Below are 72,089 nucleotides of genomic sequence, written 5' to 3'. Positions count from 1 at the left end.
GCCATTCAGCTGAGTGAAGCTAACATTAATGAGGTCATTAAAGCATATGTGGTCCTACATAATTTCACCCGAATATATGACTGCTCCTCATCTGATGGTGCTGAAGTTGTGTTGGGCAATGTGGGTAGGCCTAGACCACATGTGATCCCTCCCCGTCATCTGCTCTCTGGACTGAAAGGATGTGATGTTTTCACAAATTATTTTGTAACAGCTCAGGGTGATACTTCCTGGCATGAGCATGCTATATCTATGCTGTAACGTTAAAATTTTTGAGAATATAAAAAACATTTTGTTCTTTAAGTTTGTGTGTGTTTTCATTAACATTATGTGAAATATTTTCTAGTTTTAAGGTCCAAGTTATGAATTCAATAAGAGACCAAACTCGGCAATTTTGATCTTTTTATCCAGCCAAAATATAACTTTGGATACATAAAATCATATTACACTCATATGGCTTTTGTGCCCATACAAATTTGGGCAAAGATTTTTTGGCATATTTGTGAAACCAAATATTTTGAAATAAGAAATTTGCGCAAGCAAAATAACAAAAAGAAATATTTACAAATTCTGGTAGGTTGGGGTGGTGATGGCAGGAGTCCAGCCTCACTTTGGTGATGGGTTTGGTGGCAAACTTGGCCTTCACCCTGTGTGGGGGTATATTCTTGGCTAGGATGTGTGATGTGGCCAGGATCATAGTGCTGAATAGAGAATTGGCCAGATGGATATTGGAGATGATACTCCTAGGGATTCTGGTAGCCAAGTGAGTCATACCCCCAATAGGGCCACGTCGTTCAAAGCCATGGGTCTGAACAAGTGGCCATATTGGGCAGGTGGATTATAGGCTGCCATTTGTGCCTGTAGAGGTCAAGGTTGGGTTGAGGGTGGAATGGGGTGTGGTGTAGGCACCCGTGATGGAGGTGCCTCAGATCGAGATTGAGCTTGCACTTCTGGGTTTGGGGAAACTTGGAGCAGGTTACGGGGTGACAGCTGCCACCGCTCCAAAAACTCAAATACCTCATATGGGGTAGTGGGGGGTGTGCAGGCATCAATGAGGATCTGAATGGATCCTCGTACACGTAGCCTCACCTCATGGGGTAGGGGATGAAGGTACCGGGCCAGGCTGTGGGAATATGACTCTTCACCCTCATCCTGGGCAGCCCTGGACAGGTAATTTAGCACCCCTGTGTCGAATGCCTCCTGGTATCAGAGGCAGGGATGTCTCGCCTTTGTCTGCCACGGCGGAGTATGACGGCAGGCTGGGGTGAGGTTTCAAGATGCACAGTAGGGCTGCTGCTGTTTCCCTGGTCCTCAAGGCTGCCGGGTGCTGGTGCTGGTGGAGCTTGGGGAATGCAGCTGGAAGGCTCAGAAGATGGGCCAGCCACCTCATCACCTCCCCCAACTTGATCTATAATGGCCTCCGAATCCAACCCTGTCTCCCTCTCAGTGAGGATGGACTGAGTTTTGTTATGAAATGTGAAAATAAAGAAAAGTTGGAGATATGACCCTAAACAGCATATGTGTAATGTGGTGTGATGTATGTACTTACGGTCTGAGATCCAGAATGGGAGCCAGAAATGACAGCCGGTCATAATATATATATTTCCTCTTGGTCGGTGCTGCATCCCCACTCCTGGCCCGCTGCTGATGTTCCCGCCTATATTGGTCGCAGATGCTGCGCCAGCGTCTCATCACATCTTCCACTGCAAAGTCACACAAGAATTTATTAGTACATTGCCCAATTTGACCAACTCTTTTATGTAAATTTAACATAGTCATGTGGCCTAGTAAGGTGTCAGTTAAACATTAGCTCGATTACACAGAATGAGCAAAACCTAATATTTTTATTTTAGGGGCTAGTGGGAAAACTTGTTATTTTGTGCATTTAATATGATTTCGAAAAAATGCTAGAACTTACTAATTTGTTGCTGGCTCTCACGTGGACGGTCCTCAAAATCAAGAAACATTTGGACATAGATGCGCCTCCATGCTGCCTCTTTTCCGGTCAGAATAATGTGCATCCCTCTGGTCCCAAAGTTCTGGCCTCTCTTGGACCAGAACGATAAGCATTTCCACATTTATATATGTGTACATGATGCTGGACTCCGTGGAGGCGTTCTTCCGGGATGTCTGGAGCGCTTTCTGAGCTAATTAGCATGTTTAAGCTTCCTGATAATGGCTGAACCCATTTCCTGTCACCTAGAGAAGTCTTGCATATTTCTCGCAAGTCACACAATTGTGGTCCATGTGTAATCCGTATTTTTCTGGCCCCCATAGACTTGCATTGGCGTATTTTTGGAGGAATACGCTGACAATCGCAGCATGCTGCGATTTTCTCAGCTCGTAAAATACGCCCGAGAAATATACTGCTGATAGGAGCTGCCCCATGGAGAAACATTGGTACGAGTGCAATGCGTTGTTTTTGCGCCTCTCACTCATCCGTATTTCCCTCTAGTGTGACTCCGGCCTTAGACTGAAATAAGGCTTAGTGGTTTGGGTGAATATTGCAAAATTTCTGAAATTTTCTTTAAATATCAATAATAATACACAAAAATGAACGACAATCATCTTTTCCTAAATAAACATTTTACATAAAAATCAGATAGATAATTATTTTAATGAAAAAATCCCTTTTAGGAGGCTTTACAAACACCAAGCCACATTACACCTTTAGCAGGAAATGATTCACAAAATGCTTCTGTGCGTGAGAGAACAACCATTGCCACTCTGCTGTTATGAATTGTAATTTGGACTGCTAAACTGATGTTCAAGAGCTTTACCTCTCTGGCAGGAGAAGAATGACATTGGTAGTGAGCTGTGATTGGCGAAGAACATGTAGCTTTCTGTCTCTGTTTCTGTTAGAAAAATAACATTAGTACTGAACTGTGAAACTATTACCCCATGTTGCCTTTAGGCTATTTAAAATGTTATTTTTTCCACTTTGCTCACCTGTAGAGAGAAAAAAAAGTTATATTTTTCAGAAACCTATAGTGAATAGTACTTCTTCAGGAAAACCCTTGCAGCAGCATTACATCTTTTGGGCACTTACTATAACTTGGTGTAATTGGAAGATTAAACTGCACGATGGGAGAATTTAATTATGGAAAATTGCAGGTGTATGTGAGTGGTGAAGCACATGGCTGATGGAGTTTTCGGCCTGCACTTTTAAAGTACTGCTGGACAAATCTAACTCCAGGCGCTTCTGCAAAAAATTCCAAGATCTTCGCTTCCGGTGTCCTCTCTTTGACCCTAGAACCTGAAGAAGACAAAAATTTTATCCGTCCTAGCTAGAGTTGAGCGACTTTGGTCGGATCGGGTTTCATGAAACAAAATTTGCTTCAGATGAAACTGGTCCGACTAGGGCAAAAAAAGTCAGAGTTTCATCCGAAACCCGACCCCAATGCAAGTCAATGGGGATTAAAAGTCGGCATTGAGCGGATGACATTCATCCACTCAATGCCGACTTTTAATCCCCATTGACATGCATTGGGGATGGGTTTCGGAGGAAACTCAGACTTTTTTTGCCCTACTCGGACCAGTTTCATCTGAAACAAATTTTGTTTCATGAAACCCGATCCGACCAAAGTCGCTCAACTCTAGTCCTAGCATATATTCTGGTCGTGACTTCTTTCCTACTCTGAAGCAGAGTTGATACAAGATTTGGGGAAAAACCTCTCCCTGAAACAACTGGGAAAGAGCAATTTTATTGCTGATTTAACAGATTCCATTTTAAGGGACTGCCCTTTCAGGAACTTGTTTAGAGAGCCTTTAGACTAACTAAGAGAGGATAGTAGAACCCCCTCCCTCTTTCAGACTCTGGGATTTCAAGGAGGAAAACTTTCTGAACTTTATCCAGAACCTCTGTCTCTAGTGCCAATTGCTCCTTCCAAGAAGAACGAGGAGGGGTCAAAACAAATCTTTCATGTGGGACTGACAGGAACTCCATTGTCAATCCTGATCTAATCAGGTTGATGATCCAGACACTAGTCGAAATGCCCTCCCAGGTAGGGAAGAAGGAAGAAAGCCTTTCCTCTACCTGGGCTGGGAGTCATTGGCCTGTTTTTCTGACCTCCTGTCAAGAGATTGGGAACATGAGGCCTCTACCTTTTCTTCTACAATCTTTGGACTCGTCCTGCTCCTTGAAACGCCTCCTCCGGACAAACTTCCTTCATTGGAAGGATTGTTTGTAGTTAGGCACAGAAAGACTGGGGAACTCCTTCTTGGCATCCCCTGTGTTCTCCAGGATCTTGTCCAGGGCGAGGCCAAAGAGCTACTCCCCCTCACAACATATGGAACACAGCCTCAACCAACCTAGCCTGGATGTCCCCCAGCCAGCATTTCAGCCATAAAGCCCTATGGTCTGCATTGGAAAGGGTGGCCAACCTTGCTTCCAACCTTGCAGAGTCCTCTGAGTCATCTGATAGGAAGGCCGCTGCCCCCTGCATAAGCGGAATGGTGGCCCATATGGCTCTGTAACTGTGGCCTCTGTTCACACAGGATGCATTTGGGAGGCACTGGGTGGCCCACCTGATCTAAAAGTATGGGCGTTGGTAATAGGCTGTAAGCCAGATGCTCTGCATCACCTGTGTGTGAATTATGCCACATACAGATTGGAATTTTTTGTGCACTAGTATTTGCACTTGTGTTGCTGCCATAATTAGTTAGGTCCACTGCACCCTGATGCATTTTGTTTTGAGGCCTAGGCAGGTAGGCATCTCTGCCTTTTTCCAGTGATTCTTGTATAAGCAGAATGGTGGCTAAGATGTCATCCCTTGTCAACCTGTCCTTTAACTGGGATTCCAGTCTGTCCAACCAGATAATCAAGGACCTGGCCATCAACATCACTGCTACAGCCGGTTTCAGGGCACCAGTAAATGTCTCCCAAGTCCCCTTAAGAAAGATGTCTGCTTTCCTATACAGGGGATCTCTCAATGCTCCCATATCATGCAAGGACAGAGAAGCTCTTTTGGAAGCCTTGTTTATTGCAAAGTCCAGCTTAGGGGCTTTGACCCATAAAGACAAAGACAGCTCTTCAAAGGGGTATTTTCTTTTGAAAACAAGGGGGTAGGGAGCCCTTCCTTTCCATCTTCTTCCATTCTTTTTGCACTAATGCCCTGATCATTTCATTCAATGGGGAGGACATTCGTTTCCTCTGGTCCAGGTCGCGGAACATTATATCCTGCACTGACCTCTCAGGCCTAGTGTTCATAATGCCCATAGTGGATCTGACTGATTTCTCAGCCTATCCACTTCCTCAAGAAGAAAACAGTGGTGCCCTGACTCAATATCCGATGATGAAATCAGTGAGGAGGCACCTGAGTCATCCTCGTAGTGCAATTTAGAGGAAATGTTAGAAGTCAGGGAGGCCTCCCTAACCCTTCCACCCTTATTCCCTTTCTGTACCTCTTTCTTCGAAAAGAGATCTAAGGGTCTTTTTAATTTTTGCTCTTGTGATGGCCCTTAAGCTGGTGATGAAGGTATGGGTCTCTTCCGCCACTGTCTGCCCTACACAAGATTGACAGAGCCTCTTCTGACATGAGTCGGGTAACAAGGTCTTACACAGAGCACATTGTGATGGACTCAGCTCCTGCTGAGCCCATTTTTTGAGTGGCCCCTCTGGGTCGTGGCACCCACCCACCGAGGGCGAGCTGACCTTGTGAGAATCCACCCCCTATACAGGGAGTGTCAGGGGCAAGACCAAGGGGGTGAGCCACCACGACTGCTGGGACCAGACGGCCGTCTCAGGGGGACACTATGGGAGTGTCTGACGACCAGAGACAAGCATGAAGCAAGACAAGACAAGAGGTAAGTGCAAGGTATCTTCATTAAGATATTCAGGATCACATTCAGTGCAAACGTGAAAACAAGCAAAACGTGCAAGGTGCGCGCGTGGGCACGCCAAGGTCCATAGCATAGTACGTGCCAGGTGGCATGCCTAGGTACAGGTAAAGGCACAATGGCATCGGACTCCGGACCGCTGGCGACGATCGACATGATCAAGGCATCAGGCTGCGGACATCAGCTCCGGACATCAGGCCTGTTATGAATGAGTCACCGAAGGAGGCAAAAACAGAAATGCTAGCTAAGTCCAGAAAACCAGAGAAGTTGGCAGCTATCGGATTGCAGACCCCTGAACCTATCAACAACAACTAGCAGTAGCCATGGGGGGTTCCTACGATGCCCTAGACTCCTCGATCACAGCCGGAGAACTGCCTAGCCTAAAGACAGAAAGGGAAATCTAAACTTCCCCAGAGCAGACCCCAAAGCAATAGGCAGCCCCCAACATATAATGACGGTGAAGCAAGAAAAAAAAACACTAACACAGATAGAAAGATAGACTGAGCAAATGATGGGGCCCAAGCTAACTAGATAGGACAGGATAGGAAGGCTGCTGTCTGCAATCCGCGAAAAACCCTATCAAAATAAGAGCCAACAGACTGACAGGGAAAAAGGCCCTGAAGACGCTAGGCTTCAAAAAGACTATGTCAGTACTCAGGTATTTTCTGAAGACAGAGCAAACTGACAAAAAGGAATTCAGCTCACCCCAGCAGGGAATGGCAGAATCCAGAAAAGCAAGGCAAACTAAAACCAAAACAAAAATGCAAAAAGGCAAAGCAGAAAACTTAGCTTTTGAGGAGCAGGAATCAGACTGGTCTCCTAGAATTCCACAGAGAAATCACCAGCGAGGCAGAAGGGCGTCGGCTGCCTTATATCCAGTCAGAGATCCCCGTCGCCCAGTCATCCTCTCCCAGCTCAGGTGCTTGGTAATCAGCCTCACTACCTTCCTTCACCAGAAGAGGGAGTTCATCAGACCTCAATGGTGAAGGGGAAAATGAACTCATAACAGCACCTCCCCCTTTAGGAGGGGTCACCGAACCCTCATCCACGCCACCAGGGCGATCAGGGTGAGCCCGATGAAAGGCACGCACCAATCTTTTGGCATGAATATCAGAGGCAGAGACCCAGGAATTATCCTCCTGACCATAACCCTTCCACTTAACCAAATACTGGAGTCTCCGTCTAGCCAGACGGGAATCCAGTATCTTCTCTACCTCATATTCCATGTTACCTTCAACCAATACAGGGTCCGGAGGTGCCACCCCAGGAACTGCTGGTTCAACAAACCTCTTCAACAAGGACTTATGAAACACATTATGGATTTTAAATGTGACAGGAAGAGCCAACCGAAAAGAGACCGGATTAATGATCTCCAAAATCTTGTAAGGCCCAATAAATCTAGGCTTAAACTTAGGAGAAGCTACCTTCATAGCGATATTTTTTGATGATAACCAAACCATATCACCCACCTAAAACTGGGGACCAACGGTCCTATGTCGGTTGGAAAACCGCTGGGCCTTTTCCTGGGAGAGAGATAACTTATCCACCACTTGGTCCCAGATCTGGTGCATTCTCTCCACCACAGTGTCAACACCTGGGCAGGCAGAAGGCTCCACCTGCCCTGAAGAAAATCGAGGATGAAACCCAAAGTTACAAAAAAAAGGTGACATCAAAGTGGCAGAACTAGCTCTATTATTTAAAGCAAATTCGGCCAAGGGCAAAAATGAAACCCAATCATCCTGATCAGTGGAAATAAAACATCTCAAATACGACTCCAAGGTCTGGTTTGTTCTCTCCGTCTGCCCATTGGTCTGAGGGTGAAACGCAAAGGAGAAGGACAACTGAATTCCCAGCTTGGAACAGAACGTCCTCCAAAATCTAGACACAAGCTGAACTCCTCTGTCAGATACAATGTTCTCAAGAATCCCGTGCAAGCGAACCACCTGTTGCAAAAACAGGGGCACCAATGCAGAGGAAGATGGCAACTTAGGGAGTGGTACAAGATGAACCATCTTAGAGAACCTATCACAAATCACCCAAATAACAGTCTTTCTCTGAGAGACAGGCATATCAGAGATGAAATCCATTGAAATATAAGTCCATGGCCTCCTGGGGACCGGCAAAGGCATCAACAACCCACTAGAGCGAGAACAAGGTTTAGACCGGGAGCAAGTCCCACAGGACTGCACAAAATTCCTGGCATCATGAGACAAGGCGGGCCACCAAAAAGACCGACTCACCAGATCTCTAGGACCAAAAATACCTGGATGACCAGCCAATGCAGAGCAATGAACTTCAGACATCACTCTCTTCTTCCACTGGTCAGGAACATACAACTTTCAACTGGGACAACGCTCAGGTTTGTCCTCCTGGAACTCTTCCAGAGCACGTCTCAAATCGGGTGAGATGGCAGAAAGAACTACCCCTTCGCCTAAGATGGTAGAAGGCTTGGTCACCACAGGAGAATCAGCAAAGAAGCTCCTAGAAAGAGCGTCAGCCTTGACAATCTTAGTGCCAGGAAGAAAAGAGACCACAAAATCAAAATGTGTAAAAAACAAGGCCCATCTAGCCTGTCTAGGGTTCAAGCGTTTGGCCGACTCCAGGTAAATCAAATTCTTGTGGTCAGTGAGGACCACGACTTGATGTTTAGCTCCCTCCAACCAATGTCTCCACTCCTCAAATGCCCATTTCATGGCCAACAGTTCCCGATTCCCCACATCATAGTTACGTTCAGATGGGGAGAACTTTCGGGAAAAGAAAGCACAGGGATTCATTTTAGATGTTACAGGATCCTTTTGGGACAAAGCAGCTCCTGCACCAATCTCAGAAGCGTCCACCTCTACCTGGAACGGAAGTGAGACATCAGGTTGCCGCAAAACCGGGGCAGAAGTGAATCTTTGCTTCAGCTCCTGAAAGGAAGAAACAGCCTCCGGAGACCAATTCAACACATCAGCACCCTTCTTAGTCAGATCAGTCAATGGCTTGGCAATACTAGAAAATTTTGCTATAAATTTCTGATAAAAATTAGCAAAACCCAAACACTTCTGAAGGGCCTTCAAAGAAGTGGGCTGAACCCAATCATAAATGGCCTGTACCTTGGCCGGATCCATTTCAATAGTTGACGGAGACAAAATAAATCCCAAAAATGAAATCCTCTGTACCCCAAAAAGGCATTTCGATCCTTTGACATACAGGGAATTCTCCCTCAAGATCCGGAACACCATCCGAACATGTTCCACATGAGAATCCCATTCCTTGGAGAAGATCAAAATATCATCCAGATAGATAATCAAAAATTTATCCACAAAGTCTCGGAAAATGTCGTTCATGAAGCACTGGAAGACAGAAGGGGCATTAGTGAGCCCAAAAGGCATCACCAGGTACTCAAAATGTCCCTCTGGAGTATTAAACGCCGTCTTCCATTCATCCCCATGCTTAATGCGGATAAGATTATACGCCCCCCTGAGGTCAAGCTTGGTAAACCAGCAAACACCTTTAACTCTGGAGAATAGATCCGAAATCAGGGATAACGGATACTGATATTTAATAGTAATTTTGTTGAGAGCACGATAATCAATACAAGGCCTTAATGAACCATCCTTTTTGGCCACGAAAAAAAACCCCAGCACCTAATGGTGAAGAGGATGGTCTAATATGACCCTTCTCCAACGCCTCCTTAATATAGGATCGCATAGCCTCGTGCTCGGGTACAGATAAATTGAAGAGCCGACCCTTGGGAAATTTACACCCCGGGCTCAGTTCAATTGCACAGTCATAACTCCTATGAGGAGGCAAAGACGCAGACTCATTCTCACTAAATACATCATAAAAGTCCGCCAAATAGTCAGGAACATCATGCGACTGCGGAGAGGTGGAAAAAAACGGAGCCTCACTAAGGACACACTGACAACCCCAACTCACCAGACACAGATTTCCAGTCCAAAACTGGATTATGAATTTGCAACCAGGGAAACCCCAGAACAATGGTATCATGGAAATTATGCAACACCAAAAATCTGCAATTTTCTTGATGGTTTGGGGCGACCCGCATTACCACCTGGGTCCAAGACTGAGGTTTATTTTTCGCCAAAGGAGTAGCATCAATCCCCCTCAAAGGGATAGGCGTCCGCAGAGGTGTCATAGGAAATCCACAACGTTTAGCAAAATCCAAGTCCATTAGGTTCAGGGCTGCTCCCGAATCCACAAAATCCTTGGTGGAAAATGTGGACAGGGAGCAGATCAGAGTAATTGCCAGAAGAAACTTAGGTTGAACACCACCCACAGAAAACGTGTGTGCAAAACGTTTCTCTCGTTTAGGACAGACAGAAATAATATGTGAGGGATCTCCACAAAAAAAACACAGCTTATTACGCTTTCTGAACTCCTGACGTTGCACGTTGAACTCTATCACATTACATAGGTTCAGACACTTGTTCAACAGGTGGCCACACCTCTCGTGCAGTCCTGCGTTCACACCTAAACGCCCATCAACCTGAATGGCTAATGACATAGAATCGTCCAGACCAGAGGGAACAGGAAATCCCACCATAGTATCTTTTACGGCTTCTGACAAACCCTTCCGAAAGAGAGCTGCCAAGGCATTATCATTCCAGGCAGTAAGGACCGCCCACTTTCGGATTTTTTGACAGTACAATTCTGCAGAATCTTGACCCTGGCTCAATGCCAACAGGGTCTTTTCAGCCTGATCAATAGCATTAGGTTCGTTATACAACAACCCCAAGGCTTGAAAAAATGCGTTCACATTAGTCAGACTAGGATCATCAGGTTTCAAAGAAAACGCCCAATCCTGGGGATCGCCATGCAGCAAAGAGATGACAATTTTAACCTGCTGCGCGGAGCACCCTAACGAGTTAGGCTTCAAGGCAAAAAATAATTTACAATTATTTTTGAAATTCAAAAATTTAGACCGATCCCCAAAAAACACATCAGGAGTAGGGATCTTTGGTTCAGCAGCATGTGAATAAGCAAGGTAGGCGGAAATTCCCCGCACTTCCGCAGCGAGCTGCTCCACACGATCAGACAATTGCTTTATCTCCATTGAGAGAGAAAAAAATTCCCCCTACGGCCTCAGAGATATAGAGGAAAAAATATAGACACTTTTTTTAAAATTCTTTCCTGCTATTGAGTACCCTAGGATCTGCATAAGGCTGGTGATTCTGTTATGAATTAGTCACCGTAGGAGGCAAAAACAGAAATGCTAGCTAAGTCCAGAAAACCAGAGAAGTTGGCAGCTATCGGATTGCAGACCCCTGAACCTATCAACAACAACTAGTAGTAGCCGTGGGGGGTTCCTACGATGCCCTAGACCCCTCGATCACAGCCGGAGAACTGCCTAGCCTAAAGACAGAAAGGGAAATCTAAACTGCCCCAGAGCAGACCCCAAAGCAATAGGCAGCCCCCAACATATAATGACGGTGAAGCAAGAAGAAAAAACACTAACACAGATAGAAAGATAGACTGAGCAAATGATGGGGCCCAAGCTAACTAGATAGGACAGGATAGGAAGGCTGCTGTCTGCAATCCGCGAAAAACCCTATCAAAATAAGAGCCAACAGACTGACAGGGAAAAAGGCCCTGAAGATGCTAGGCTTCAAAAAGACTATGTCAGTACTCAGGTATTTTCTGAAGACAGAGCAAACTGACAAAAAGGAATTCATCTCACCCCAGCAGGGAATGGCAGAATCCAGAAAAGCAAGACAAACTAAAACCAAAACACAAATGCAAAAAGGCAAAGCAGAAAACTTAGCTTTTGAGGAGCAGGAATCAGACTGGTCTCCTAGAATTCCACAGAGAAATCACCAGCGAGGCAGAAGGGCGTCGGCTGCCTTATATCCAGTCAGAGATCCCCGTCGCCCAGTCATCCTCTCCCAGCTCAGGTGCTTGGTAATCAGCCTCACTACCTTCCTTCACCAGAAGAGGGAGTTCATCAGACCTCAATGGTGAAGGGGAAAATGAACTCATAACACAGGCCGCATTCATCTAGCTTACGATCTCTGGCAGCGATCGGCAGGTTCCAGGCATCCGGCAGGCAACCAGGGTTCAGGCAAGGAGGCACAACAGATATCCAGGAATGGTGCGTGTTAGGGAACACGCCAAGGTCCAAGGCTAGGTGCAAGGCAAGGTGCGTGTGTAGGGGACACGCCAGGGTTCAAAAAAAGAGACATGGTGCGTGTGTAGAGACACGCCAAAGCACAAGGTACAAGACAGAGTGCATGTGAGACATGCCAAAGCACAAGGTACAAGACAGAGTGCGTGTGTAGAGACACGCCAAGGCACAAGGTACAAGGCGGAGTCCTGCGCGTGCAAAGAGACACGCCAGGGTCAGGGTTCAAGGCAGGGTGCGTGCTAGGAGCCACGCCAGGGTTCAGGGCAGGACGTGTGCTAGGAGCCACGTGGGACGCACACCTCACTGGCCAATGCACACGGCTGTAACGCCAGCACGAGGCACGACTAAGGCACAGGAGGTGGACAAAGGAACCTTCGTGCTAGGAGCCACGCCAGGTTCAGGGCAGGGTGCGTGCTAGGAGCCACGCCAGGGTTCAAAGCAGGGTGCGTGCTAGGAGCCACACCAGGGTTCAAGGAAGGGCTGCGTGCTAGGAGCCACGCAGGAGGCACGCCTAACTGGCCAGTGCACACGGCTGTACACAAACATGAGGCACTTACCACGGCACAGGAGAAGGCCAAGGGGAACCCACGCTGGGGTTCAAGGCAAGAACAAGGCAAGGAACAAGGCAAGGAACAAGGAGCGGAACATAGGCAGAAACAGAGCCAGGACAGAGCGAGGACAGAGTCTAGCAGCGGAGCGTAGGCAGAAGCCCAGAGCCGGGCCAAGGGAAGACCTTGGGACTAGACATGGAAATTTGCAAGAAAGCACAATAGGACAGAGTTCGGAAAACCAGGCAGAAACGAGAACATGAGAAGAACTACAAGGCTCAGAATAGCAAAGACCCGACATGGCGAAACAGACAAGGCAGAGAACAGAGGAAGGACTACAAGTCAAAGAATAGCTAAGGCGAGACATAGCAAAACAGACTAAGACAGAGAACAGCAGAAGGACTACTAGGCAAAGCAAGGCAAAGACAAACATGGCACAAGAGACAACACAAAACATGGCACAAGACAAGAGACGGAATACGAGCACGGAGTGTGTGCAGAGATGCACTACAGAGCAAAGTGCAAGGGCACAGAGTAGAGGGAGCAACCCCACAGACCTAGAGCCGTGCAGGGAAGCAACACAATAATCAGGCCCTGAGCAAAGGAAGGGGTGGTCTGATATAGGGCACAGCACCTCCTCTTCCGGGTCAGGACCAGGGGAGAACTTCCTAGTTCAGATGCTCCAGGATCACAGAGTGCAGTCACATGATTAGGGTTTCAGACATGACGAGATGATCACCGAAACAGACAGTGCAGGATCCTAGGAAGCCAAGAAAAGGAAGAAAGGTCCAGCTCCAGAAATTTAAAATCCGGGATTTTTATTGTATCGTGTTTAAAATACATTCATGGCTGCTTGTGATCAAGTAACGGCAACAAAGTTCACTGCATGGGGATATTCTCCAGGTCTCTGTACGCGTTTCGAGCACAAATGCTCTTAGATTCAGAGTCTAAGAGCATTTGTGCTCGAAACGCGTACAGAGACCTGGAGAATATCCCCATGCGGTGAACTTTGTTGCCGTTACTTGATCACAAGCAGCCATGAATGTATTTTAAACACGATACAATGAAAATCCTGGATTTTAAATTTCTGGAGCTGGACCTGTCTTCCTTTTCTTGGAGTCATTATACATCCTGGCAGAGACGTGTCCACGCTCAGAGCTTTTCAATAGTTCTTACGAACTTACAAGAGGTGAGCTGAAATTTATCTTTTTCAGTAAGGATCCTAGGAAGGACACATGATCAGGGATTCTAGACATGACGAGATGATTGCAGAACCAGACAGTGCAGGATCCTAGGAAAGGTCACATGATCAGAGTTTCAGACATGATGAGATGATTACAGAACCAGACAGTGCAGGATCCTAGGAAACGTCACATGATCAGGGATTCTAGACATGACGTGAAGATCACAGAAGGCAAAGCAGAAACGCAGGCATCTTGCAGCTCAGCAGACATGAGGTGAGTGTGCACACTGCTCTAGGGAACAAGCAGGATAGCAGACACAAGGTGCGCTTGCACACCGCTCCAGGGGTTCATGAGGCAAAACAGACATGGCGGACATGGCGGACGTGACAGTACCCCTCTTTAAGCCCCCTCTTACCGGGGCTGGAAAGAAGGAAAGAAAAATTCTCTTCAGCAGAAGCCAGAGTTTAACACAAACACTCCAAACAACGTTGATCCGACATCTGAAACGAGCACCTGCACCGGTCAAGATACAGGAGTCGCGGACGAGACACGGAGATCCAGTGGGGAGGACTGTGGGTAGACAAGAAAGTCTTCTTACTCTGGCTGCCATAATTTCCAAACGAGTTCAGAGGACAAGGGCCGGGTCTGATTCACATCAGAAGAGTGACCGGGGTACCGCCATTTTCCAAGCGAGTTCAGAGGACATGGGCCGGGTCTGATTCACATCAAAAGAGTGGCCGGGGTACCGCCATTTTCCAAGCGAGTTCAGAGGACATAGATCAGGTCAGATTCTTCATCAGAAGAGTAGCCGAGGTACCAGCGGAGTCCAGGGCCTGATTAACTGTGACGGACTCAGCTCTTGCTGAGCCCATTTTTTGAGTGGACCCTCTGGGTCGTGGCACCCACCCACTGAGGGCTAGCTGACCTTGTGAGAATCCACCCCCTATTCAGGGAGTGTCAGGAGCAAGACCAAGGGGGTGAGCCACCACGACTGCTGGGACCAGACGGCCGGCTCAGGGGGACACTATAGGAGTGTCTGATGACCAGAGACAAGCATGAAGCAAGACAAGACAAGAGGTAAGTGCAAGGTATCTTCATTAAGATCTTCAGGATCACATTCAGTGCAAACGTGAAAACAAGCAAAACGTGCAAGGTGCGCGCGTGGGCACGCCAAGGTCCATAGCATAGTACGTGCCAGCTGGCACGCCTAGGTACAGGTAAAGGCACAATGGCATCGGACTCCGGACCGCTGGTGACGATCGACATGATCAAGGCATCAGGCTGCGGACATCAGCTCCGGACATCAGGCCGCAGTCATCCAGCTTACGATCTCTGGCAGCGATCGGCAGGTTCCAGGCATCTGGCAGGCAACCAGGGTTCAGGCAAGGAGGCACGACAGATATCCAGGCATGGTGTGTGTTAGGGAACACTCCAAAGTCCAAGGCTAGGTGCAAGGCAAGGTGCGTGTGTAGGGAACACGCCAGGGTTCAAAAAACGAGACAGGCCAAAGCACAAGGTACAAGACAGAGTGCGTGTGTAGAGACACGCCAAGGCACAAGGTACAAGGCAGAGTCCTGCGCATGCAAAGAGACACGCCAGGGTCAGGGTTCAAGACAGGGTGCGTGCTAGGAGCAACGCCAGGGTTCAGGGCAGGACGTGTGCTAGGAGCCACATGGGACGCACACCTCACTGGCCAATGCACACGGCTGTAACGCCAGCACGAGGCACGACTAAGGCACAGGAGGTGGGCAAAGGAACCTTCGTGCTAGGAGCCACGCCAGGTTCAGGGCAGGGTGCGTGCTAGGAGCCACGCCAGGGTTCAAGGAAGGGCTGCGTGCTAGGAGTCACGCAGGAGGCACGCCTAACTGGCCAGTGCACACAGCTGTACACAAACATGAGGCACTTACCACGGCACAGGAGACGGCCAAGGGGAACCCATGCCGGGGTTCAAGGCAAGGACATGGCAAGGAACAAGGAGCGGAACATAGGCAGAAACAGAGCCAGGACAGAGCGAGGACAGAGTCTAGCAGCGGAGCGTAGGCAGAAGCCCAGAGCCGGGCCAAGGGAAGACCTTGGGACTAGACATGGAAATTTGCAAGAAAGCACAATAGGACAGAGTTCGGAAAACCAGGCAGAAACGAGAACATGAGAAGTACTACAAGGCTCAGAATAGCAAAGACCGGACATGGCGAAACAGACAAGGCAGAGAACAGAGGAAGGACTACAAGTCAAAGAATAGCTAAGGCGAGACATAGCAAAACAGACTAAGACAGAGAACAGCAGAAGGACTACTAGGCAAAGCAAGGCAAAGACAAACATGGCACAAGAGACAACACAAGACATGGCACAAGACAAGAGACAGAATACGAGCACGGAGCGTGTGCAGAGACACACTACAGAGCAAAGTGCAAGGGCACAGAGTAGAGGGAGCAACCCACAGACCTAGAGCCATGCAGGGAAGCAACACAATAATCAGGCCCTGAGCAAAGGAAGGGGTGGTCCGATATAGGGCACAGCACCTCCTCTTCCGGGTCAGGACCAGGGGAGAACTTCGCAGTTCAGATACTCCAGGATCACAGAGCGCAGTCACATGATCAGGGTTTCAGACATGACGAGATGATCACCAAAACAGACAGTGCAGGATCCTAGGAAGGACACATGATCAGGGATTCTAGACATGACGAGATGATTGCAGAATCAGACAGTGCAGGATCCTAGGAAAGTTCGCATGATCAGAGTTTCAGACATGACGAGATCATTGCAGAACCAGACAGTGCAGGATCCTAGGAAAGGTCACATGATCAGAGTTTCAGACATGACGAGATGATTGCAGAACCAGACAGTGCAGGATCCTAGGAAACGTCACATGATCAGGGATTCTAGACATGACGTGAAGATCACATGAGGCATGTCAGGAGACACCGCACTGAACTTGCTCACTGAGCCAGTGCGCGTGTCCTGAGTAAAGCGAACTGTGCTCAAAGCTACCTGTGGAGCGGGCAGCAACCGAATAGATGCGTACTTCAGAGCCACAGGAGCTGAAGCACGTGACTGCTAGAGGCGTGGCCTAAACTCCACAGAGCTAGGAGCTGCAAGACAATTCCTAGCAGAGTAACTGCGAGACAAAGTTACCCAGGGGCATAGACAGTGAGAATAGTCAGGACGTAGCCAATGAGTCATACACAGATAGCTGCAAGGTACAAGAGGGGCGAGCAGAGAGTAGTCGGGTCACAGGCGATGAGTCATACACAGATAATAACGCAGTACAAAATCAACAGGCAGACTCACAACGGGAAACAGAATCGGGTCAGAACCATATAAACAAGCTATAGCAACACACAGGCACACGGGGGTCAGCACACTAGGCCAAAGGCAAAAGTATAACTGGCAGGGATTGAAGCTACCCAGGGGTTTATGAAGCTCTCCCAGAACCAGAAAGAGGCCACAATCATTAACCCCAAGTGTGCAGGTCAAAACCTGCACAGAGCTCCAGACATTAACCCCCGGTGTGCAGCTCAAAAAACCTGCACTGGGATCATGACAGTACCCCCCTCTCAACGGGGGGCCTCTGGACCCCCAGGCTTCCCCGGGTACTTGGCATGAAACGCCTGAACCAGGCGATCTGCATGTACCGAGCGAGCAGGGACCCATGAGCGCTCTTCTGGTCCATATCCCTTCCAATGGACCAGGTACTGCAAAGAGCGACGCACCCGCCGAGAGTCCACAATATGTCCGACCTCATACTCCAATTGACCCTCCACCAGCACTGGAGGAACAACAGTCTCAGAGTTCTCTTTGACAGATCCTGCTGGTTTCAACAGAGACTTATGGAACACATTAGATATTTTTAAGGAGGCGGGGAGACGCAACCTATATGCCACTGGGTTGACTATCTCCATAATCTCGTACGGACCAATGAACTTTGGTCCCAACTTAACTGATGGTACCTATAAGTTGATGTTACGCGTGGAGAGCCAAACCTTCTCTCCCACATGAAACATGTCTCCCGAGGCTCTCTTTTTGTCCGCAAAATATTTGTATCTCCCCTGGGCCCGAGAGATATTACGTCGGACTTCAGCCCAGAGGTTTTTTAACCATTGAACGGACCCCTCTGCTCCTGGACAACCGGAATCCACCCGAGAAAACTCCCCAAAATGCGGATTAAAGCCATAGTTAATCAGGAATGGGGACATGTTGGTGGACTGACTCACCCGGTTGTTAAAAGCGAATTCAGCCAACGGTAACGCATCACACCAATCCTCCTGTCTGGCGGAGGTCAGACACCTGAGAATTTGTTCCAGGGATTGATTGGTGCGTTCTGTCTGACCATTGCTGAGTGAGATGCCCAATTTCATACAGAATGCCCTCCAAAATTTGGCCACAAACTGCACACCTCTGTCAGACACAACATTCAGGGGTACCCCATGCAATCGGACCACATGCTGCACAAACAACCTTGACAATGTTTCTGCTGAAGGTAATGCTGCCAAGGGAATGAAATGGGCCTGTTTAGAAAACCTATCCACCACCACCCAGATCACGGTATTGCCCCTGGAAGGTGGAAGGCCGGTAATAAAATCCATGGAAAGATGAGTCCATGGCCTATCAGGAACCGTTAAAGGTATGAGTTCCCCAGCCGGTCGGTTATGCGAGCTTTTGGAATGGGCACACATGCCACAAGCAGACACAAATTCCTTGACATCGGACCTTAATGAAGGCCACCAAAAACCCCTGGCTACTGCCTCTCTAGTGGCCGTGATACCTGGATGAGCACTCAGCCTAGAATCATGAAACTCCTGCAGAAGTCTAGGCCGCAATGCATCTGGAACAAACAGTTTATCGCTTGGCCTGGTTGCCGGAGCTAGGGCCTGAGCCCTTAGGATTTCTTGTTCCAACTCAGTTGAGACCCCCGCCACTACCACCCCGGGGGGAAGAATGGAGGACGGCGGCTCAGGGGGAGACACTGGATCAAAACTTCTGGACAGGGCATCCGCTTTAACATTTTTGGACCCCGGTCGAAAAGTAATTGAGAACTGAAATCATGAAAAAAAAAGTGACCAACGGGTCTGTCTAGGAGTAAGCCTCTTAGCAGATTCAAGGTATGCCAAATTTTTGTGATCCGTGACAACCGTGATAGGGTGAGCCGCCCCTTCCAAAAAGTGCCTCCATTCCTCAAACGCCAGCTTGACCGCAAGAAGTTCTCTATTGCCTACATCATAGTTTTTCTCAGCTGGAGAGAACTTCTTGGAGAAGAAGGCACAGGGTTTGAGATTGGTAAGGGTGGCCGGACCCTGGGACAGCACAGCCCCCACCCCCACTTCAGAAGCATCCACCTCCACAATGAATAGTTTGGACGGGTCAGGTTGCACCAACACCGGGGAAGACATAAAACATTCCTTAATCGCTGAGAAGGATTCCTTAGCGAGGACAGACCAATTTTTTACATCAGCTCCCTTCTGGGTAAGATCCGTGAGTGGTTTAACCACTTGTGAGAAACCTTTAATGAATCTCCGGTAATAGTTCGCAAATCCTAAGAAGCGCTGGAGCCCCTTAAGATCTCGAGGCTGAACCCAGTCAGCGATCGCCAGCACCTTCTTAGGATCCATACGAAACCCCTCACAGGACACAATCAACCCCAAAAAAGACAGCTCCTGTACAAAAAACGAACACTTTTCCAATTTGGCGAACAATTGGTTCTCCCTGAGTCTCTGGAGAACTGTCTTTAGATGTTGCAAGTGAGATTGACTGTCCGGGGAATACACCAAAATATCATCCAAATAAATAATAACAAAACGGCCTATCAGATCAGAAAACACAACATTGATGAAATTTTGGAAAATAGCAGGTGCATTAGTTAACCCAAATGGCATTACCAGGTTCTCAAAGAATCCTTCTGATGTGAGGAATGCCGTTTTCCACTCGTCCTCTTCCCGAACCCTTATCAGATTGTAGGCCCCCCGCAGATCTAACTTGGAGAACCATTGGGCCCCAGCTAACTGGTTACATAAGTCTGGGATGAGGGGAAGCGGGTAAGAGTTCCTAACCGTTATCTTGTTCAGTTCCCGAAAGTCGAGGCACGGCCGCAAACCACCATCTTTTTTCTTCACAAAGAAGAACCCTGCTGCCACAGGTGACACAGAAGGCCTGATATGCCCTTTGCGGAGACTCTCAGCTATGTACTCCTTCATGGCTTGGCGCTCAGGCCCAGACAAATTGAACAATCGAGCCTTAGGTTACTTGGCTCCAGGTACTAAATCAATGGCACAATCATAGGGTCTATGTGGTGGCAGTGCCTCAGCCTCACTTTCGGAAAAAACATCTTCGAAATCTTTCAGGTACTCCGGAATACCTTCCAGATCGACAGACGACACAGACACAGATTTAACAGCGTTAACAAGATGTCCCCGGTTACCACATTTATTATTGCATCCCCATTGAGTGATTTCCCCTGTAACCCAATCAATGGTAGGATTATGGCGTTGAAGCCAAGGCATCCCCAGTACCAGTCCTGCAGGCAAGTTATCTACCACCAGACAACTTAGTTTCTCCGCATGAGTGGAACCCACTTTTAGAGAAAAAAGTTCAGACCTGCAACAGATACCATCTTGGGTAAGAGGAGATGAGTCAATAGCCACAAGTTTAACAGGATCGTGAAGCCTGACTGTCCCTATCTTATTAAGAGTCATAACCTTGGTATCAATCAAGTTCACAGCCGAACCGCAGTCAATAAAAGCAGTAGTCTGAACAGGATCATAACCAAGTTCCAGTTCCACCTGCAGCACCATTTTTGCACATGAGGAAAATTGTACCTGAAGGTCTGGGTAGCCTCCTCGATTACTACCCAGACCTAGTCGTTTCCCGCCATCTTGGAGGATGATGGACAGGAGGGGCAGTCCTTCTTCCAATGTCCAGATTTCCCACAATAGAAGCACAACTGCTTTTCCCGACGGCGTCTTCTTTTCTTTCCCTCACAGGTGACAGCGTTCACCTCCACAGCCATAGGAAGAGTCTGGGTCTCATCTCCACTAAAGAATAAGGGCGTTTCCGGTTGCATAATGCCTCTAGCCCGCAGCCTGCGATCCATGCGAACCGCTTGGACCATGGCATCCTCCAGGGAGTCAGGCGGAGGATGAAGTGCCAAAGCATCCTTCAGACGTTCACACAGGCCTCTGTGGAACAGCCCCCGCAGGGCGGCGTCACTCCAGGAAATCTCGGCTGCCCAACGTCTGAATTCAGTACAAAACCATTCGGCCGAGTGCTCCCCCTGACAGACACTCATGACTTTGTCCTCAGCCAACCGCACTCTCTCAGGCTCATCATAAATAAGCCCTAAGGCTTCAAAAAATGCATCCACAGACATTCTCTCAGGGGCAGAAGAGGAAAGCGAGAATGCCCAGGCTTGTGGGGACCCCCTAAGCAGGGACATCACCACCCCCACCCTCTGTTTCTCATCCCCAGAGGAGCGGGGTCTCAAAGAAAAAAAAAGCTTACAGCCCTCCTTAAATGCCCTGAAATCATTCTTGTTACCAGAAAATATATCTGGCAATTTAACCGGGGATTCAGGTGGGACTAAAATGACATCTCTATTCCCCACCTGCTGGAAGGCAGCGGAAAGTACCCCCTGAACTGAGTCCTCAACCCGCCGTTGGGACTGGGCCAGAGCTTGGTGTTCCAAACTAAGCTTCTGCAGTGACTGAGTCAAGCTTTTCACCTGCTCAGATAATGCACACATTGGGTCCATGCTGCAGCAGTGAGGAGAGAAAAAAAAAAAAAAAAAATTGTAGGCCAGTTATAATGTCAGGAGACACCGCACTGAACTTGCTCACTGAGCCAGTGCGCGTGTCCTGAGTAAAGCGAACTGTGCTCAAAGCTACCTGTGGAGCGGGCAGCAACCGAATAGATGCGTACTTCAGAGCCGCAGGAGCTGAAGCATGTGATTGCTTGAGGCGTGGCCTAAACTCCACAGAGCTAGGAGCTGCAAGACAATTCCTAGCAGAGTAACTGCGAGACAAAGTTACCCAGGGGAATAGACAGTGAGAATAGTCAGGACGTAGCCAATGAGTCATACACAGATAGCTGCAAGGTACAAGAGGGGCGAGCAGAGAGTAGTCGGGTCACAGGCGATGAGTCATACACAGATACACGCAGTACAAAATCAACAGGCAAACTCACAACGGGAAACAGAATCGGGTCAGAACCATATAAACAAGCTATAGCAACACACAGGCACACGGGGGTCAGCACACTAGGCCAAAGGCAAAAGTATAACTGGCAGGGATTGAAGCTACCCAGGGGTTTATGAAGCTCTCCCAGAACCAGAAAGAGGCCACAATCATTAACCCCAAGTGTGCAGGTCAAAACCTGCACAGAGCTCCAGACATTAACCCCCGGTGTGCAGCTCAAAAAACCTGCACTGGGATCATGACAAGGCAAAGCAGAAACGCAGGCATCGTGCAGCTCAGCAGACATGAGGTGAGTGTGCACACTGCTCTAGGGAACAAGCAGGATAGCAGACACAAGGTGCGCGTGCACACCGCTCCAGGGGTTCATGAGGCAAAACAGACATGGCGGACATGGCGGACGTGACACACATCCTTTGTGCTTGGTTTTAGCCATACACTTCTTTCCCTGGCAATAAATTACAAGAAAGAAGCGGAACCTCATTACAAAGTGATATTTTCACGAATATCACTTACCACCTTCTATAATGAAATTGGACCGGTTTAAAGGATGAACACGTCTCAGCTGGGAGATCATCCCTGGAGGCTGCTGATTAGTCCACTTTGCTGGAGCTTCACCGACTGGATCTGCTCTCTTTAGCTGACCCTGTCTCTCTGTGGTCTGGCTGCCCCCTCTATTGACCTGGGGATGCCGCTGCTACATTCGCTTTTGGGGCTTCACATGCTGCAGCTGTTGTTGTGGTGGCTGCTGCTGCTCCAAATCTGTCTCTATGTTAATGAGGACAGGTGAGCTAGGAAGCCCTGAGCAGAGGTGCCAGTTTACCCTTACACTGCAACCTGTGCTCATCGGTACTCCAGGCATTTCTGTGTCGCGTGGCTCCTGTCTTCATAAGCCTCCTGGTGTTCATCATCGCACTCCCTCCTACAGCAGGGAGCGCCTCACTGCATTATTATTATTTATTATTATTATTATTATTATTATGTATTTTTATAGCACCATTAATCCATGGTGCTGTACATGAGATGTGGTTACATCAAAATACAAATGTCACTTACAGTAAGCAAACTAACAATGACAATCTGATACAGAGGGGAGAGGACCCTGCCCTTGTGGGCTTACATTCTACAGCATTATGGGGAAGGAGACAGGAGGTCGGGGGTTGCAGTAGCTCCGACAGTGTTGAGACGGCTGAGTGGGCATTACAGGTTGTAAGCTTTTTTGAAGAGATGGGTTTTCAGGTCCCGTCTGAAGGATCCAAATGTGGTGGATAACCGGTCGTGTTGGGGCACAAAGTTCTAGAGGATGGGGGATATTCGGGAGAAATCTTGGAGGCGATTTGGTAAGGAGCAAATAAGCATGGAGGAGAGAAGGAGGTCTTGTGAGGACTGGAGATTACGTGAGGGAAGATATTGAGAAATTAGTTCGGAAATATATGGAGGAGAAAGGTTATGAATGGCTTTGTAGGTCAGTGTTAGTAGTTTAAACTGGATACGATGCAAAATTGGGAGCCAGTGAAGGGATTTGCAAAGAAGGAAAGCAGGAGTGCAGCGAGGAGAGAGATTAATTAGTTGGGCAGCAGAGTTAAGGATGAATTGGAGGGGTGCGAGAGTGTTAGTAGCTAGGCCACAGAGTAGGATGTTGCAGTAGGTGAGGCGGGAGATGATAAGGGCATGCACAAGCATTTTTGTGGAGTGAGGGTTGAGGAAAGGACGGATTCTGGAAATGTTTTTGAGCTGGAGGCGACAGGAGGTCACATTATCCCCACACCTTCCAGTGTAATTTTTATGTGCAGTCACCCCCTGGGCAAGTCACCTGCTGCATCACCAAGGAACAACATCAACCACACTGCCCAGCCATGTGACTTCTTATCATCTGCCTGCCTCCCAGCTCCAGGCGACTGACACTTCCAGCTTCGGCGACGTGCTGCACGGTGGTCAGAGCAGAGCAAGCCACTTCTATGCTAGTCTGAGCCACACCAGAGCTGCTCATCCCCAGTCAGGGGGCGCTGCTCACCTTGCACAAGTAGACCCACTGTGACCCTTCCAGGCATCCTGCACCGGCTGAGACAGAGAAGGGATCGCTGTTTTAAGTCGGCTGGACAGGTCTGAGAAGGAACTTCCTTCTTCTATTTTCACAGGTAAGCTGGCACAGGATCCCCCATCAACAACAGGAAACCAAATGAAGTGAGGGCGCATTGCCATGGTTTTTAGCCTGTAGGTTTCCTGTCCTTGGTGGGCAGATCGCCTCTATCATGGTGCTGTCAAGGGTGATCAATTAAAAGCAATGTTCTGTTTCAATTAATGGCATAACATGAATGTGAATGAGGCTCTTGAATACAATAAGTTATTTAGGCCTTGTGGTTGGTGGACTAGGCCGAACAGTCTGGGGCTCAAAGCAAGCCAGAGGTTTGTGAGGAGAAGGATAGAACAGGCAGTATTGCTCTACTAGTGGGACGATTGTCTTCTTTAGTACCTAGTTTTGCTTCAACATGAGATCCATCTGCTGTTACTGCAACAGAGTTAGACAAGACATTTGTACTTCCTAATGTCATTCCTGCCACACATCGGGAGACCCTCCACAACTAAGAGATAAACATGGGTTAAACTGGTTCCTCCCATGTATCTAGCAGCCTACATGATTCTCCACTCTGCAAATTACCTTATGCCTATATACCACTCATCCCCTGAGGTGCTCCTATAGAAGATTGTGGCTGATAAGAAGCCCAAGTAGTTGGTCATGAGGCCTTCATAGGCTGGTGTTTTAAATGCTCAGTCTGCATGTTAGTTTTAGCCACCTGACCTCATGTAGAGTTCCTAGGGTCCTAAGCATGGCACAAATTAAAAGCTGGAAAGTCATGCTGAATGTGTTTAGAGCCCCTTCCACATACTATTTGGAATGTTTGCTGACTATGGTCTGCCTTTCTGTGTTGCCAAGATTGTACTTTGTAGTTATTGTATATTTAACCACATATATATTTGTTATTTTGTACTATGTATGTAAGGTTATAGTGGCTATTTGTGATATTTCTAATTTTAAACTGTGCCCATCCAAAAGTAGCATCAGAGAGTTACAGCACCAGACACTATGATTAGCAATTAAATATTTACTGGTAGTCATTGGCCTTTGTGTATCAGGGCATTAAGGAGTAGACATTTTGCGTTTCTCACTTGGTGTGTGTAACAATTAGTAGACAGCCTTTCCTATCAGTCACATGTAGAAAAGTGAGATACACATCTCGCTTTGGCCTATTCTTACAGTTGCATAGTACCATGATATTATTGATAAAAACCTTTGTTTGGCACATCAGACTGGAATGAAAATTAACATTTTAATCTGACAATAACCAGAACCACACAACCAAGACTACAAGAATTGGCTTCAGGTTGAGTTCGTGAATGCTTTAGGTGGGCTCTGCCAAAGCCAGGAAAGACCTCATAATAGCTGAGCATCAACACTTTCTTCTTGCAAAGTGTAGGAGGCTCTGTAAAAAAACAAACAGAAAAACTTTTTTGAGACAGACCCCTAATACAGAAGTAGCAAGCTTGTAACTTAGGTTTTATTCACACCTCCATTGGAATGCCTGTTGTCATACTGTAAATTCAACAAACCTGAAAACCTGATTTTGCTTTGACATTTGAAAGTATTCTATGTAGATTGATGATAAAAAAATGTATATTATCCATTAAAATGCTCCTTGCTGTTGCATTGAAAATGTAAGTACAAATGAAACATGTTGTCGATTTTTCTTTGGATGTCATGACAATGAGGTTAAAGAACAGGAAACTGTAATTTATCTTTTGCAGTCTATTATAAATTAGACTTTTAAGAAACATTTTAGCTGATCATATTTTTCTCACCGAAAAAGAAAGTTTTGCAGAAAGTTTCCATGAATGTATAATAATAATTATATATTACAAGCATTGGCTTAAACGGATAATTTATGAGTGATAGAGCGCTATACTTAAGGTGTAACTTTTACTGCAGCTTAGAGAATTTTCTTTTACTCAATGTCATTTATTATTTGTTGCCATTTTTTCCTAACTTGAATATGCTTTTGAGACTTGTATCGATCCAAGATTATGAATTAAAACCTGTTGCTAGCTCATCCTTGACTTAAAGGAAACATATTGTGTAATTTGTTTTAGTTATAAAAATATTAAATAACTAAATGTCAAAGGATATTAAATAACTAAATGTCAAAAGGAGATATATATACAGTATATATATATATATATATATATAGTTACAAATATTTACTGTATAGTTTTAAAAGCTTCTCGGGGCATTCATATTGGCGGCACACACATTAATGCAGCAGGGTGTATGTGATATATGGCTGCTGCAATGAGTAACAATTAATAAAAAAGTCAAAGGACAATGAAGTCGCCAGGAAGTGATTTAATACAGCTTCTCCTCCAGATTCAAAGAATCAGCATATAGAGCCTTATCTTTATGTGTAGTGTTAGCATTCTGCTTTATGTTGACCTCTTGTCGAGCTGTAATCCATTTTCCTGACCCTCTGCTAACAATAAGATGACTCTGCTGATCCTGTCACTGTCTACACAGTAAAACTGAAAAGCGAGTTGCAGAAAACAGAATGTAAGGCCATTGTATGAGCTCCGTTAGCTAGCATAAAAACTGGAATGTTTTATATAAAAGGTCACCTAAAAAAGAAACACAATATAAAAAAATGTTTTCAATAAAAATGTGATTGAAAATAATGTCATTTTCTGGTGATACAAATTACAGTTCTTTTGAAAAAAGGATTTAGCATTACTAAAACACCTCAAATAATTCTGAGAATTAAATAGACATTTATATTATTTTATCAATGATTACACACAGGAGTGGCATCAGTACAGTACTAAATAGCAGGTTTACATGACTATTGTTTATTTGTATACAAATATCATATATACATTAAATACAAATATAATTTCATTCATGGAGATGGGTCTTTTTTTATATTACAGAATAAACTAACAAGAGTGCATGGAGTTTTTGCTACATTTACTTTACATTTATATTTAAAAGTGACCCTTTAGGATATATATGGCTTTCAAGCAAAACATATTGCAGAAATACAGTAATTTAAATGCAATATATTCTATCTTAAATTTCAATATTACTGTATGAAAATATTAGGCAAAGTCAGAAATATGAACTACTCCCTTACAAAGACTTTCCATTTCAAAGAAAATATACGATGACTATGATCAAAGTATTTGTCAAGTACAACATAAATTTTTTAGGCAGATTTCATGTCTCTATAACAAATACCATGTTATTACAAAATCAGTTTATGTACATATTTTTGTATAACGATAGATTTCTTGTGTTAATAGAAATCTGTCACAGTGAATGTACTTGTGTAGCAGCATGGAATATATTTACTGATTAATTGATGTAAAAAAAACATTATTGACGCACTCAAACCGAATCTCCCTCCTTGGAAAGTCTGTTATGGTGATCACCTTTATAAATGCGGTGCCAGAGTCTGACATCAACATCACCAACTTGTAGTTAAAGTAGCTGGGCCACTACATACCCGCCTTATTATACACAGACCACTATCTGTGTTCCGTGAAATGTCACGTTGTGGCTTGATATCAACAATTGAATATGACCCCAAAAACAAATTGCCAGTCATTTTATTCCACTCTGTGCCTTGCAGGACCTAAACACCTGTTACAGATTATGAAATTCCCCTTCTCCTCATGTAATGAAATCATTTTAAATAATAAAAAAAAGAAAGCCCCTGTTTATCTTTCTTATGATATATGAAGTGCGGCAAGCCTTAAAACCAGACACAGTGATGGCTTATAAGGATCTTATTTGAGGAAGAAAAGGCTATCGCAAGTGTTTTGTGTCAGGCACGCGGCACACACTATAACATGCTCCAGCTTTATAGCTGGAGGGGCACAAGTTTCTGTTTGCTATTAAAGATTTTTGGAGTCTAATGGGTTAATTGCACTGTCTTACTGTAACTAGGCCGAGCTGTTTAGAATATCAGACCATTAATGATCTTCTTATCATAGAAAGTTCTTTTTAGGAGAATTTTTTTTTTCTACCTGAGGCCTAGTCTTCCTGCGTAGCCCTGAAAGGGGTTAAATTGGATAAAAGCTTGGGTCTATTGCAGATGTGGATTAATGATCTGTTCCTTGTTTTTTGAAAATTCACAGATCATAATAAAGCCCTTGAGAGCAGATAAATCTTTTATTCTTCTCCCAATCTCAACACTGACCCAGTTAATAGAAAGTGCCCTGATGCATACAATAAGTGGAAACATCCCAACAAATGGTGCCAGTGCTTGATCCAATAATGCCCAACATTGAGGCCTATGGAATCTGTCAAGTCATTTGTAACCAATAACGTCAATGAGTTCTTACTTAACAATTTCTCTTCTTGGATCATACTTTTGTTCACAAATATTTTTCACATCAAACATCAAACTGTACTACAGCTACATTTACCTTCATGAGTATAGTTTTGACACATGAAGGCATTGTAACACATAGGGGTATTCTATTTGTATCATATGTAGCATCCAGGTGCTCAGTATGTTAACACTTGTAGACCCTTGGTGAAATTGTGAGTGTGCTTGAAGAATTAAGTGACAATTTTATTATATGCTGTGGCATATCACGACATTAAATTGTATATAATCTGTATAAACCATACTTATGAACAATTCATAATTTCATCCAAAGTTCTAGTGATTCTAAGCACTTACTTCAAGGGGCTGTTCACAACTCGTATAGCCCCTTCTCAATCCCTATGTTTTCCCCCAGTAAAATAAAAACACCTATGCTCACCTCCAGCACCGGTGCCATTCCAGCCATATCGTCACTGGCTCTCCCAAAGATTGAGTAACATTGTTATGTCATGTGATCACTGTGGCCAATCAGCACTGGCTTCGCGTTTCCCTTCTTCGGACAAATTACATACATCCAGAGGAAGTGAGAGAGCAGCCACAACTCTGACCTCCCCTGGATGTCAGTTACATCTGTAGGAGAGGAGAATGAAGCCAATGCTGATTGGCCGCAGGGATTGCGTGACATAACAATGTTACATTAGTCCCAAGAGAACCAGTGATGACACCACTGGAACAACACGGGCATAAGTATTAGTATTTTACTAAACAAAATGATGGAAAAGGGCTAGTCTGAGTAGTAAAGAGCCCCTTTAATTTTTAGCAATCTATCAAAGTCACTATGTAGCATGATAGTATGTCAATGTGTAGCCACCAATGCCATTTTTAAAGCTGTATACAGCAAACCATCATTTGTAATAAATTCTTAATTGTGAAATTGTAAAACCATATTCAAATCACATATAAATCATGGTTCTAATATGGCAAAGTCCTGCGCATGCACTTGGGGCACCTTTGAGAAAAACCTGGAATAATATTGAGCCCGCTTTATAGCCTAACATTGCTTTACTTTATTTAAAATCTAGTTAAAAGCCTTAAACAAGCAGGACTATTAGCAGAAAAGTGGGGTCCAGGTGCATGCTAATGGCCTTTACTATGGAATTAAATTCTTAACTTTCTTGTGTCTTATGACCATGTAGTATATGTGTACATACAGCCCTTAACTAATAAAAAAAAAGATGCACAGAAATGTTATTGAAGTTTAACAATTGGGAGGATTTGCTGAATAATTTACTTTAGTAGTAAGGTATCAGTCAGTGATATTGACATTCAAATGCTGTGTTTAGCTCACGTTATTGCGATGGATTGGGGAAAAGGATAAAGTAGTTGCTAGACTTCTCTGAGACTGCTGTCTTCAGGAAAACAATAGATTTGTCTGGTAAAAATTGAATTTATACAATTCTGGTTTCAGAGATAGAACATTTCAGGGTATGTTCCGGCAGCTGTAATGGATCAAGGAGGAATAGATAGAAACATAGGTTTTAGAAATGGAATACAATATGGAGATTTGTGATAAAAATGCTTTATTTCAGAACTCAAATGATCATATATAATTATGTATAGTACAAAATTTGTATTATAAAATATACTGTATATGAGTTTACACACATATTTGTCATTTTTACAATATTTGTTCTTTACCTTGCATCCATGTACAGTGAAAAAAAGGTTTTTAATAATTTTTTTTCAAATTACTGAATACTTTTTCATAGCTAAATAAAAGAAAAAATAAAACGATACAAGTTTGGTATCACAGTAATTATACTAACCTAAAGGATTAAGTTGCCAGATTATTGTCACTGCACAATGAACACCTTAAAAACAAAACCCAAAAAACAATGCCTCTGTACAAATCTCTGGTTAGACTGCACATGGAGTACTGTGCATAGTTCTGGGCGCCGGTGCTCAGGAAGGATATAATGGAACTAGAGCGGGTACAAAGGAGGACAACAAAATTAATAAAGGGGATGGGGAACTACAATATCCAGAGAGATTAGCAAAATTAGGATTATTTAGTCTAGAAAAAAGACGACTGAGGGGCGATCTAATAGCCATGTATAAGTATATAAGGGGACAATACAAATATCTCTCCGAGGATCTGTTTATACCAAGGAAGGTGACGGTCACAAGGGGGCATTCTCTGCGTCTGGAGGAGAAAAGGTTTTTCCACCAACATAGAAGAGGATTCTTTACTGTTAGGGCAGTGATAATCTGGGATTCCCTGCCTGAGGAGGTGGTGATGGTGAACTCAGTCGAAGGGTTCAAGAGAGGCCTGGATGTCTTCCTGGAGCGTAACAAAATTGTATCTTACAGTTATTGTTAGGTTCTTTAGAAGTACGTAGATCTGGGGATTTATTCTGACAGAAATTTGTAGGCTGAACTGGATGGGCTATTGTCTTTTTTCGGCCTTACTAATTATGTTACTATGTTACTAATGAACCAATTGGGGTTTTTTTTTTGTAATTTCACCACAATTGGATTTGTTTTCCATTTTCAATTACATCTATATATATAATTGCCCTAAGCAGCTTCCAGTTGTAACAACTTCCGTCAAGTTGTAACCGGTGACGTCACGGCACACCTCTTTCCATGTTAACCCTCAACACACACACTCCTCTCACCTTTCACCATCTCCACTCACGTCCACTCACTCTTTCACTCCACATACGACCCTTTCTCTCACTCCGTCTCTCATACTCACGCCGTCATCGCCGCTGATCCACGATCCCCGACATCTTCTTCCGCCGGCGCCATCCTGGATCCAGACGTCCTCCACGCCGGCGACATTTTCTTGCGGCGACGCCATTTTGGATCGGCAAAATCCCGCGATAGTCAAGATGGCGTCGCCGCAAGAACATGTCGCCGGCATGGAGGACGTCGGGATCCACAATGGCGTCGGCGAAATCTCGCAAGATTTCGCCGACGCCATTTTGGATTCTGACGGCATCCACGCCAGTGACATGTTCCTGCGGCGACGCTATTTTGGATCGGTGAAATCCCGCGATACTCAAGATGGCGTCGCCGCAAGAATATGTCGCCGGCGAGGACGACGCCGGGATCCAAAATGGCGTCGGCGAAATCTCGCGAGATTTCGCCGACGCCATTTTGGATCCCGACGTCATCCACGCCGGCGACATGTTCTTGCGGCGACGCCATCTTGACTATCGCGGGATTTCACGATACTCAAGATGGCGTCGCCGCAAGAACATGTCACCGGCGTGGACAACGTCTGGATCCAGGATGGCGCCGGCGCAAGAAGATGTCGGGGATCGTGGAGCAGCGGCGATGACGGCGTGAGTATGAGAGACGGAGTGAGAGAAGGGGTCGTATGTGGAGTGAAGGAGTGAGTGGAGATGGTGAAAGGTGAGAGGAGTGTGTGTGTTGAGGGTTAACATGGCAAGAGGTGTGATGCTATCGCATCCTCCCGATGCGATAGCATCGGGCCATAATCTAGTTATTTAGTAAAAGGAAAGATGTTACTCAAATGTACAGATCAATCCACAAAAAAAAACAATAAAAAAACAAGCCCTTGTACAACTATCAACAGAAAAATAAAAAAAGTTATAGCTCTTGGAAGAAGAGGAGGAAAAAATGAAAATGCAAAAATGAAAATCGGATGTGGGAAGTGGTGTCATTTCTTGGAGTACTATCCCTAACTTGCTTATGACCCATTAAACATTTTACTTATTTTTCTCATGTCTTTGGCTTGTATTCAAATGTTGTTTCTTCTCCAGTTCTTGTCTGTTTTTTTTTCAAACTTTACTCTGAACTGGTTGACCACATGTCTGTTCCTATGAGACTATAGATAATAAAGCAAATTTTCTACAACTTCAGAAGTATTTTTTTTTTTCAGAAACACTGCTTGGTTGCACACATGATGTCATACTGTGTTATTGCTAGTTGCTGATCATCCAGTGGCAGCATAACTGACATTAATTTTAGTAAAGTAGTAGAACTGCAAAGTGCCAAACAATCTACAACATCCATGAACTTGAAATAAATATAGACCATAATGCACAAAGCAACATAATTAAGGACACCTGTGCCCATGCAGGGAATTAGATGTAGAAGGTTCAGTGCAAGAAAGGCTATGAACCCATACAAAAAGAAAATTGCACATGACAGAACCAGAGTAATTTAAAAGGTTATAATTTTATTAAACATTTTAAGAGACGTATACCTGTATTAAAAATAGGGAATTCAGAGATAGTGAAAAAATACCAAGAAAATTGGCACCACATAAAAGAGGCAGGCATATAATCTATATAATAGGTTACTCCAAACATCAAACATTGTATATATTGTTATGACTAGAGATGAGCGACTTTGCCTTTTTTCGTGCCGAGTCGGGTTTCATGAAACCCGACTTTCGCAAAAGTCGGGTCGAACGCAATCGGCCAATTATTGTGAAAAGTCGAAGGCCGACTGAAACACGAAACCCAATGCAAGTCAATGGGGAAGAAAAGTCGGCAGTGAGTGGAGGACAGGAAACACACCTACAGTGCCCATTTTAATGCCAAAAACATCAATTCTTATTACTTAAGCTTGTCAACCTTAATTTACTTTATAATAATAGTTAGGCATTGAAAACTGGGGGTTATTTGGCTAAAGTTGTGGGGGGGGGTAGGGCTGGCTCCAGATTTTCGTGGGCTCAGGGCCAAAGAGTGTCACTGGGCTCCTTTAACACATGCCACAATTCATGATCCTCTGATATGGCAGAGAAATAGCGGTATAGTACAATGAAAAATACTTCACTTCTTAGATCACATGACTGATATCCATTTTAAATTCTCCAATAGCTCCAAAAATGGACAGTATATTACTCCATACAGTATTATGGCCACCGCATAGTGCGCCATGCAGAGTAATGAGGCCCATATATTTCTCCATACAGAATCATTGGCCCCATATAATGTTCGATACAGTATAAGATGAGCTCCACATAATGCTACAGTATATGTTGGTCCCCATGGATGAAGCTCCACTGTCTTATGGGCCCAAATAATGCTCCATATATAATGGGCCCCATTTCTAATGCTCCAGTGTATAATGGGCCCTGTAGATGCTGCTCCAGTGTCTGATGTCCACTTTTGGAATGCTCCAGTGTATGGTGAGCCCCATATATCATTCTCCAGAGTATAGTGCTCCCCAAAAATTGCTCCCAACCTTTAAAACAATTAAATAAGTCTCCTCGCTAGGGAATCCCTGTACTCTGGACTCCTCACCGCCCCCATCTTCCATCTCTCTGCACTTGGACTGTTTAGGCAGAGGGCGTACAGACGTGATGTCATTGCGCTCTCTGACCAGAATGTCACTGTCAGGAAACGCGGAAGACATCACGGTGGTGGAGCAGGGAGATGTAAGTATTTCAACTTTGCAAGTGCTGTGATCCTGAGCAAGCAGGGGGGGGCCCACTCGTTGGCGACGGCACTGGCACAGGGCCCCTCATAGTAAGGTGGTGTGTCTGACGGCGGAGACACTTTTGCGTACTATGAGGGGCCCTGTGCCAGTGCCATCGCCCATGAGTATGCCCCCCACCTGCTCAATGAACCTGCACTTTCATCTGCACCTTCCTCTTTGTCACCGTGTAAGGTGGTATAGTATGCGGGCAGGGGAACCCGAGTTTCATCAGGGTCAGATTCTGGCTGTGTAGAGTGCGAGGGGAATGTAGTGGTCTGAGTCAATATACCAGCAGAATCATCTAGCAGTGGCTGGGCATCAGTGAACTTGTGGTGCCCCCAGGAGTACGGTCGCCACAGTGGCATTACCTTCCTCCTAGGGAGTGCAATGTCGTGCTTGGGAGCAACGAAGGATCTCTCTAGCAGTTAAACCAACACACAACACAGTTCCCACTCCAGGCCAGCAGGGAGAGCTCTGAACCTGTCTGCTGAGGAGCTGCTCTCTGTGGTCGGGAGGAGGGAAGTTAGGGCGGTCTGTGAAGGGAAGGGGAAGTGTGTGGACATGAGAAGGGGAGCTGGAGGATGAGCAGAGTTAAGGCTCACTCCTAGCTGGAGCGCATGGTCCGGATTCCGGTCTCTGAGTTTGTAGGGACACTGACGGTCCTGCAGCAGAAACCCGAGGAAGTAGCAGCTGTAAATGCTCTGTTCCCAACTAAGGCTCGCAGGCGCCAGCAGCGACGTGTGTGAGCCAGAAGGAAAAGGCTACGACTGCCTGCCATATGAGAAAGTTCCAAAAGAGAGTCAACAGGGGGAACTTCAGTGAACTCAGTACTGCGAGTACCTCAGATAAGCGCTAGAATGGAGGCTACACTACCTATCTGTAGAGAGAGAATTCCTAATTTGCTTCCAGGCTGACCAACTCCTTCTCCATCTGTACTCTGTGTCCTGGACGGCACTTACGAATTATAGGTAAAGGAACTGCACAACTGTGTCTGTCATCTTTCTCCTGCGCCTGGCGCATGGCTCTGCTATATCCTGCACTGCACACCATCTACCAACTCTTTCATCTGTCCTGCGACTACGGCCCTACCTGTGCAGGGCTTCTACATCTTAGCTGCACCACAACATCTGTCCCAGAGAAGCGACACTGGAGCGCTGGTCAATCTGATCAGAAACCACAGGTGGCGTCACGTATCATTCACCTATAAACATTATTCACGCCCAGGGCCACGGACCGGGTCACCACCACCGTGACACATCCCTCTGAGACACCGGCCCTGTACCGATTAACCCCACTGCCCTGGCTGGAGACCCACACTCCATGTCAGATTCATCTTGGACTGGGGAATTCACAATTTGACTTGATAACCCAGGCATGGTATGTGAGAAAGAGCTACATGGACTAATGTGAAGTGTGGCCTGCTGCAGCATTCACTTTTGGTGGGGGTGAAGGACACAAGGAAAGGGGTTCTTCTGACCAGGAGCCAGCACTTGACAACTCAGTGCTTGCATTTTTTGAAACTTCAGAAGAGGAGGGCATATTAGCTGGAGTCTGTTTCGGCAATGTAAGCCAAAACCAGTTCCTGATGCTCCGGCTTTAAAAGTGGTTAACCTACTCCCAGAAAAGGTAGCCTTTCAGGCCTTCCGGAGCCAGACCATGACGCAGGCTCCACATCTCCTGCCTTAGCTGCTATTGTGCTTTTGCCACTACCAGCAGATGCACCACCACCATCAGTACCAGCTGGCCCCCCCACACCCACGTCCGCGGTCTCTTCCACCATATTTTCAAATTTTGGAGAAAATGTACCCAAAATAACATCAGATATATGGTACTGTATCAGAAGCGTACAGCTGTATACAGTCAAAGGATAATTGTAAATCTCCTTATATATTTCATGAGTTACACAGACACGCTCACAGGCTCAGTATGGATTAGACAAGAATATAAAAAGTCGATAAAGGGTACAGTATTATCAGATAGCAGGTATATATAGTATAGTTTAAACATTCTAAATCTCTGTATATATTTCAGGAGGCAGACACAGATGCTCTCAGGCTCAAAATGGATTACAACACAATATAAAAAGCCGTAAAACGGTGATGGATCTGAAGCGTACAGCTGTATACAGTGTAGGGGTCATTGGCAATCTCAGTATTTATTTCCAGAGTCAGAAACAGACACTTGGTCAGTTTGGATTAGACCAGAATATAAAAACCAGTATATGGTAATGTATCACAAGCGTAGAGCTGTATACAGTGTTGGGGTAATTTTTAAATCTACATATAAATTGCTGGAGTAACCCACAGACTCTCACACGCTCAGGATGGATCACACCACAATATTAAAAGAAGATCCGCAAGAAATAATCACACATGTAGGCCAATGTTCCAGGTGTCAATGATACACTTAGAGTGGTGGGTGGAGGAGGACATTCTGGCAGTAAGGGTACAGTATCACCAGATACCAGGTATATATAGCATAGTTTAAACATTAAAAAAGTACGTCTATATATCAGGAGTAGTGTTGAGCCACCCCGCTAGTGTTCGAGTTCGGTTCGTCGAACAGGAGGCAAGTTCGTCGAATGTTCGTCGAACGTTCGACGAACACCGTCGAACCCCATTGAAAACAATGGCAGGCAAACACAAACATATACAAACACCTTGAAAACACATACAAGACACCTTAAAAGGTGTCCCAAAGCATACAAAATGCTCAGAAGACACAAATAACATGGAAAAGGGCAACTACATATAGAAAAGAGGTGGAGGAGTAAAAGGAGGAGGAGGAGACACAGATATAGGCATGCCATGCCCTTATAAAGTCAAGAAAGGCTGGAATAAAAATCTAAAATACAAAAAAAATTCTAAAGTTCCAAAATACACTGAAAGGACCAGCATGTGTCGCTTACAGGTGCGGATAACCCGCTGAAACCCGTTAGTGATGGGGATCTGGGATTCCAATTCTTCCCCGCGAACGAGGATTTCCCAGTAAGTGCAGGTCAACCGGAATTCCGAAATTAGGCCTAACCGGCATTCCAGAAAGAATGTGCAAAAATTAAGTGTCCAAACCACAGGTGCTGTAGCTTGCTTAACAGCTGGGCTCCTCTGCTGAGTAGCACACAGTTCTAACATAAACAGGCGACATAGCTTGGTTCACGGGTGGGCAACTTTGCTGAGTAGCAGACAGTGCTTACATAAACAAGCGGCATAGCTAGGTTCCCGGGTGGGCTCCTCTGCTGAGCAGTAGACACAGGTACTAGGCCCAAAGTATTGACTGGGCTAAATGGAGTTAAAAAATGGTTCTTACATAAACAGGCGGCACAGCTTGGTTCACAGGTGGGCTCCTCTGCTGAGTACCAGACACAGTTACTAGGCCCAAAGTATTAACTGGGCTAAATGCAGTCAAAAACTGGTTCTTTCATAAACAGGCGGCATAGCTAGGTTCACGGGTGGTCTCCTCTGCTGAGTGCAACAAGGCCCAAAAGGATTTCCTGGACAAGATGCGTTAAAAAATTATTAGAAACACACACGGTGTAGCTCCTTGACAGATGTACTACACCGCTGGCTACCAGACACCCCTACTATGCCATGAAACTGTCTATTAACATTGAAAAGCATTATTAATGTGAAAATAAAGTTATGCTTTTGGTGAACGAACCGTTCTCGAACGGAACCTCGAACAGCCGAATTTTAATCAAAGTGTTCGAGTTCGACGAACGGCTCGAACACCGCCCAAAACAGCTTGAATTTGAACTTGGCAAACAGTTCGACTCGAACACCACTCATCTCTAATCAGGAGGCATACTCAGACGGTCTCAGGCCCAGTATGGATTCAACAAGATTGTAGAAAGTTGAGAAAGGGTACAGTATCACTGGATAACAGGTATATATAGCATAGTTTAAACATTAAAAATCTCTGTGTATATTTCCGGAGTCCGACAAAGACACTCACAGCCTCAGTATGGATTAGACAAGAATCTAAAAAGTAGAAAAAGGGTAATGTATTCGAAGCGTACACCAGTATACACTGTTGGGGTATTTTTAAATCTTCATATATATGTCAGTCTTAGTAAGACAGTCCAGACTCTCCGCAAGAGGAAACGAGATGGATACAAGTACAGACGGAAAGTCAAGTGATTGCAGAAATTTTGGAATTACTAATCACGGGAAAAACTCCCGGGAGAATTCTCAGAGGCGATGCTGACCCTCAATTACTTTGTCTGTGGAGACAGCGAAAACAGTTCTTTGTGAAGAAAGGGTTGCTGTAACGCAGCACCGTGGATCCCATCACCGTTACTCATCTCCATCAAATTGTGATCACAGGGAGAGATGTAGACATGGTCCTCACTGCCTGTCATGATCTGTCAGGTAACTTTGGAGTGCAAAAGACAGAAGCCACTGGCCGTAGGCGATTCTATTGCATTGGCATGAGAGGACACATTTAAAAATGTGGGCAGGAATGTCACACGTCTGTGAGTAGGAAAATTGTGAAAGCTGATGATAAACCACCACTGCATCTCATTGTGAGTCAACGTCCATAAGAAATGGAAGCCATTGATCTTCTGAAGATAGAGCCCAGCAGGACAGGGCATAGCTACGTCTTAACCATCATCTATCAGTTCACCAAATTTGTAGTGGCAGTCCCAGTGAAGGATTTAACAGGCCAGACTACACAGCGGTGGAGCAGGGAGAGGTAAGTATTGCAAATACTGGGGCCCCGAGCAAGCAGGGGGGGCTGTCATGGGAAGCCTAGGTAACTTTAGTCTGAAACCCCGGGGCCCCTGCGGTGTCCCTCAGATTAGGGGAAACCCTGTCTGTCCCTCAACCCAGGGTTTACACTGAAGGTGTGCCTGCCTGGGCCTCCACCCTGTCCTTGTCTCCTGTCCAGCCCTAAGCTGAACCCACCACCCTCCACCCAGTGTGGAGACCAAACACCAGACCCCACAAATAAGTATGGACAGGGATAACGGAAATGCACCACACCGCGTACACACAGGGGAATACAGTAATGTGCAAGGGCAACCAAATAATACAACACAGGGAGGCAAAATGGCAACAATGGAATATACTACACCAGCAACCGTATGCTCCTTAGACCACCACTCCAGACCGGTATCGCTTAGCACAAGGCAAGAGCTATAGTCAGCGACGCCCATAGTCACACAGGGCAATTTAAAGACAGAGGGCGTGGCTAAGCCCTCAGCCAGAATGACAACCTGGTTAACCCAATCCAAGCCGGACCAGAAGACCAACCAGCGCCGCTGAGAACCATGTGGTAGGATGGGGTATTACCGCTGTCTGCTGGACACCCTGGTGTGAACAGTGTCCGACATGACAGGGTCCCTCTCGTGGGCGGCGGTACTGGCACAGGGCCCCTCATAGTCCGCCGGTGTGTCTGATCGCGCGTGTGCACTCCCACCATCAGAGACACTTGATTGTACTATGAGGGACCCTGTGCCAGTGCCGTCGCCCAAGAGTGGGCCCACCCACCTGTCCAGGGCAACGGCACTCGCACGGGTGCGTGCGCCAGGTGGTGACCCCGGCCCTGAGGGGAAGACAGCCCAGTTAGGGAGGTTGAAAAAATGGCATATGTTGATGTTGGACATTCAGCAGCTGCAAATGGAGGAATTGGAGAAGTCAGAGGAAGAGGAGGACAAAAGCGAGCAATTTTTCTGGCAACCTATGTGTCAGCAGGGGAAGGTGGGACAAAATCCTTTGAAACCCATGCATGGTTCATTTTAATGAAGGTTAGATCATCAACATTTTGGGTCGACAGATGGGTCCTTTTTTCTGTCAGGATTGATCCAGCAGCACTGAAGACTCTTTCGGATAGCACACTTGCAGCAGGGCAAGCGAGCTCCTGTAAGGCATATTGTGCCAATTCAGGCCAGGTGTCCAGTTTACAGGCCCAATAGTCAAAGGGGAATGACCTGTGAGGGAGAACATCGATATGGGAGAAGTAATTTGTAACCATAGTTGACAACTGCTGTCTCCTGTCACTTTCAATCGATGCAGTATTACCAGTCATGTGAGCGGTACTTGAAAAATCAGTCCACAACATGGTCATGAAACCCCTGTCTCCAACACCACTTCGGATGTGTGCACCACGAACACCTCTTCCATGCTGCCCCCTACGGCTCGTGTGAGAACCATCACCGCTGCTGTGTGCTGGGAATGCCTCAAACAAACGGTTTACCAGAGTTGCTTGTTTGTTAGCCAATATTAACTCTAGGTTCTCCTGTGGCATGATGTTTTGGAATTTGCCTTTATAGCGTGGATCCAGGATGCTGGCCAACCAGTAGTCGTTATTGTTCCTCATTTTGGCAATGCGGGGGTTCCTTTTTAGGATCTGCAAGGCACTGCGAGTGCTGGGTGGAGGAGCACTTTCTGGCAAATCCACATCCCTCTAGTCACGCACAAACCCTGTACCTGACCTTGCCACGCCAACATTTTCTCTTGCCCCCTGAGAAGCATCCTCCTACCCTAAATAATCATCCCCATCATCCTCCTCTTCCTCCACTTCCTCTTCTTCCGCCACCTCGTCCAGGAGAGTTCCCTGAGCAGACAATGGCTGACTGTCATCAAGGCTTCCCTCCTCCTCTTCCTCCTCGGCTGCACACGCCTGCTCCTTAATGTGCATCAAAGTTTGCATGAGCAGACGCATAAGTTGGATGCTCATGCTTATCATGACGTCGTCTGCGCTTACCAGCCGTGTGCATTCCTCAAAACACTGAAGGACTTTACAGAGGTCTTTCAGCTTTGACCACTGCACACCAGACAACTCCATGTCTGCCCTCAAACTGCCTGCCCGTGTATCCTCCCACAAATGCATTACAGCCTGCCTCTGTTCGCACAGCCTCTCACCCATGTGCAGGGTGGAGTTCCACCTTGTTGCAACATTGATAATTTGGCGGTGCTTGGGAAGGTGGAGCAATCACTGCAGCTTCTGCATGCGACTGGAGTGTACGGGCGACGGCGGATGTGCGAGCACAGTCTTCGCACCTTATGGAGCAGGGCTGTTAACTCCGGATAATTATTGAGGAAGCACTGCACCACCAGGTTTAAGGTGTGAGCCAGGCAAGGTATGTGTCTGAGTTTTGAAAGGGCTATGGCTGCCACAAAATTCCGGCCGTTATCATTAACTACCTTGCCTGCCTTAAGATGTAGACTGCCCAGCCATGACTCAGTTTGTCGCTGCAAGTAGTCGGCCAGTACCTCCGTGGTGTGTCTGTTGTCGCCCAAACACATCATCTTCAACACAGCCTGCTGACGTTTACATAGTGGGATACCTCGTGTGGAACACTGGCAGCTGCGGATGGAGTGCTCGTACGACTGCGCTCTGTGGAAGAGCTTTCGTTCTGGAGGAGGAGGGTCGAATGCCTACAGCCAACTGTTTCGTATACCGTGGGCTAGGCAGCACTGTCCCACCGCCGCTGTCCCCTGTGGACCCTGCATCCACCACATTAACCCGGTGTGCAGTGATGGACACGTAACGGCCCTGGCCATGCCTACTGGACCATGCATCTGTTGTGAGGTGCACCTTTCCACTCACTGATTGCTTGAGTGCATGGACAATGTGGTCTTTCACATGTAGGTGGAGGGCTGGGATGGCTTTTCGAGAAAAGAAGTGCCGACTGGGTAGGTCATAGCGTGGTACTTCGTAGGCCATGAGCTCGCGGAAAGCTTCGCTTTCAACCAACCGGTAGGGCATCATCTCTAATGAGATTAGTTTGGCAATGTGGGCGTTCAAACACAGTGTACACGGATGAGAGGATAAGTACTTTCTTGTCCTATTCAGAGTCTCTGGTAGGGTGAGCTGGACTTGAGAGCTGCATATGGTGGAACTAGCGGTGGACATGGCGGACTGAGAGAGGGTTGGTGATGGTGTTGGTGGTCTTGCTGATGGCCTAGATTCAGTCTTTCGTAGCAATAACATTGTGATTCCCTGACTGCTTTGGCCTTGCGACGACACCTCAACATTTGCTGCTGGTGGTGTGCTAACCGGTGGGCTTACAGTGGGGGAAGCGATGTAGCATTGCTGTCTAACTTCATTCGGAGCAGGTGCACATGTGGTACGTGAGGTTTGGTAGTCCGTCCATGCTTGCAAGTGCATGGTGGTTAAATGTCTAAGCATGCAACTGGTATTCAAATTTCTCAGATTTTTCCCTCGGCTAAAGGTCTTTGCGCACTTCTTACAGATAACCTTGCCTGATCATTAGGATTTTGTTCAAAAAAGTGCCACATTGCACTCTTCCTAGTTTGGAAGACATTTTGAGGCCTTGCACGCTGTGCTAATTTGACCGTCTGGCCAAGCTGTCCTGCAACTCTTTTTGTTTTTTTTAACACGTTTTTGGACTGCTACAGGCCTTCTGAGCTATTGCCAGTGGCACCCTGTTCCCTCAATGGATGTCAATCCGGGTCAACAACTGGGTCATCCATCACCTCCTTTTCAATTTCATCTGCACCTTCCTCTGTGTCACCGTGTAAGGTGGTATAGTATGCGGGAAGGGGCACCTGAGTTTCAACAGGGTCAGAATCTGGCTCAGTAGACTGTGAGGGCAATGCAGTTCTCTGGGTGAATGTACCAGCAGAATCTTATAGCACTGGCTGTGCATCAGTGCACTCCATGTCATATTCATCTTGGACTGGGGAATTCAGGATTTCACTTGATAACTTAGGCATGGTATGTGAAAAGAGCTCCAGGGAGTAATCTGAAGTGTGGCCTGCCGCATCATTCACTTTTGGTGGGGGTGAAGGACACAAGGAAAGGTGTTGCTCTTGACCAGGAGTCTGCACTGACGATTCAATGCTTGCAGTTTTTGAATCTTCAGAAGAGGAGGCGATAGAGCTGGAGGCTGTTTCTGCAATGTAAGCCAAAACTTGTTCCTGATGCTCCGGCTTTAAAAGTGGTTTACCTACTCCCAGAAAAGGGAGCCTTCTGGAGCCAGACGATGATGCCGGCTCAACACCTCCTGCCTGAGGTGCTATTGTGCTTTTGGCAATACCAGCAGATGCACCACCACCATCATCAGTACCAGCTGCCCCCCCGCCCACATCCGCGGCCTCCTCCACCATACTTCCTCATGTTTGGGAAAGTGTACCAAAAATACCAGCAGATATATGGTACTGTATGAAGAGCGTACAGCTGTATACGGTGTAAGGAAAAATTTAAATCTCCGTATATATTTCCGGAGTCACACACAGACGCTCTCTCAGTATGGATTTCACCGTAATACAAACATCAGATATACAGTACTGTATCAGAAGCGTACATCTGTATATGGTGTAGGGAAAAATTTAAATCTCCATATTTATTTCCCGAGTCACACACAGACGCTCTCTCGGTATGGATTTCACCGTAATACAAACAGCAGATATACGGTACTGTATGAGGAGCATACAGCTGTATACGGTGTAGGGGAAAATTTAAATCTCCGTATTTATTTCCGGAGTCACACACAGATAGTCAGCATGTATTTGTCTGTGATACCAGCCGGTACACGGTAGTGTGTGAGGAGAGTACAGCTCTATACGGTGTGGGAAAAAATGAACGGTCGGTAACTGTGCAGAAAAAAAGAATAAAAATATTAGTGCTGTGTAAAAAGCAGTTTGCACAGCAGTGTACATACAGCAATACAGCTATCAGGCAGTCTAATAACCAGCGCTGCTGCACACAAGAAAATCCTCCCCTGTCACTGCACACTAACTGTACAGCACAATTGCTATCAGCACAAGCACATAAGAACTTCTTATATCTTTACAGCCCTAACTCTCTCCCTACTGATAAACAGCAACCTCTTCCTACTGTTAAGATCGTCAGAAGTAAAATGGAGGTCGGCGGTCAGGGCTTTTATAGACACTATGACGCCCCCAAAGCAAGCCAATCACTGCAATGCCCTTCTCTACAATGGTGGTGGATGCTGCACATGTCATCTCGTTGCCCACAGTGTACGTCCTTGCTCATTGACTAAAAAAAAGGCACCTGCAAGCATTCTGGGAAATCCGACTTTGGCGCTCGTTTTGCCGATTGCATGGCCAACTTCACGCTATGGTCGGGTTTCGATCGACGAAGCCCGACATTGACTTTAGCATAAGTCGGCGACTTATGAATCTGGCCGACCTGTTTCGCTCAATTCTAATGATGAGAATTCACACCCATACCTCATCTCTCCAGATTTTCACTTCTCGATCTTCAGCAGCACATCCCAACACAGTGTCCTTAAAAATAAAAGTCATTATACTGCCTCATAAATAAAAACATTTCTCATGGTAAGCTCCTGAATATTGTTCTGCTTCCAGCACAAAATATCCCCACATCACACTGCTCTTCGCCAACATATCCCCCTCCCACTGACCCCATCCCAAGTGTCCCACAAACTGCCCCTCCCCAAAATATCACCCTCTCTACCCCCATTTAAAATATCCCCACACTGCCCCTCTCCAAAATAAATCTCACATTGCCCCTCTGAATAAATTACCCCTCACTGTGCCCCCTTTTCCAATTGTCTCCCATTATATTTCCTCATATTAACACAAACCCCCTCATCCACAATGAAAAGAATTTAATCTTTGTGTCTGCTACCTTTGTGGTGCTTTGATGCTAAGGTGCTGGCAGCACTGTGATGAGGTGATAGCATGCTGACCTTATCATGCTGCTGCATGTTGGTGCCGGGGCTGATGGGTGCTCCTATGCCTCAGTCCCAGTGCCCAAGTGTTCACTGACTGGTAACCAACTTACGATTTTACTTAAAAAGTGCTTTGTCCCAATTCATTTGCACAGTACTGTAGGAAAGAGGGAGCAACATCACCCGTACAGCTCCAAGGGCTGCAACAAATCCTTCGACGGTCCGCAACAAATCATTTGGCGGGCCATATGTTGTGCAGACCTGCTGTAAATGATCTATTCTGTAGACATGTTGTTCGGATTGGCGGATTGCACTAAATAAAAATTAATAATAAAGTGCAATTTCAACCCGGGGTCCACCGTGCAGAGATTGATAACTGCTGCTAGTAAGCAATGATGGAACACACAGTGAGCGATTGCTTGTACACACAGCGTTAACACCACACAGTGTGAACAGGATGCTGAGTTCCAGCTCTGTTTCTCCACAGAGAGGTATTGACCAAAAGAATACAAGAGTGCAATAACCTGTTAAACGTCACAGAGTTGTAGCACAAGGATTAAGCTTGCTCTGAAACTGAACAGTGTCAATCGCACACTAAAACAAATCAGATGCAAACCGGGAGAACTCATATGATGCTATATATAATACCCTGACTAAGGGTTGAACTTGCCCTGTAACTCCACTGTGCTAACCGCACATGTCTGGGAAACAGGTACTAAGTCGAACAAACAGCAAAAAGCTCTGACTAAAAAAGTAGAATAAACACACTCACATGCAGACAGAGTGGTAGAGTATCCACCCACACACACCAACCATGAATGATACTAGCGCACCGGCGTGCGCCGCTGAAAGCCTTTTAAATCCAAAGCTCCTCCCCAAACACTCACGTCCAGCCAGCCATGACATCGCCCGCGGGCCAATCCAGAGCTGCCACATCACGAGAGAAGCTAAAGTCCGACCACCAATGAGAAGACGCCACATCACAGACATACTCAGTAAGGTGATGTCTGGACTTAGACTCCAGAGTGCTAGACTGCACCTGTATATCAATGGTTACTAAGGACTTGGCTGGAGAGCCAGCAGTAACCAAGCGTACACCATGTGCCTGAGCAAGACTCTGGAACCGACGTCCATGCTGACAGCAGCAGCCGAGCCCAAATGTGAGACCGTAGAGGCAGACAAGGCTTGGGATCCATCGTGTACAATGGGAGAATCCTAACGCCTAACCCATATACTGTGACAACCCCTTAAATTCATTCAAGCTGAATGAAAATGTTCTTCATTATTACATTGCTAAAAACAGTTTGTATTATTTTCAGCATATTTAAATGTTGTTGTAATGTAATAGCGATTTGGCAATGTGCAGTGTAAAGTAAGAGTGATTGAAGTATTTAACCTCAATGTCTAAAGAGACATGAAATGAAACACAATTGGTCGAATTATCCTTAATGTGGACAAGTCAAGTCAGATCATTTCAATTACTAGTTTGTTCATTGACAGTTTCTAAAAACTGATAATAGTATAAAAATACACTATAGGTAACTGTTTTGAAGCACATAGGAATGCAATGTCATACATGTTGCAGATTTTGGCTTTCAGCAGAATCATTCAGTCATTAGGGGGAGAATTAGCTGCTTTACTTGGGATATACACAGCGATGGACCCACTCAGCAGAAGGCCTCTGTGCAAGAGTAGTATATAGGCCCATTTTTGTGTCTGTTACAAAAAGATTTTTGATGCTTTAGAGGTTGTAAGTAGAGATGAGCGACTTTGCCTTTTTTAGGGTCGAGTCGGGTTTCATGAAACCCGACTTTCTCAAAAGTCGGGTCAAATGAAATCGGACGACTATAGGGAAAAGTCAGGGGTCCGACTGAAACACGAAACCCAATGCAAGTCAATGGGGAAGCAAAGTCGGCAGGGAGTGGAGGACAGTAAACACACCTACAGTACCCATTTCAATGCCCAAAACATCAATTCTTATTACTGAAGCTTGTCAACCTTAATTTACTTTATAATAATAGTTACGCACTGAAAACTGGGGGTTATTTGGATAAAGTTGTGGGGGGGGTAGGGCTGGCTCCAGGTTTTCATGTGCCCTGGGCCAAAGAGCGCCCCTTTAACACAAACCACAACTCATGATGCTCCGATACGACACAGAAATATAGGTATAGTACAATGACAAATACTTCACTGCTTACATGACATGACTGATCTATTTTAAATTCTACAATAGCTCAAAAAAAGGACAGTATATTACTCCATACAGTATTATGGCCACCACATTGTGCGCCATACAGAATAATGAGCCCCATATAATTTTCCATACAGAATAATTGGTCACATATAATGTTCCATACAGTATATGATGAGCTCCACATAATGCTACAGTATATGATGATCCCCATGGACGATGCTCCAGTGTGTTATGGGCCCAAATAATGCTCCATATACAATGTGCCCCATTTCTAATGCTCCTGTGTATAATGTGCCCCATAGATGCTGCTCCAGTGTCTGATCTGCCCCATTTAGAATGCTCCAATATATGATGGGTCCCATGGATGATGCTCCAGTGTCTTATGGGCCCAAATAATGCTCCATATATAATGTGCACCATTTCAAATGCTCCAGTGTATAGTGGGCCCCGTAAATACTGCTCCAGTGTCTGATGTCCCCCATTTGGAATGCTCCAGTATATGATGGGCATCATAGATGATGCTCCAGTGTCTTATGGGCCCTAATAATGCTCCATATATAATGGGCCCCATTTCTAATGCTCCAGTGTATCATGTGCCCCATAGATGCTGCTCCGGTGTCTGATCTTCCCCATTTTGAATGCTCCAGTATATGATGGGCCTCATGAATGATGCTCCAGTGTCAGATGTCCCCCATTTGGAATGCTCCAGTACAGAGGCGTATCTAGGCTTCCTGGCACCCGGGGCAAGAATTTGGTTCGGCCCCCCCCCGATGTACATATGCGACTTGCACTCTTATCCATGTACCCACGAGCTGCTTTCCCTAATGCTCTCAATGTTCAGTAAAAAACTGTAAGCAGGAAGAGAAGCTCGTTGACAAGTATGAAAATCGCATATGAGTGAAGTGTCTGTGTGATGACTACTGGAACCTGCAGAGCTGAATCCTGACATTGCAGCTTCTGAATTCTCACAACGAATGCACTGCACACTTTTAGGATTCTCCCTTGCCGATGTACAATCATGTCAGCACAAGTATGTGATTTATATACTTCTGGCCACATTCCGACTAGACGTGCCCGGCCTCGCTCCGTTCATTTACATTGAGTGAGGCCACACACGTCTAGTCAGCATGTGACCGTATGTATGTAAATTACCAGCATGAGAGAATCCTAACAGCGTTCAGTGAGCACTGTGAGAATTCAGAAGTCTGCAGTCACATAGAATGACTGCAGACTCCGTACAAACCTGGAGAACCCCTTTAATGTTCCTAACAAATAAAAACATGACAATTAGTCAGTATCAGAAATAACATTTACATCCAAGTACCTTATAGATCACGTCGTCTCTGGAGTTGTTCTCCTTTTTTTCCACTTGTCCAAACCCCATGATGAGTTTTCTCACCCACATCTCGTCTCTGCAGACTTTCATCTTCTCCGGTCTTCTGCAGCAAATCTCCACATGACGCCCTTAAAGATAGAAGTGTCATTATAATGCTCCTGAATAAAAATGTCTGCAATATACTGTCGCCTCACACTATTCCCCTCCCTCCTCTAACATCCCTCTGTTCACCATACTGTCTCATTATATATTTACCCCCTCACTCTCTATACTGTCTGCTCACACATACCCTTGACTCCCCATACTGTGTCTGCACACATTAACCCGCTTGCTCCCCATACTGTCTGCACCCAACCCCCATACTGTTTCCTCATACTTACTCTATGTCCTCAAATCTCCCCACACACATTAAATCCCCCCATCACCACTCCAAATCCCTCACACACATTAAATAACCCCCCATCCACACTCCAAATCCCTCAGACACATTAAATACCCCCATCCACGCTCCAAATCCCTCACACACAATAAGTAACCCCCCATCCACACTCCAAATCCCTCACACACATTAAATAACCCCCCATCCCCAATCCCAAATCCCCCCCACACATTATGTACCCCCACTCCAAATCCCCCACACATTAACCCCATCCCCACTCATTAACCCCCATCCCCACTCCAAATCCCCCACACATTAAATAACCCCCATCCTCACTCCCAAATCCCCCCCACACATTATGTACCCCCACTCCAAATCCCCCACATATTAACCCCATCCCTACTCATTAACCCCCAAACAATAATCCCCATCCCCACTCATTAACCCCCTCGTCCATACTCCCAAATCCCCCAACACATTATGTACCCCCCACTCCAAATCTCCCACACATTAACCCCCATCCCCACTCATTAACCCCCAGACATTAATTCCATCCCCACTCAATAACCCCCATCCCCACTCATTAACCCCCCACTCAATAACCCCCATCCCCACTCATTAACCCCCCACACATTAACCCCTATCCCCACATTAACCCCCATCCCCACTCATTAACCCCCCATACATTAACCCTATCCCCACTCTTTAACCCCCCCACACAGTAACCCCCATCCCCACTCAGTAACCCCCATCCCCACTCTTTAACCCCCACACAGTAACCCCCATACCCACTCATTAACCCCCCCACTCATTAACCCCCATCCCCACACATTAACCCCCATCCATTAACCCCATCCCCACTCTTTAACCCCCCACACATTTATCCCCATCCCCACATTAACCTCATCTCCACTCATTAACCCCCCCACACATTAACCCCATCCCCACTCATTAACCCCACTACACATTAACCCTATTGCCACACATTAACACACCCCATCTTTGGTGGTTTCTTCAGCTCCACATTGGAGCACACTTACCACCAGCGCTGAGCATTCACTGAACACTCTGGGCGCCGGGGAGTGACGTCAGCAGCGTGATCACATGACATGTCATGCTGCTGACGTCGCGCCAGTACAATTGTTCCCTGGGAACTGGCATGCGCACCTTCTCTGCGCCCGCTGTCAGCTTGACAGCTGACACAGAGAACCGCCGACTCTCAGGCCAGGGGGGCGGCAGAACGCAACCGCCAGGGAGGACACTGAGGACCGCTGCATTAGGCGGCCCGGACTGCGCTCCCTGCCGGCTGCGCCCGGGGCAACTGCCCCAGCTGCCCCCCCTAGATACGCCCCTGGCTAACAGTACCAGCGTCAGGAGCAGCCTCCCTGTTACAGTGTCAAGAAGGTGCTAAAACAAGATGTCTGATATTTGTATGAAGAGGGACATGTGATTTCAGCAGCCAATGACACAAGCCATTGTATCAGGACATTGTTGGTGTTTCCTGCGCCCTGATTGGCTAGCTGCAATGTGCACATTCAAAATTAGGGAAAAAAACCTGACTTTTTAAAGAACTGAGCTCTGCAAACCCCCTCCCCTCATCAAACACGTGCCAAGCGCTCATGATACACCTCCATTATCGTTGTAAAAGTGCAGAAAATACTTTTGTGGCAATGCAAATATTTTCCCACACTTTTACCGAATGTTACCGATTTTTTCAGATTTTATAAAATTTTGCTTGAGTTTCGGATCACAAATCTGAATGTGCCATATTCGTGCTGAATTTACGATTGGCGATCATTTTCCAAACAAATTTGCTCATCACTTGTTGTCACCAACAGTCCAGATATTCCTTGACAGTCAATAAAATGGAACCTTTTTGTCCCACTCTCCTTCAAAAAATAATGGACACTTCAATTTGTTTTAAGCTTGAAGACCTTGCATATTTTGTAATTATCATCATTTTACAATTCATAATAAATGTTGCTATAATGCCTTCATAGCAGAATTCTGTGCTGAAGACATATCTCCTTATATACTTACAGGAAATTATCTTAAAAGGTTTCTCTGATGCCCTTCACTTTCTGCATCAGGAGGTGAAAGGTGATGACCATGTTACATTTCCAGGTTCCTACCAGCAAAACCGAAAGAAATAAACTGGAGCATAAGTTGGTATTAATGCAATGTGTAGAAGCATGTTCACACTTGCCATTAAACAGACAAAACCAAAGATAGAAATGGAATAAACATGTCCAGTGCTATATGTATTTAAAAAGCAATAGTGCACATAAATAATATAGTGTATGTAATAAACACTGTTTTTGATTAAAAAAAGCATAAAAGCCATCTCACCAGTGCCAAAGTGTATCCAATCGGGACGGTCCTCACCTCTAGTATTAAAACCTTACCTTGTGTAAAAAATTACCTCAATGTGAATAAGGGCCAAGCAGGATCGGGATCAACTGTGGACACCCAGCAATGGGAAGCTATATAAACGTAATGCCCTGTCACGCTGCTGACGTCGCTCTGGCCCGGCGGTCAGAGCTGCAATTGTACTGGCGTCTATACAGACGCCAGTACAATTGTTCCCTGGGAGCTGGCATGCGCACCTTCTCTGCGCCAGTTGTCAGCTTGACAGCTGACACAGAGAACCGCCGACTCTCAGGCCAGGGGGGCGGCAGAATGCAGCCGCCAGGCAGGACACTGCGGACCGCTGCATTGCGGCCCGGACTGTGCCCCCTGCCGGCTGCGCCCGGGCAACTGCCCCGGCTGCCCCCCCTAGATACGCCCCTGCTCCAGTATATGATGGACCTCATGGATGATGCTCCAATGTCAGATGTTCCCCATTTAGAATGCTCCAGTATATGATGGGCCTCATAGATGTTGCTCCAGTGTCTGATCTGCCCCATTTAGAATGCTCCAGTATAAGATGGACCTCATGGATGATGCTCCAGTGTTAGATGTCCCCCATTTGGAATGCTCCAGTATACGATGGGCCTCATGGATGATGCTCCAATGTCAGATGTCCCCCATTTTGAATGCTCCAGTATATGATGGGCCCCATTTTTAATTAACCCAGGCATGGTATGTGAAAAGAGCTCCATGGAGTAATCTGAAGTGTGTGCTGCTGCATCCTTCACTTTTGACATGGGTGAAGGACACAAGGAAAGTGGTTGCTCCTGACCAGAAGCCTGCACTTACGACTCAGTGCTTGCATTTTTTTAAACTTAAGAAGAGGAGGCGATAGAGCTGGAGGCTGTTTCAGCAATGTAAGCCAAAAACAGTTCCTGATGCTCCGGCTTTAAAAGCAGTCTACCTACTCCCATAAAAGGGAGCCTTACAGGCCTTCCAGAGCTACACCATGACGCAGGCTCAACACCTCCTACCTTAGCTGCTATTGTGCTTTTGGCACTACCAGCAGATGCACCACCACCACCATCAGTACCAGGTGGCCCCCCACGCCCACGTCTGCATCCTCTTCCACAATACTTCCTCATATTTTAGAAAATTGACCCAAAATACCAGCAGATATATGGTACTGTATCAGAAGTGTACAGCTCTATACAGTCTAGGGATAACAGTAAATCTCCGTATATATTTCATGAGTCATACACAGACGCTCACAGGCTCAGTATGGATTGCCCAATAAAATAAAAAGTGAAAAAGGGTACAGTATCACCAGATACAAGGTATATATAGTATAGTGTAAACCTTCTAAATCTCCGTATACATTTCAGGAGGCAGGCACAAACGCTCTCAGGCCCAGTATGGAGTACACAAGAATATGAAAAGCTGTAAATGGGTAATGTAACACAAGCGTACACCTGTATACAGTGTTGGGCAAATTTGAACTCTCGGTATATATTTTCTGAGTCACCCTCAGACGCTCACTCAGTCTGGGTTTGACCATAATAAAAAATGTTGTAAAAAAGGTAGTGGATAACAATATAGAAAGTATATATATTACAGGGTACAATTGAAATCTCCGTAAACATAGTCCCGTAGTCAGTCTCAGACGCTTACCCAGTATGGATTTGACCGTAATACTAATTGTCGAACAAAGGTACTGTATAACAAGATACAAGCTGTATCGAGTATAGGGTAAAAATTGGTATCTCCGATTCACTGTATATATAGAAGGCGTAAACCACACACGCTCACACATGCTCTCTCACTATGGATGATACCATAATACAAAATATGGAACAAAGGTACTGTATCAGCACATGCCAGGTGTATCCAGTCTAGGGGTAATTGTAAATTTTCGTCTATACTTCCGGAGTCAGACACAGACACTCACAGGCTCAGTATGTATTACACCAGAATTTAACAAGAAGAAAAAGGGAAAGGTAGTCGAAGTGTACAACAGTATACAGTGTTGTGGTACTTTTAAATCTTTGTATATATTTCAATCTCAGTAAGCCAGTCCAGACTCTCCGCTACTGGAAACTACATGGATACAAGTACAGACGGAAATTCGAGTGTTATCAGAAATTTGGGAATTACTCATCGTGGGAAAACCTCCCGGTAGATGTTGCAGAGGCGATGCAGACCCTCAATTACTGTGTCTGTGGAGACAGCGAAAATGGTTCTTTGTGAAGAAAGGATTGCTTTATCGCAGTAGCGTGGATCACATCACCGTTACTCGTCTCCATCAAATTGTGATCACAGGGAGAGATGTATCCATGGTCCTCACTGGCTATCATGATGTGTCTGGTCATTTTGGAGTGCCAAAGAAAGAAGCCACAGGTCATAAGCGATTCTATTGGATTGGTATGAGAGGAGACATTGAAAAATGGTGGCAGGAATGTCACACGTCTGTGACTATCACAACTGTGAAAGGTGATCATAAAGCACCACTGCATCTGCTTGTAAGTTGACGTCCATTACAAATGGTAGCCATTGATCATCTGAAGGTAGAGGCCAGCAGGACAGGGCATAGCTACATCTTAACCATCATCGATCAGTACACCAAATTTCTAGTGGCCGTCCCTGTAAAGAATTTAACTGCCCAGATTACCCAGTGGTGGAGCAGGGAAAGGTAAGGCTTGCAACTTGCAATTGCTGTGGCCATGACCAAGCAGGGGGGGCACACTCGTGGGTGACGGTACTGGCACAGGGCCCCTCATAGTACGCTGGTGTGTCTGACGGTGAGTGGGCCCCCCCACCATCAGAGACACTGCATTGTACTATGAGGGGTCCTGTGCCAATGCCGTTGGCCATCTGTGGGCCAATCCACCTGTTCAGAGCAATGGCACTTGCTCGGGTGCACCAGCTGTTGACCCCAGCCATTGGGGGGGGGTGGGCAGCCCACTTAGGGAGGTTTAAAAAATGGCATATGTTGATGTGTTGGCTGGACATTCAGCAGCTGCAAAGGGCGGAATTGGACAAGTCCGAGGAAGAGGAGGACAAAAGCGAGGCAGTTTTCTGGGAACCTATGTGTCATCAGGGGAAGGTGGGACAAAATCCTTTGCAACCCATGCATGGTTCATTTTAGTAAAGGTTAGGTCATCAACATTTTGGGTAGACAGACGGGTCTTTTTTCTGTCAGGATTGATCCAGCAGCACTGAAGACTCTTTCAGATAACACACTAGCAGCAGGGCAAGCGAGCTCCTGTAAGGCATATTGTGCCAATTCAGGCCAGGCGTCCAGTTAAGAGGCCCAATAGTCAAAGGGGAATGACTTGTGAGGGAGAACATCGACATGGGAGGAGAAGTAGTTTGTAACCATATTTGACAACTGCTGTCTCCTGTCACTTTTAATCTATGCAGTATTTGCAGTCGTGTGAGCGGTACTTGAGAAATCATTCCACAACATGGTCATTAAACCCCTGTCTCCAATGCCACTTCGACTGTGTGCACCATGAACACCTCTTCCATTGTGCCCACTACGGCTCGAGGGAGAAACAGCACCGCTTCTGTGTGCTGGGAATGCCTCAAACAACCTGTTTACCAGAGTTTCTTGTTTGTTAGCCAATATTATCCATAGGTTCTCCTGTGGCATGATGTTGTGTAATTTGCCTTTGTAGCGTGGATCGAGGATGCTAGCCAACCAGTAGTCGTCATCTTTCATCATTTTGGAAATGCGGGGGTCCCTTTTTACGATCCGCAAGGCATAATCGCACATGTGGGCCAATGTTCCAGGTGTCAATGGTGCACTGCCAGTGGTGGGTGGAGGAGCACTTTCTGGCAAATCCACATCCCTACAGTCATGCACAAACACTGTACCTGACCTTGGAAAGCCAACATTTCCTCTTGCCTCCTGAGAAGCATCCTCCTGCCCAAAATAATCATCCCCCTCATCCTCCTCTTCCTCCTCTTCCTCTTCTTCCTCCACCTCGTCCAGGACAGTTCCCTGACCAGACAATGGCTGACTGTCATCAAGGCTTCCCTCCTCCGCCTATGCAGATGCCTGATCCTTAATGTGCGTCAAACTTTGCATGAGTGTCACGTGGACCAGTCCTGTGTGACACGGCCCGCAGGCCGGTAACTAAGACAACAAGTCACGGGGGAAGGGGAAACAGTTACAACGGTGGGCCCTGAGATAGGGAACAGGGAACGTGGAGACCTCCTGCACTCCCCTGAGTCAGTGTCCCTAACACTCCTAACGTTCCCTATGCCGGTTCCGCACCGGTTTCCGGTCAGGATACCTGTCATCCTAGCACACCCTATCCCTATCCCTTGCTAGGGAGCTGGGTGGTGCAGGCACTGGCCCCACCACTGTACTAATACACACGAAGGAAAAACACAAACAGGGAACACCACTTAGCTTTACTCTGTTGCACTTGCTAATGGCAAAAGAATCCACCACCAGAATGCAGCTCTCCTCCTGAATCGCTGCCACCAAGCTCTGTCAGGGCTACAAGGAAATCCCCTATGACTCCTTCCACACCAGGGCTAAGACAGTGCTGCAAGGAACGCTCTCCAGCTCCTTCTTCCACCAAGGATGGTTGAAATGAATACTATCACCAATGCTGATTGCAACACCTGTGACTCTTTTATAGCAGAGCCAGCAATCACACCTGCATGATAAATGTGCACTTAACTAAAGAAAGAGAGTGCAATGACGCTCACCAACACTGGGGGCAAACTTAGATCAAACAACACCACAGTGCAATAATCCAAATGGCACAGCTTGAGAAAAAAAAAAGGTTACCTGTGCTTTTATCTGTCCTGATCCCGCAAGGATCATGACAGTACCCTCCCCTTAATGAGGGGCCTCTGGACCCTCAAGACTGTTCCCCATCAGGGAACCACCTAAAGAGGGGACGCCCAGACCCAGAGTTCACCCCAGCAACTATCTGCATGTCAGGTTGATGACAAACGAGCCCGCTGGTATTGGCAACGTTTCTGGAGGCACCACACATCTCCAAAGCGCTGACATGAGGAACTAGTTGTGTATGTGTATGTTTGGTATGAGCTGGTAACACTCCACAACACACTTCCACTGGATGCTGTTTGGTGACCACCCACAACCACGCTCGTTCACACACAGGTCCGGACCTGAATGTTTATTGCCACTAGTTCGTTTGTCACCATTTGGAGAACTTTTTCTGGGATTGACAACAGAGGCGTCCCCCTGTGCCACCACACTCACACCCCCGCACTTCACCAAGGGGTACAACACCCTCCAACCCCTGCCACCACGTGGTCTGCGCCTCCCAGGGTTGGCCAATGGCAAGGCTTGAGACTTGCCCCTACTCTCCTGCAGCACATCTGCTGCTCTCACCGGAGAGTAAGGGGTCCTTTGAAGAGAGATGCAGAGACAGTAGTTCCTAGGCAGCAGCCCTCACACGAGTGCCCCCAGCTGATCACTTCCCTCGCCCGCCAATCTATTACCGGGTTGTGTCTTTTCAGCCAAGGGAGGCCTAAAACAATAGGTACTGGCATTCCCTCCAAGACGTAGGACTCCTCATGATGTCCTATACGCAGATGGATACTCTCTACAACTTGGGTCAAGCTCCCCTGGCTCAGTGGAACAGAGTTTATGGCCTGGACGCTTATAGGTTGGGTTAGCATCCTACACCTCAGACCATGAGTCTGGACAAAGCGAGCATCCACCAGACTGACTCCTGCTCCGCTGTCCACAAGCACCGGTATCACCTCCGGTACTCCGCCAGCCAAGACCTCTGCTGACATGGTACCTTGGGAGGGCAAAATGGAGGAAATGTATACTCCCTGGTCACCTCCCTCCAAGCGACCAGGGGAATGCAGCTTCTCAGATGGCTCAGATAATTGGGCGTGCAATCGGCAAGCCTTCAGGACATGACCAGTCTGCCCACAGTACAAACATGCCGACACCACTCCCCGAACCGTACGCAGTGCCGAATACAACCTAGCTACTCCTACTTGCATATGTTCGTCTGGAGACTTGGCATGAACTGGGCAGGCTCTCATAAAATGGCCAGACTTCCCACAGGAAAAGCATACCCCCCCACCACGACGAGCCGCAGACACCCCCTTTTTTGTATCAACAACACCGGGCTGTCTGGGTTCCTCCGTCCGCACTGGTAGGTCCTCCTCCCTAGCGAGGACATCAGGGCGCACTTTTTGTATATGTCTTTCCCTGAGGTGTCTATCCACCTGGATGGCAAGGGACATGGCGGCCTCCAGCGACCTGGGTTCGGCGCACTGCACCAGAGTATCCTGCAACTCTGGAGACAAACCCTGCACAAATTGACTCTTAAGTGCAGGGTCATTCCACTGAGTATTAGTGGCCCACCTCCTAAACTCTGAGCAGTACTCCTCAGCAACCCGGGCTCCCTGTTTACACCTACGGATCCGAGATTCCGCCAGGGCGACGCCATCAGGATCCCCATACACAAGTGCCAAAGCCGCAAAAAACTTGTCCACGGACACCAATGATGGAGAATCATCTGGTAGGGAGAAGGCCCAGGATTGGGGATCCCCTTTAAGAAGGGACATAATGATTCCCACCTGTTGCTCTTCACTCCCTGATGAACGAGGGCGCAGCCTGAAATATAATTTACAGGCTTGCTGGAATACCAAGAATTGATCTCTCCCTCCAGAAAATCTGTCAGGGAGGGATATCTTGGATTCTGGCTGAGCCTGTTCCTGAAACATGCCCCCAGAGCCCACCAACTGCCGCAGCTGCCGCACCAACCCTCCGCGCAGCCCTCTAATCTCATTAGGAAGGGTCTGCAGCATTTGGGCAAAGGGCTGAACTGGGTCCATGGCTCAGTAGAAAAAAAAATTATTGGTTGGTGATAATGTCACGTGGACCAGTCCTGTGTGACACTGCCCGCAGTCCGGTAACTGAAACAACAAGACATGGCACGTGAATCTGTCCTGTGTGACACAACCCGCAGGCCGGTAACTAAGACAACAAGACACGGGGGAAGGGGAAACTGTTACAATGGTGGGCCCTGCGATAGGGAACAGGAATGTGGAGACCAACTGCACTGCCCTGAGTCAGTGTCCCTAACGCTCCTAACGTTCCCTATGCTGGTTCCGCACCGGGTGCCGCTCAGGATACCTGTCGCCCTAGCACACCCTACACCTATCCCTTGCTAGGGAGCTGGGTGGTGCAGGCATTGGCCCCACCGCTGTACTAATACACATGAAGGAAAAACACAAACAAGGAGCACCACTTAGCTTTACTCTTTTGCACTTGCTCCTGGCAACAGAGTCCACCACCAGAATGCAGCTCTCCTCCTGAATCGCTGCCACCAAGCTCTGTCAGGGCTACAAGGAAATCCCCTATGACTCCTTTCACACCAGGGCTAAGACAGTGCTGCAAGGAACGCTCTCCAGCTCCTTCCTCCAAGGATGGTTGAAATGAATACTATCGCCAACGCTGATTGCAACACCTGTGACTCTTATATAGTAGAGCCAGCAATCACACCTGCATTATAAATGTGCACTTAACTAAAGAAAGAGAGTGCAATGATGCTTACCACTACCGGGGGCAAACTTAGAACAAACTACACCACAGTGCAATAATCCAAATAGCCACCGGGGGGCAAAAACATCTCTAAGCACAGCTTGAGAAAAAAAAAGGGTACCTGTGCATTTATCTGTCCTGATCCTGCATGGATCATGACAATGAGCAGACACATAAGTGGGATGCTCATGCTTATAATGGCATCTGCACTTACCAGCTGTGTGCATTCCTCAAAACACTGAAGGACTTTACAGAGGTCTTTCAGTTTTGACCACTGCACATCTGACAATTCCATGTCTTCCCTCAAACTGCCTGCCCGTGTATCCTCCCACAAATGCCTTACAGCCTGCCTCTGTTTGCACAGCCTCTCAACCATGTGCAGGGTAGAGTTCCACCTTGTTGCAACGCCTATGATTAGGCGGTGCTTGGGGAGGTGGAGCAATCGCTGCAGCTTCTGCAGATGACTGGAGTGTACGACTGAGCAACAGATGTGCGAGCACAGTCTTCGCACCTTATGGAACAGGGATGTTAACTCCGGATAATTATTTATGAAGCACTGCACCACCAGGTTCAAAGTGTGAGCCAGACAAGGCATGTGTGTGAGTTTTGCACGGGCTATGGCTGCCACAAAATTACGGCCGTTATCACTGACTACCTTGCCTACCTCAAGATGTAGACTGCCCAGCCATGACTCTGCTTGTCACTGCAAGTAGTCATCCAGTACCTCCGCGGTGTGTCTGTTGCCACCCAAAGACATCATCTCTAACACAGCCTGCTGACGCTTACCACTAGCTGTTCGATAGTGGGACACCTCGTGTGCAACACTGCCAGCTGCAGATGGAGTGCTCGTGCGACTGCGCTCTGGGGACGAGCTTTTGCTGATGGAGGAGGAGGAGTGAAAGCCTACAGCCAACTGTTTCCTATACCGTGGGCTAGGCAGCACTGTTCCACCGCCGCTGACCCCAGTGGAGCCTGCATCCACCACATTAACCCAGTGCGCAGTGATGGACACGTAACGGCCCTGGCCATGCCTACTGGTCCATGCTTCTGTTGAGAGGTGCACCTTTCCACTCACTGACTGTTTTAGTGCATGGACAATGCGGTCTTTGACATGCCAGTGGAGGGCAGGGATGGCTTTTCGAGAAAAGAAGTGCCGACTGGGTAGGTCATAGCATGGGACAGCGTAGGCCATGAGGTCGCAGAAAGCTTCGCTTTTAACCAAATGGTAGGGCATCATCTCTAATGAGATCAGTTTGGCAATGTAGGTGTTCAAACAAAGTGTATGCGGATGAGACGATGAGTACTTTCTTGTCCTATTCAGAGTGTCTGGTAGGGTGAGCTGGACTGGAGAGCTGCATATGGGGGAAGTAGCGGTGGACCAGACGGAGTGAGAGGGGGTTGGTGATGGTATTGGTGGTGATGGGCTAGATTCTGTGTTGTGTTGCAAAACCATTGTGATTCCCTGGGTGCTTTGGCCTTGCGACGGATACCTCCACATTTAGTGCTGGTGGTGTGCTTAACGGTGGCAGTGGTCTTACAGTGGGGGAAGCGATGGAGCATTGTTGGCTACCTTGAGTCGGAGCAGGTGCACACGTGCTACCTGAGGTTTTGTAGTCCGTCCACGCTTGCAAGTGCATGTTGATTAAATGTCTAAGCATGCAACTGGTATTCAAATTTTTGAGTTGTTTACCTTGGCTAAAGGTCCTTCCGCACTTCTTACAGGTAACCTTTGCCTCATCAGTAGGATTTTGGTCAAAGAAGTGCCACACTGCACTCTTCCTACTATGGTATACATTTTCTGGCCTTGCACGCTGTGCTAAGTTGACCATCTGGCCAAGCTGTCCTGCAACTCTTTTAGTTTTTGGTCCATGTTTTTGGACAGCTACGGGCCTGCCAGATAACCGCTGCTGCGAAGTCAATGCCTGCTGCGGATCCTTCTCCTTGTCTGAAATATTGCCAGCGCCACCCTCCTCCCCCAATGGATGCCAATCCAGGTCAAGAACTGTGTCATCTATCTCCTCCTCTTCAAAGTCATCTTCACCTTCCTCTTTACCTTCCTCTGTGTCACCGTGTGAGGTAGTATAGTATGCGGGAAGGGGCACCTGAGTTTCATCAGGGTCAGATTCTGGCTCAATAGACTGCGAGGGCAATGTAGTGCTCTGGGTCGATGTACCAGCAGAATCATCTAGCAGTGGCTATGCATCAGTGTACTCCATGTCAGATTCATCTTGGACTGGGGAATTCTGGATTTGACTGGATAACCCAGGCATGGTATGTGAAAAGAGCTCCATAGAGTAATCTGAAGTGTGGGCTGCCGCATCCTTAACTTTTGGTGGGGGTGAAAGACACAAGGAAAGGTGTTTTTCCTGACCAGAACCCTGCACTGACGACTCCGTGCTTGGAGGTTTTGAACGTTCAGAAGAGGAGGCAATAGAGCTGGTGGCTGTTTCGGCAATGTACGCCAAAACTTGCTCCTGATGCTCTGGCTTCAAAAGCGGTTTTCCTACTCCAAGAAAAGGCAACCTTACAGGCCTTCTTGGGCCAGACGATGACGCAGGCTCAACACTTCCTGCCTTAGCTGCTATTGTGCTTTTGCTAGAACCAGCCGATGCACCACCACCATCAGTACCAACTGCGCCCCCTGCCCACGTCCGCGGACTCTTCCACCATACTTCCTCATGTTTGGAAAAATGTACCAAAAATACTAGCAGAGAGATGGTAGTGTATGAGGAACGTCCAGCTGTGTAAGGTGTATGAAAAACATTAAATCTATGTATATATTTTGTTAGTCACAGACGCTCTCACAGTATGACCGTAATCCAACAAGCAGATATATGTATCTGTATCAGAAGTTTACAGCTGTATACGTTTTTGTGTAACTAACAATCTCCGTATATGTATTTACGGAGTGTCACACACACACGCTGACTCCGTATAGATGTTACTGTAATGCGAACGGCAGATATAGAATACTGTTTGAGAATTAGACAGCTCTATATGGTGTCTGAATGGAAAATTGTCAATCTCCACCTATTTCTATAGGGACTTTCACACGCTGTCTCTGTCTAGTTTTCACCGTAATCAAACAGCAGATATATGAAACTGTTTGAAAAGCGGACAGCACTCTAAGGTGTAGGTCTGGAAAAACGGAAAAACTCCTCGGCTTTTTTTTCCAGAGTAACACACAGATAGCTTCTATTTGTCCGTGATACCAGCCGGTACATAGTAGTGTGTGAGGATCGTACACCGCTATACGGTGTCTGTATGGAAAATTGTCAATCTCCATCTATTTGTATAGGGACGGACATAAGCTGTCTCTGTCTAGTTTTCACCATAATCAAACAGCAGATATATGAAACTGTTTGAAAAGCGGACAGCACTCTAAGATGTAGGTCTGGAAAAATGGAAAAACTCCTCGGCTTTTTTTTCCAGAGTAACACCCAGATAGCTTCTATTTGTCCGTGATACCAGCCGGTACATGGTAGTGTGTGATGAGCGCACACCGCTATACGGTCTGTGAAAAAATTAATGCTCAGTAACTCACCAGGACAAAATAATAAAAGTTGGAGTGCTTTGAAAAAAGCAGTTTGAACACCAGTGTGCACACAGCAATGCAGTTAGCAGGTAGCCTTACAATGCAGCCTAATCACCACCAGCGCTGCTGCACAAAAGCAAAAATCCTCCCCTTTCACTGCACACTAACTGTACAGTGAAAAGCGCTATCAGCAGAAGCAGTTTTTTTTTCTTCTTCCCTGCCTAACGCTCTCCCTATTCCGAATCAGCAGAAGCACCTATCCTTATGCTAAGATCGGCAGAAGTAAGATGGCGGTCGGCGGACACAGCCTTTTATACCCACTGTGACACCACACAAAGCCAGCCAATCACATCAATGCCCTTCTCTAAGTTGGTGGTGGCCGCTGCCTATGTCATCGCGTTGCCCACAGTGTGCGTCCTCCATCATTGGCTGAAAAAAGGCGCTGGAAGCATCATTTGAAACGTGACTTTGGCGCTTGGGTCGCCGACATCATGGCTGAACTCACGCTATGGTCGGGTTTTGTTTCATGAAACCTGACTTTGGCGAAAGTCGGCGATTTTTGAAATTGACCGACCCGTTTCGCTCAACTCTAGTTGTAAGTGGACCTCCTTACCTCTTGGCCCCCTGTGCGGATGCACAGGTTGCACCAATGTGTCTTAAAATACTACAACTTTCTGCATTATCTCAACAGTACAAGAAAGAACTGATACAAAAAAGACTAAGAGATCATAAGGCACAGTGTAGTCTAACTAACAGTTCACACAGTACTATCTGCTATCCATCCTTTCTGTAATTTCAACAAAAAAACATGTTGACATTTCAATTAATGATTTAATGGTTGGTTATGGATCATAAGAAAATGGCATTACGTGGTCATGGGGACCATTCTCCTGAAATAGTATTTTCTTCTTTATTAACTGTATTGGGCAGTGCATAACATTTGTATACTACCCAAGAACAGTGTTGTAATAGCTTTTGGGCATCCTGCACATAGACCATCAGTAGTTTAGGGAATGTGTGCAAATTTGAAAAACCACTCTATTTGGCGCAAGTGTAATAAGAAGGACAGGACCGCGGGTACCTGTTCTGTGCCGTGTCCGGAACTGTGCATAGTTTTGGCGGGAAGAGACAGTGCGCGGCAGGCAGAAGTGAGTGCTCTGGTCCACGAGTCCTGTCAGAGACCAGATCTGCAACCGCAGATCACCACGGCGACAAGCAGTGTCCACCAGAAGACACGTGCAGGATGCCTGTTGGGCATCCTGAAGCGTTGGTCATGCCAAACGCTTCGGGCTCATGAGTACCGCACACGCATCACCTCAGAGAGACTCAGTGTGGGACCGTAAGCTGTGCCCTGATTCCACCGTTTACATCCACTGGTCTACGTTGAACCAGGAGAGCGTTGAGATCTATACCCTCTTGGCTACATTAGTAAATGGACTAAAGACTCAGTGGGAGGTACCGGAAGCCTACCACTGCCACCAGAAGATGGAGCCTCATTACTCAAAGGACTTCATCAGATCAGCATCACGCCCATCGTTGTGGGCGCCATCGTGGGTTCAGCAACATCCACAACCCAAGAACTGCCCTACACGATAAGTCAACCAAGAGAACTTCTGTTGCTATAGTTACTGCTATTTTCCCCCATCATATACCCTGTTGTTAATCACCTGTTCCCTCCTTAAAATTGCTTTATCTCCATGCATGGAGTATTCCCCTGTTAATTAAATCCTTTAACACTTATGTCATGCTGTGATACAGAGGGTTAAACAGAGTACACCAACTCCTCTAGATGGCAGCATAGATGAAAGAGAGTTGAATATCAGCTCACAATCAGACTATCAGTAACATAGCGAAACAACCACTAGGTGGCAACAGAATAGTCAGAGAGCAAAGTCGTAACCAGAGAATACGTAGTACAAAGGGGAAATCCAAAACACTGTGTCAGGAGAAAGTAACAGATCAGTATTGGTCAGCAGCAGAGGTATCAGAAGGGAGAGTCAAGTCAGGGATGAGCCAACATAAAATACCAGGGAATCCAAACACACAGAGAGATAAGAAGCATGGGTGGGCAGAAGGGAGGTAAACAGACACGGGTAGGGTCAGAGGTACACAGCAGGACAAATCAGGAACTCACCAGAGCCAGCTACACACACTAAAGGCAAGCAATATAACTGGCACTGCACACAGGTTGCAACACAGATATATAGTAAACCTGACACAGGATCGAGGCAAGAAAAATTAACCCCTGACATGACCTGGATCATGACACCTTGCTCTGCCTCTGCTGCCTCACTGCATCCCGCAACCTGCTCACAAAAGCCTGGATTATTTTCTGTTCACATTGGTATGCAAACCTGTCATACTGATACATGTGTACATTGGCTGTTATCAAAGATCAAAGATGAATATTGTTGGATGGTCTCAACCACAAATAGTGGCGATGTAAAAATATCTTAGAAATGTCAAAAACAGTCTACAGCGCAATAGAACAAACTTACTTTATGATTGCGTAGAGGTTATTCAATAGACATTACTTTGAAAACAGTGAGTATCTTGGGGCCAATAGTAGTAACACAGTTTTGATGCTTATACCTGATATTATGGAGGTACAAATCTGAAATGTTTGTAATTCATAGAATGTTTACATGTTATCCCCATACAGGTAACAATTTAATCACTGTTTCTACAGCCAATTACACGTCACAGATTTCTCACACAACTATTTTCAAGAAAATCAAAACCAATGATAAAAAACCTATAAATAATACTTTATTAATTATAATATAGGTTAATACTACAAATTCCTGCACACTGCCAGGTGATGGGTCAGAGAAAATTAGTATTCTAAGTAATTTATTTTAGGCTGAGGGATTCTTCCGCTGCACGGGAGGAGGTTCCAAGCATTATCTGGTACTGTGGTCTCCCATTCAATTTCAGCCACTGCAATTGCTGCTCAGCACAGACATTGGTCCCAGTATCCTGCGCAGACTCATGGTATACACTTGGTTACTGCTAGCTCTTCAACCAAGTCCATGGTAATAAGCGATATGCAGGTGCAGCCTTGCGCTCTGGAGTCTAAGTCCAGAGATCGCCTTACTGAGCATGTCCCTGATGTAGCGTCTTCTGATTGGTGGTCGGACGTTAGCTGCTCTGTTGATGTGGCAGCTCTGGATTGGCCCTCGGGCGATGTCTTGACCAACTGGACATGAGTGTCTGGGGTGGAGCCTAGCGTATAAAAGTCTCTCAGCGGCACACGCTGGCGTGCTAGTGTCATTTATGTTTTGGTGTGTGTGTGGTTACTCTACTACTCTGTAGGCAAGTTTGTGGGTGTCTGTCTATGCTCAAAGACTGTACATGTTGGCAGGCAGATTGCACACTTATGCAGTGTTGTACCCCATGGCTCAACATCTGAGTCTCTAGTCTGCTACATGCTTAGGGTGCTGGTCAGGCACAAGTTCAGTGGCATCAGGACTGGGGTAAATAGCCGCTTGACTTAGCATCTGTTTCATTCATGTATGTTGTTAGCACAGTTCAGTTACAGAGCAAGCTCAACCCTTATGCTTCCTCCCTGTGAAGGTAACAGGGTATAGTACTTAACTTTCTTAGTGCAGTACCTCTCTGTGAAGTGACTGAGCTTGGTACTCAGTGTTCCTATCACATTGTGTGGCATTAACACAGTGTGTTTAAGGTAACACTCGCTGTTTTGTTTCCTTCATTGTTCATACTAGCAGCAGGTTCATCTCTGCACGGTGGACCCCTGGTTGCAATTGCACTTTATTCTATATTTTATTTAGTGCAATTCGCCAACCCTAACAATTAATTTAGGGAAATAGGGTAGGTAGCTGTCCCTAGAAAGTTCCCTTAATATTCTTTACCTTGTCACGGAGGTTGCCACCCTAGTAAAGATGAATTGACGCCCCGCTCATCGTCGACTGGCCCTAATATAAACTGCCACCAATGAAGTGCAATAATAAACATATGCAAAACACAGGCACATAAAAACATAATGACAACAATAGTAAAAATCCCAGAGACTTGTAGACTTAATCCTAATATTATATAGTATTAAGCTCCTTAATCAGATAATCTATATATATAATTGTCTTATCATGTCTGTCTGTAACCGAAATCCTGCGTTGCTGATTGCTCGCGGCAGTTAGGCCGTGACCAATCAGCGACAGTCGCTTAGTCGTTGCGGCAACATGGCCGCATCGCTTATTGTACAGGCACATTACAGCCGTTAAAGGCATCACTGCTGCATCGCTCATTACACAGGCACAGTCCTGTACATATACAATACATTAGGTAAGAGCAGAACAGTGACTGCAGCTCTGGGTGTAATAGGAGTACATTAGGTAACAGCCGAACAGTGACTGCAGCTCTGGGTGTAACTTGAGTACAATACATTTGGTAAGATCTGAACAGTGACTGCAGCTCTGGCTGTAACAGGAGTATAATACATTAGGCAAGAGCAGAATGGTGACTGCAGCTCTGGGTGTAACTGGACTACAATACATTAGGTAAAAGCAGAACAGTGACTGCAGCTCTGGGAGTAACTGGAGTACAATACATTAGATAACAGCAGAACAGTGACAGCAGCTCTGGGTGTAACTGGAGTACAATACATTAGGTAACAGCAGGACAGTGACTGCAGCTCTGGCTGTAACTGGAGTACAATACTTTCGGTAACAGCAGAACAGTGACAGCAGCTCCGGGTGTAACAGGAGTATAATACACTAGATGTTGGCCCGATTCTATCGCATCGGGTATTTTAGAGTCTCTGTTAAAATAAAAAATAGTTATATACTCACCTTCCGATGGCCCCCGGACTCTGTCCCTCCTCTCACCACGTGCCCGGCATATTCCGGTTCCAGTAATGCTTAGCGAGAAGGGCTGAAGATGACGTCACTCTCGCAAGAGTGCGACATCATCAGCGGTGTTTCGCGCAAAGCATTACTGGAACCAGAAGATGCTGGGAGCGTGGAGTAGAGAAAGAGTCCGGGGGTCGTTGGAAGGTGAGTATATAACTATTTTTTATTTTAACAGAGACTCTGGAATACCCGATGCAATAGAATCGGGCCACCATCTAGTACACACATAAATATATAACGTGTAGGGAAAACAGGTCCCAACCATAAATATAAGGAATATATCAGCAGTATACACTCACTGGCCACTTTATTAGGTACACCTGTCCAACTGTGTGTTAAGACTTAATTTCTAATCAGCCAATCACATGGCGGCAACTCAGTGCATTTAGGCATGTAGACATGGTCAAGACAATCTCCTGCAGTTCAAACCGAGCATCAGTATGGGGAAGAAAGGTGATTTGAGTGCCTTTGAACGTGGCATGATTGTTGGTGCCAGAAGGGCTGGTCTGAGTATTTCAGAAACTGCTGATCTACTGGGATTTTCACGCACAACCATCTCTAGGGTTTACAGAGAATGGTCCGAAAAAGAAAAAAAATCCAGTGAGCGGCAGTTCTGTAGCCGGAAATGCCTTGTTGATGCCAGAGGTCAGAGGAGAATGGGCATACTGGTTCGAGCTGATAGAAAGGCAACAGTGACTCAAATTGCCACCCGTTACAACCAAGGTAGGCAGAAGAGCATCTCTGAACGCACAGTGCGTCGAACTTTGAGGCAGATGGGCTACAGCAGCAGAAGACCACACTGGGTACCACTCCTCTCAGCTAAGAACAGGCATCTGATGGCTACTTTCAGCAGGATAATGCGCCATGTCATAAAGCTCGAATCATCTCAGATTGGTTTCTTGAACATGACAATGAGTTCACTGTACTCAAATGGCCTCCTCAGTCACCAGATCTCAATCCAATAGAGCATCTTTGGGATGTGGTGGAACGGGAGATTCGCATCAGGGATGTGCAGCCGACAAATCTGCGCCAACTGTGTGATGCCATCATGTCAATATGGTCCAAAATCTCTGAGGAATGCTTCCAGCACCTTGTTGAATCTCTGCCACGAAGAATTGAGGCAGTTCTGAAGGCAAAAGGGGGTCCAACCCGTTACTAGCATGGTGTACCTAATAAAGTGGCCAGTGAGTGTATATATATATATATATATATATATGAGTACTTATCCCATCAATGAATCTCAAGAGGGCCCAAATGTTGCCAATATGGGCCCCTGAAATTCCTGGTGGAAGCCCTGCTGCTGATAGATTTCTGGATATTTATGGCTGGGACCTGGGACCTGCTTCGTTGCACATTGTATATTTATGTGTTTATTATCTGATTAAGGGGAACATTTATGTATAATGACATATTTAATATGAAATACTTTGCTATTGTATTTGTATTTTTAATGATAATATAGTATGAAATGTTGATATTTTATTCATATATTGAATTATTGTCAATTAATTGAACAAAAGGGTTTATGGGTTTTTTTAGCCAATATAAACCATTATTGTGTACTTGAAAAAGGCTCAAATGAGGGATTGAAATGTATGTCTGTTCACATTGATGTTTTATCACTTCCCAACATTTCAATTTTTGATTTTTGTGCTTTAACTTTTTCCTCATCTTCCAAGAGACATAACTTATTTGTTGTGTCTAAAAAACGCTTACATGAAAAAATGTGTATAATTTGATATGTTTAATTATTTATTTAGTTATCTTTTATTTTTTATATGTCTTTTTTTTACTGCATTTGTTAGTCCTTCTAGAGGGCTGGAACATGAAATCTTCCAATCGCTTGTACTATATACTCCAATTCTTCAGTATTGCAGTGAGAAACTGGGTCTGAGCTGAAAAAGTAAATTAATGTGTACGCAAAATGTAAATGCATATAAACACATGACCGTTACACATTGTAGGGATTTGCTCTCTTAGGTAATGGCAGGGCTGCAGTAACGAGGCAACACACAGGCTTAAAGTCTAATTTCAGTGGTTTAATGTCACTTTGCAAACAGCAGGTTAACAGAAAATAAGGGAAAAACACTGTACACACATGTACTCCAGCTTGGAGAACCACTGGTTCCAGACTCACCCCTTGCACGGGACGGGCTTAAGTAAGTGGCTGCCAGGTCCTGCGGCATCCTCCAGGTCCCATTCCTAGGGTCGTTGAGAGTCTTACTGCTATAGTGCTGCAGCACGGGGATCCTGTATACAAGTTCAGGCTAAGTCCAGCCAAGTTCCTGTAACTTCCAGACACACACTCACCATGTACCAAATACCAACCTCCATTACATAGCCCATAACCCCTCCCACCGGTGAGGTAGACATCACATGGGCTGATCACGTCACCATGACATCATCGCAGGTCATGTCTTTAGGGAAAAACCCGGCCAAACATTAATCTGCTGGGAGAAATGTATCTCCCATCCAGTAAAACACCCTTTACTGTGCCACAACAGAGAAAAACAAAAACAAAAACAAATATCCTGAAATGAAGTATTTAGTAAACATAATTTTGATCAAAATAATGTACAAGCCATCCTGCCACGTCACTGCAACCCTTGTGGGACAGTCCTAACTCTTGTATTTAAATCCTTTCCACTTGTCAAGTGACATAAATGTGAACAAGGTCCGAGGGACTGAACCACTAGTGAAAGCATAGACCAGACAGGATGGATTTCCCGACTCAGAAACAGGGCGGTCACACCCATATATGCACAGAATGCACATTGAACTAGATGAGAAACTGGGTCTGAGCTGAAAAAGTAAATTAATGTGTATGCAAAATGTAAATGCATATAAACACATGACCTTTACAAAGAGAAAACCAAAAACAAAAAACAAATATCCTGAAATAAAAAAGTTAAAAATAAATTGCAAAATTTGCATGAAGATACTAATATTAATTAATAATCATTATTACTACCTTCATGCAATTTTTGCAATTATTTTTAACTTTTTTATTTCAGGATATTTGTTTTTTGATTTTGTTTTTTCAGTATTGCAGTGCATAGAAGCAATGGAAAAATGCCTTTTAAATGAAGCCCTGCCGCAGACTGGTCTTCATAAGAGTATCATCATAACTGTCACCCCACAATTGCATTGCAGGAAGTCCAATGGATGCTTTGAACAGTGCGTCAGTAAGGTCACAAGCTTATCAGCAGTTGCTCTACCTGCAACTGTAAGAGGCATATGATGTCTGAATCACACAACCATCATCTGCATGGAAAGATACGAGCTCAGATGGTGAAAAAAATGCCAGTAAGCCCCAGAACATACACAATGAACTCCAGGTCCTGCCGGTGCTCAGAGGCCCCGATTTAGAGTGAACAATGGGCTGGAGATGTGATGTGACAGGTGCAAGGAGCACTGAAGCATGGGCAGCGAGCCTCAGGCATTACAGGAAAGGTGACCAGTTAGGTGAGTTTGTTTTTCTCTTTTTAACCTTTGCTGACCATCTACTGTTCAGCAAAATGGTGGCTGTAGAAATCGGTATTGTCCAAAAGTCGAGGCAAATTAAATTCCACTAGAATATATTTGTCCATCTCTAAATAATAAATATAATACCCAGAGCTAATGAATTTCTTACTTCTTCATTTCTGGAATATTTCAATTCAGATTTGATGAGGAGTTGGATGCTCATTGTTGAGCTTTTCAAGATCAAGAAAACCATACAGTGTTCTTAGCATACTTTTATATGTTTCAACTAGTAAGCTGTATATGCATGGGCAAGTTTTGTGCCCAAATGTGCGCTGATACTCAAAACAACAAGTCAATTAATCTAGTTTAAAGGCTCTTGCACATAAACCGATGCAAATTGTATGGTGCTAATATGAGAATTCAGCCCTCATACAGTTTGCAAATTGTCTTCATCAAGTACTCTGGGGAGTTGTGTTGCCAACAATGCAAATTTTTAGGTTTATATGAAAGATATGATTAGCCAATGAATGAGTGCTTGCTCATTTGCTGGCCGATCGCTGCCTTATTTGCGCTGTCAGTGATCGGTAACTAGCATTCTTGACCGATAATCGTCCTGTATAAGAGGAACTCTAACCATTTTGAAACCTCCACTGGAAGGTGCCCTCTATAAGAACCATTCACTCAACAGGATTAACATACACACAAAAAACAGAAACAAATCAAATATGCAATCTGTGTGAATTTACAGCTGCATAAACACAAGAAATAAAAATAATAATAAAGAGTAAGTTAAGAACAAACTGCAGACATAAAACTATACACAAGACTTTATTTATGGAACACTGTTAAAGAAAGTGGAAGAATAAACATTACAGTTTCCAAAATAAAACTGACTTCAATATTTGTTTTAGCATATTGTAACTGTATTAAAGTTCTATAGTTCAGTTAGAAAGCCAACTGCAGGCGGGCGGTCAGTGTTTTTAGTATTATTTGGGCAAAGATTCAGGGCTTGGTTTGTTCATGTTCAGAGTATGGATTCAGTGAGTTCAAAACATCCAAATTTATAGAAGCCGGTTTTGGCATTTCCTGGTTTGGATCCTTTACAAATATTTGGAAACGAGAAATTGGAAAATCTTAGATATGAGTTCACACATTGGTTTAAAGGAAGTAAGGAAAGCAGACGTTTTTTGTAAAGAAGTCTTCAATAACTTTTTGATATAAACCTAAAAGTGCTGATTCTTTCATAGAATTTTACAATGTATGCATATGTACTATGACTTGAAATGCAAACAATTTAGGCCTAACAAACATTTTCTTTTAGATTTACACAAATTTCCACAAAAAACTCCTTTGTTAAATTAGAGGCATGCAGAGGTACAGTATGGCTCTTACACTTCCCTGGGTTCCATATTGTTACTTCATCAAGCTCAGATTTTATGTGGAAGTATAATACTTTCTTGAAAATAAAGTCACTTAGAGGGTCTATGCAGCTAAAATTTTGGATTTTGCATGAACCCTAATAAAAAAAAGTCTGAATTGTTTAGGAAATTGTTTCTCTTTTAAATCACATTCTTTTCAGATATCATGAATTCTGATAAGCTTCTGAAAACTTTTTCGAGTCATGAATGTTCTTAGTAGAAAATGAACTAAAATTATAACACAAGTCCAAGTAGTACATTCACGTGTATTCCTATTAATTTGCTTATCCTAATATTCTTCCAAGACGAATGGTTTTAGCTGGCAAGGCAATCACAAGACTGTTCCAATTTTCTTTTTCTCATTAATATTTTTAAACACTTTAATAAAGAGAGGAAATACTTAAACATCATTTCTGAACAACTTGTATCAATGAGTAACTAAACTTTCATTTTTTTGCATAATTTTGTCCTGAATGGAAAGTAATGAAACTTTGCAAGGCTTGGGAAAGGCTCCATATTGAGAGATGAAAGATAGCGCGTCCAGGTGGATGAAGGATCCGTCTCATTTTTTCACTAACTGGATGTGGTGACTCATCTTTGTTCTGGATAAATAAATATTTGAGATAACTGTTTGAATTTAAAGTTTGCCTGTTTTGGC

Source organism: Dendrobates tinctorius, unplaced genomic scaffold, assembly GCF_039654945.1.
Source record: "Dendrobates tinctorius isolate UK_male_01 unplaced genomic scaffold, ASM3965494v1 ptg000073l, whole genome shotgun sequence".
In the NCBI taxonomy this organism is placed as follows: Eukaryota; Metazoa; Chordata; class Amphibia; order Anura; family Dendrobatidae; genus Dendrobates; species Dendrobates tinctorius.
This window is presented reverse-complemented; position numbering follows the sequence as displayed.